Below are 72089 nucleotides of genomic sequence, written 5' to 3'. Positions count from 1 at the left end.
GGGATGTCTTTGATAGGGTCTTTGTAGATGCATTATGCTAGGTCCTCATCTCTGGTCTCCTCTTCTTGACTTTTTCCAAGGATGAATTGTGCTAAAGTGCATGTTGGCTTGACCAGTGGTGGTTGAAGAAACCTTTTAGGCTTGCCATAAGTTCTAGGAGAAGTGGGTAATTACCCAACACAAAAGAGTTGGCTTAGATTATATTCCCCAAGACCTTCCTCAGCCATTTTCATTTTCAACTTCTCTTTCTTTGGTATAGGGGTGATTGAACTAGAAAAAGAGGCTGGAATAACATATGATGTGGATGGAATAGCTTCTCTATTGTTAGGAACGATGATCTTTGGTTGATGGTTAATATTGTTACAATATGGAAATGGATTTGCAACGCCCAGGATTGCGATTTCTACACCATTATGGGGAAACTTGATACACTAATGATAGGTGGATGGAATGACTTGCATGGTGTGTATCCAAGGTCTTCCTAACAAAAGATTATATGGTAGAGGAAGGTCCAAAACTTGATAGATGATGTGCTTCACCATTGGGCCCACTCTGATAGGCAACACAACATCTCCTTTTGAAGAATGCTCCGCATCATCATAGGTTTTTATGGTTATGTTTTTGCGGGGGTCCACTGATTCTATTGCATATCCCAATGCTATGACCAACTGTATTGTATGTATATTTAGATCGACACCATTGTCAATCAAGACTCGCTTGATCCTATGTTGGTTTACAAATGCTTCAATATGGAGTGAGGTGTTATGAGGTTGTTGGAAGGATGTATTGTCACTTTCAGAGAAAGTGAGACATGGTGATGACCTCAGATTACCAACCATAGCTTGAAATTGATTTATATTAAGATTTGCAGGGACTGATGTTTCTTGGAGAGCTTGTTCCAAGATATTTTTGTGGGAGGGAGATAGGCATAAGAGCTCTAGTATGGAGATGAGTGCAGGCATTTTGTCCAATTGCTCCACAACGTTATACTACTTGGGGATGGATGTTGTTCCTTGTGGAGCTGCTTTAATAGTGATCTTGCTACGACATGTAACAACATTGCAGGGAGGGTTTGGCTCTTTGATGGTGAGGGTTGCAATTTGTTAATTGACATCATAGAGGTGATTCATAGTATAATTATAGGCATCTCGTGTATAATTAGTTGTATTTGTGTTTCGCCCTGAGGTGGAAGGACCCCTTTGATCATGTGATGGAAGAGGACTCTTGAACATGAGATGATCATTTATTGAGGTTTTTGGGTCATGTCCTTCAATTTCAATTTTTCCTTGGTCAATAAGATCTTGAACAAGATCTTTCAGTCTATGGCAGTTACTCATTTTATGCCCTTTCCCTTGGTGTAATTCACAATGTTCATTATCTCTTCACCATGGAGGTTTGACCTGAGGTTCATAGTTAGATGTCTTTGGTAAGGTTACTAGATTTGAAGAGACCAATTGATGCAATACTGTTTCGGTGGGTTCTCCTAAGGGTGTGTATGTATTTTTTGGTTTATAGTTTTGTTGTCATTATCTTGGTTCCTCTTGTGGCACATTGCAACCTTGATTTTGTGGAGGAGCAATGGTGTTGTTTTTAGGAGGGGAATTTTGCCCCACAAATCTAACCATACATTGTGCACTTTTTATGGTCCTTGCATCTGCAACCTCGTCATTGATGATGTTCTTGTTCTTATTCTATAAGTTGGTTTTATCATTGTTAAAACGTGGGCAAGGGTTCATTGTATATTTTGATAATTCCCTTTTTGATAAGTGCCCATTCACATTTTAATCCCTGGGTGATCATGTCTTCAAAAGACTCTATTCCCTTCATGTCTAGATGAAATTCAATTTCATCGTTTAAGTTGGAAATACATATTTCCACTAGCTCTCATTCAGGCAGATGAAGATACCGTCTACTAGATAGTTGCCTCCACCATTGTAGGAAAGCTGAAAACAACTCCCTTGGCTTTTGCTTGGTATTGCATAGATCTGCCATGGTAACATCATGTTCTATGTTGTGTGAATAATGTGCGATGAACTTTTGGACTAGTTCCTTGAATGTCCTGATGCCACCTGGTAATCAAGAAAACCATTGCATGGTTGTTCCCCCAAAACTCTAAGGAAAGAGGTGCATTAGATATGTGTCTTCATATACCACTTTGAGGCAAGCTGAGTGAAATTCCTAGACATTATCTCTCGGGTCTCCTTTTCCCCAATACTTTTCAAACTTAGGTGTTTCAAACACTCATGGAAAATGTGGCATATGTAGGTTCCTATCAAAGGGATAGGGACAAATATCATTAAGTGAAAACCAGGTAGTCTTCAAACCACTTTGGAGTTGTTGAGCGAGATTCTCGACTTGTTGCCTCAACATGTCTATTTTGTTACAAGGAGGAGGTGGGGGGTTTCTTTGATTAAGGTCATATTTGTGTAGTATCAAAATCAGAGGGTAGTTTAGCTTCCTCTTGAGCAAGTCTTAAAAAAATGAGCATCTGTGTTATTTTTAAGGATTTTATCGAAAAGTCGATTGAACCTGAGGTTGTGTTGTGCTCTTTCTATTGCTTCAGGAGTTGGGGTACTAGGATCCTCATCATTTGGACCTCCTCCAATGGCTTCTTGAAAGTCATTGAGGTTTTTGTCCTCTTGTTCTTTGATCTCTAGTTGTCTAGTTTCTGATCTGGTGTGAGCCATTTTGTTTGAATGTTAGTTTTAAAGTTTGGTGAAAGTGATTATGAGTTGGTGATGGAATGTAAGATAAGTATTTTGTGAAGTGTTTAGAAGATGTATCTCTAACACTGAAGGTTGAGTTCTTTGTGAATTTCTCTTTGTGTTGTCAACAATGTTGATGTGATAAGGTATAGCAAGGTTTGAGATGTGTTACAAACCAAGCTACCTAGTAATGAGAGGATGCACTCATAGACTAGTTTTAACCTACGTAGAAATGCCTTTTAGAATGATTTATCCTAGATGTAGAGACACTCTAAAAAAGTGATGTGTTGTTTTGATTTAAGCAATATCTAAAAGAACTTGGGACAAGGACCTTTTTATGTCTTTGAGAGTTGAAATGGATTGATGATGTATGAATGTGAGAGTGGATAGAATTGATAGTTCTGATACTTAATATAAGTACAGATCTAATAACCAACAAGATGAGAGGGGGGGAGGTGAATCATACAAACTTAATCATCCATAAGAACATCAGATTCAACCCCGGTAACATATATATCAGTAATATAACCAAAATTGTCAAACATGCAAACTCAAAAGCATATAAACATCATAAACCTCATAACACCAGATTTAACATGGAAACCCAAATAGGGAAAAACCATTGTGGGATTTGGGACCCACTAAGAAATATACTCTTCTAGAGCATGCTCAGTTAAAAGAAAATCCTGTTAAAGATTACAAACACATTGCTAGATGTGACCCGATTAAGGGATTTCCCTCAAATCTGTTAGGATCTTCACCTTGTTAGAAGTGACCTTGTTAAAGGATTTCAAACACTCAATCAGAATGTCACCTTGCTAGAGGGTTTTATGAATAAGACTATTAAGTCCACTCGATTAAGAGATTTTCTATCACTTTCACAAAATAACAGTAATAAAATCTATCTGCAACTTCACATCTAAAATGCTAAAGCAGATTCCTATTTGTTCAATACAATCTAGACATAGAACTAATCTTGTCTATCTGCTGGGCTTCTATACTCTATTATTCTAATAGGTCTTCAAGCTTTTGTGCTCAGTAATCACTATGTAGCATCCCTGTGCATACACTTGCCCGCATACATTGTTTATTAACAGTTTCCTATTTATAAACAATCAGGTAACTGCTAAATCTCCTTGATCACATTTCCCATGATCAATCATAGCCATCAGATCTTCTATCTTGTCTAGGTTCAATGCATCTTTTGAATTGAAAATGTTTTACCCCACCTTGGAACTTGAATATTAGTCTTGGAACTTGTGCTCATTGATTAGTTCCAGCTCATCAGCTTCCTTCATTAAATATCACATGTAAACATTTAATGCATTCTTTTATAGCTCGGTTACAACTCAGTAACAACTCGATGAATACTAAACTTCACTCGGTAGACATTCCGCCTTCACTAACCGATAGTGATAACCTTAGGGTTTACCGACTAGGTTCCTTAGGGTTTACCAACTAAGTTCTTTGCTTGAAAACATAGTATAGTATTGACCTTTACATTTTACAACATATGTATGATGCTAAAACAATCTAAAACATCATGATCTCATCATTGTCTGACTCGGTAGTAGTTGACCATTGAATACCTTGTTCATCCCCTTATTCATCATATTCTTTCCTGTATCTTTTACCAACATCTTTATAATCTTCATATCATACTTCTCAAGATATGGAAACATCATACTCTATTAGAAAATCAATTTCTTGACATCAATGACAAAATAATAATATCAAGATAGTAAAACATCTTTAATCAGTTATATCCATAATCATCAACAACTTTCTCAATATCCTTATGAAATGCCAACAATCTTTCATTGTCTGTTATAATGCTATATAGCCAACAATCTCCCCCTTTGGCATTGATGGCAAAACCAATTGATTTGACCTTAAAAGATTCAGATTGCTATGATTCTAAAATGTTGAAATACTCTCCCCCATACATTAGACTTCTCTTGTTCCTTCAGTTTTCTTTCCAATCTGTAGTTTGCTAAGTTTTCTTTTAGTCTTCTCCCCTGATAGGTCTTCTTCCTCTATATTAGTCTTCTCCCCCTTTGTAGGTCTTCTCCCCCTTTGACAACAATGCCAAAAAATAAAGAACTAAAACATAATTACTATCTACAAGAAGTGATGTCCTACTGTTGTGTATCAACTGAGTCTCAGTCAAAGCATTTGTCTTCAATTCCTGTTCCCTATAATATTTCCTGTACACCTTTAGAAAACATCCTAAAGTGTATAAATCAGCATCAACTCCCAAAAGATATTCAATAGAGTCATCGGATTGATGCTTTTACTGAACTCGGTCAGTGAGTAGAAGATAGGGGCAGGACCCCTAACTTACTTCTACAATATTCAAAAGTGTCCCTTGGTAGTGGCTTGGTGAAGATATCTGCTATTTGTTCCTTTGTGCTAACATACTCCAACACCACTTTCTTCTGTTGAGCTTCTTCTCTAAGATAATGATATTTGATAGATATGTGCTTTGTCTTAGAGTGCATAACAGGATTATTTGAAATATTAAGGGCACTAGTATTGTCACAGAATATAGTTATTGGCTCAGTAAATTTCTCATTTATACCTTCCAACAATTGTTTTATCCATGCAATGTTGGTACAATTCAATGTTGCAGCAATGTATTCAGCTTCTGCTCTTGACTGTGAAACACATCCTTGTTTCTTGCTAAGCCAACTCACTAGTCTTTCTCCTAAAAAGAAAGCTCCTCCACTTGTGCTTTTTCTGTCATCAATGTTGCGTACCCAATCAACATCAGTATAAACTTTTAAATCAAAATCATTGCCTTTCTAATATACTAAGCCATAATCCTCAGTGCCTTTCAAGTATCTAAAAATTCTTTTGATTGTTGTCATGTGTATTTCCTCAGGATTTGCAAAAAATCTTGCAACTATAACTACTGCATGTACTATATCTGGTCTGCTATGAACAACATATTGTAGCTTTCCAATCATGGATTGGTAAAGTGTCTCATCAACAGATGCAGATTCATCATTCTTTGACAATTTACAGTTCGTAGTCATAGGAGAACTTATTGGTTTTGAATCCTCCATTCCAAATTTCTTCAAGATTTCCTTTATGTACTTGGACTGAGTAATGAAAATCTCATTTTTGGTTTGCAGTATCTATAAACCTATAAAATACTTTATCTCACCAATTAATGACATCTCAAATTATTTGCTCATTTCATTTCCAAAGTTCTTGCATAAAGAGTCATTGCCACAAAATATAATATAATCAACAAATATGGCTGAGATCAGTATTCCATTATCATCATTCTTCATGTACATGTTGTTGTTCTCACTTGTCCTTATAAAACCAATCTTAATCAAATAAGAGTACAATCTTTCATACCATGCTCTAGGTTCTTGTTTCAAACTATATAAAGCTTTGTTCAATTTACATACCTGATCTTTATTATTGTCTTCAACAAATCCTTCAAGTTGTTCAATAAAAACTTCTTCTTCTAGTATTCCATTCAGAAATGCAGATTTGACATCCATTTGATATACCTTGAAGTTTTTTAAAGCAGCATATGCCAACATTGTTCTTACTCCTTCAAGTCTAGAAACAGGTGCAAAAGTTTCACCATAATCAATTCCTTCTTCTTGAGCATAACCTTTGCAAACTAGTCTTGCCTTGTTTCGAATGACCTCTCCTTTTTCATTTAGTTTGTTTCTAAAAATCCACTTTGTAGCGATTACATTTTTGCCCTTCGGTCTTGGGATTAGTGTCCGTGTGTCATTCTTCTTGATTTGATCAATCTCTTCTATCATAGCATTTATCCAATCTTCACTGTTAAATGCCTCCTTCACTATTCTCGGTTCAAATTCAGATATCAAACGTGTTTTGTCTCAATTTGTTCCTTTTCATCATTGGATCATCCTTATCTCCTATTATCTGACTTGGTGCATGATGTCTTTTGACATACTTGGCTAATACAAGCTCGGTAGGCTCTGTATGATCTTCTTCATCACTCGGTAACTGGATATTCTCTTCATTTTCTTTTACAGTCTTCTCGGTAGGACTTTTTGGTTGAACATAGACAAATTCATCATAGTCTTCTGGTTCCTTGGAATTTCCTTCATCATTTCTTTCTGCAAATTCATCAATTTTCACATTTGCACTTTCTACTATTTTGTTAGATGATTTGATCAGACATTTAAATGCTTTGCTTCTAGAATAATAACCTAGAAACGTTCCTTCTTCACTTTTCTGATCAAACTTGCCATTTCTATCATCTTTATGAACATAGCATCTACTTCCAAAGATTTTAAAATAACTTACATTAGGTTTCTTATCATACCAGATTTCATATGGTGTCTTCAAAGTAACTTTCTTCAATTGAACTCCGTTCAAGGTGTAAACTATTGTGCTTATTGCTTCTCTCCAACATGTTTGTGGCACCTTCTTTTCAATCATCAGCATTCTAGCACAATCCACAATAGATCTATTTCTTCTCTTAGCTATTTCATTCTGCTGTGGAGTTCTCAGTACAGAGACTTGTCTTTTAATACCACGATCATTGCAAAATAAGTTGAACTCATCAGATGTGAACTCTCCTCCTCTATCTGATCTAAGACATTTCAGTTGTCTTCCTGATTCATTTTCAACTCTTGCCTTGTACCATTTAAACATTTGAAAAGCTTCTATTTTTTCTTTTAAAAACATTACTGGCATCATCCTTGAATAGTCAGCCACATATAATATGAAATATTTATCACCATAAGAACTTTGAACTTTCATAGGACCACAAATATTAGTGTGCACAAGATCTAAAATTCCCTTAGAGGTGTAAGACTTACTTGTAAAGCTTGATCTTGTCATCTTACCCATCTGGCATCCTCGACACATAGCATTCTTAGGTTTTTCAAGACTTGGTGCTTCTTGCTTATTTTGATCAGATTATTAAAATTTACATGACAAAACCTTTTATGCCATAACTAGGTATTATCAATCTTTGCATGCAAACACTTATTCCGAGTTGAGTCAAGGTGAAATGTGTTACCTTTTGTTTGTGTCCCAGTAGGAGCTAACTTTCCATTCTTGTCATGAACTTTGACAATTCCTTTCTGAAATTCTATTTGGTAACCTGTATTGTTTAGCTATGCTACACTCAACAAACTGTATTTCAAACCCTCAACCCAATAAACATCATTGCATCTTGCATTATCAAGAAGTGTTATAGATCCTTTACCTCTCACTGGACATGGTGCATCATTACCAAATCTAACATAGCCTCCATCATAATCTTCTAATATAAAAAACTTGTGTTTATCTCCTATCATATGATATGAGCATCCACTATCTATAATCCAAGAATCATTAGTGTTTATGTGAGATATTAGGCATTTTTCTTCATACCTTTCTTCATCTGATCCATCTTTGATAGCCACATAAACTACTTCCTCTGTATTAGTCTCAATTGATTTATCATCGTTGGATTCCTCATCAGCTATTAAACATGTCTTTCTATCTCTTCTTCTAAAGTCTTGATGTCCTCTGTAATGAATATCTTTCTGTCTATCATCTCGATAATTTTTCTTTTTAGTAAAATCTTTGTCAGGATAGTTAGAAGCCATATGTCCTATCTTATCACAATTGAAACATTTTAAAGTTAGCTTTCCTTTATACTTACCTTTCCCTCTCGGTAACCTTTTGGCTAATAGTGCTTCAAACTCTTCTTGCTTTTTGATTTCCTCATACAATTTGTGTACTGCCTCCATGTTCTTATGAAATCTTTCACTTGCTCCATTGTGATCTCCTTCAGAGTACTTATACTTTCTTTCATTGAAATCATTAGATTCATCAAGATGAAAAGAACTAAATGCAGATTCAACTTTATTTACCGAAAATCCACTGTTATCAAAATTACTTAACTCAAATGCATGTAGCTTACCAATAGTAACATCTAAAGAAACTGGCATATTAGGTACAAACCTCAATTCATTGATTGTAGAGACTCGGATTGCATAAGATGGTAGAAGGGTTCTTAACAACTTACTTGTTATATCCTTTTCTTCAATAGTTCCACCTGCTCCTTTGATTTGATTCATAATCTCCTTTAGTCTTGTACTGTACTGAGTTATGTTCTCACCTTCATTCATCCTCATAGATTCAATTTGTCCTCTTAGACTATCTACTTTTGCTCTTTGAACATGTTCATCTCCTCCATATAGGTTCTTGCTTTGCCTTTATCTCTTCCATAGTCAATGGATAGGTGCTTAGTGTGACAAAATCATTCTCTAGATAGTATACAACATATTCTCCAACTCCTGATAGATGTAGCTTCATCCTTTTCTGCCATGTAGAGAAACTTGACTTGTTTAGTTTTGGTGCATCCCTCTTATATATCTTTGGATCTTTAAATCAAGTGCCTTTAAACTTTTCTTTTGGAGTCCAAAGCTCTGATACCAATTGATAGTTCTGATACTTAATATAAGTATAGATCCAATAACCAACAAGATGAGAAGGGGGGAGTGGGTGAATCATACAAACTTAATCATCCATAAGAACATCAGATTCAACCTTTGTAACATATATATCAGTAATATAACCAAAACTGTGAAACATGCAAACTCAAAAGCATATAAACATCATAAACCTCATAACACCAGATTTAACGTGGAAACCCAAATAGGGAAAAACCACTATGGGATTTCAGACCCACTAAGAAATATACTCTTCTAGAGCATGCTCGGTTAAAAGCAAATCCTATTTAAGATTACAAACACATTGCTAGATGTGACCCGATTAAGGGATTTCCCTCAGATCTATTAGGAGCTTCACCTTGTTAGAAGTGACCTTGTTAAAGGATTTCAAACACTCAATCAGAATGTCACCTTGCTAGAGGGTTTTACAAATAAGACTGTTAAGTCCACTTGGTTAAGAGATTTTCTGTCACTTTCACAAAATAATAGTAATAAAATCTATCTGCATCTTCACATCTAAAATGCTAAAGCAGATTCCTATTTGTTCAATACAATCTAGACATAGAACTAATCTTGTCTATCTGTTGGGCTTCTATACTCTATTATTCTAACAGGTCTTCAAGCTTCTGTGCTCGGTAATCACTATGTAGCATCCCTATGCATACACTTGCCCGCATACATTGTTTATCAACAATTTCCTATTTATAAACAATTAGGTAACCTCTAAATCTCCTTGATCACATTTCCCATGATCAATCATAGCCATCAGATCTTCAGTCTTTTCCAGGTTCAATGCATCTTTCAATCTGAAAATGTTTTACCCCACCTTGGAACTTGTATATTAGTCTTGGAACTTGTGCCAGGGTATTGCAGTTTAATCTGAGCTATAGATCTTCATGTCGACTTTCCATTGCCTTAGATTCATTAACAAACTTCTTCCATGGCTCACCAATCATTGATCAGTTCCAGCTCATTAGTTTCCTTCATTAAATATCGCATGTAAACATTTAATACATTCTGTTATTGCTCGGTTACAACCTGGTAACAACTCAGTGAATACTAAACTTCACTCGGTAGACGTTCCACCTTCATTAACCGATAGCGATAACCTTAGGGTTTACCGACTAGGTTCTTTTCTTGATAATATAGTATAGTATTGACCTTTACAGTTTACAACATATGTATGATGTTAAAACAATCTAAAACATCATGATCTCATCATTGTCTGACTCGGTAGTAGTTGCCCATTGAATACCTTATTCATCTCCTTATTCATCATATTCTTTCCTGTGTCTTTTACCGACATCTTTATAATCTTCATATCATACTTCTCAAGATATGGGAACATCATACTAAATTAGAAAATCAATTTCTTGACATCAATGACAAAATAATAATATCAAGACAGTAAAACATCTTTAATCAGTTATATCCATAATCATCAACAACTTTCTCAATATCCTTATGAAATGCCAACAATCTTTCATTTTCTGTTATAATGCTATATAGCCAACAAGAATATGGACCTCAATAAAAACTTTGTGTTACAAAGGGGACTTTTTCTTCCTCTGCTCACTCAGGGGTTGGTGGTTCTTCTCGAGCTATGTTATATGTAATGTAGATGTTTGGAAAGAAAGTAGGGTTGATTTTGCCTCCTTTGTTTTTGTGATAACTCAAAGCTCTATACTAAGTAAAAGCTCTATTGTTAAAAGGCTCTTTATCAAACTCATTGGATTTTCCTTGAAGATATAGATGTATATGATGCAAGAAGGCTCCATGTGAGATAAAAATTTGTCTATTGAGATAGAAAGATTTCCTTCTTTTGATAAAAGCCTTTGAGCTCAATGATCTTTTCTTCAAATTGATATGTTGGTGAAGATTCCTTTTTCTCAAGATTTGAAGGATGGTCATATAATTTGATATCTTGTTTGCACTTTGTTTGATGTTTGATGGAAAATTGTGTTGGATGAATACTTGGTTTGAATTTGTTTTGAATTTCTTTGACAAGAAAACATAGCAAGCACATGAGCACATTAATTTTGCCTCAAAAGGCACAAACAGGTGTGGGTCTAAATCAACCCAATCTTTGAACTTTTTGACACCTTTTCAAATGTTTTTGTATGTTTTTCCAAAAGCCTGAAGTCGGCTCAAATTATCACTCGTCTGACACAAAATGAAAACACTTAAAACACACTTTATCCCTAAGGTCAAATGGCTAGTTGAAATAATTTTAGCCCACATCTTGATATTTCTTCAACTTTGGTACTAAATACCTTATGAATCTTGTCATAGCAGGTAAGGATGTGATATAGTAAGTCTTGCATGAGCATAATAGATAGATGATCCCTATGAAGGGGGAGTCACCACTTTTATCAAGCTACAAGTATCCTTTCAAAAAGCCTTGTTTCTACTCAAGGAAATATGTATGGTGAGTATCTTGGGAGAAAAACCATCTATGCTCTTGCACTAAACTTTTCACAAATATCCTTAATCAATAGAACGGGTGGGTTTCTATATAAAAATGTGTCTAGTAATGTTCAATGTTTTTGTACATAAGTTCATTTTGCAATGAATCACTTAAGAGACTTGTAACTTGTGGTGGGGCCCATATGTCCTTTCGACAAGTTACACTATAGGAACAACTATACCCATGGCTATAAATTTCCCTCTCACCTAATTTCTATAGCGGCTCAAAGGATTTACCATGCAAGGTCATTTCTAATAGTGATGTGTCTCTTGGCATGTCTCTCTTAAAAAGATATTTAAAACTTTGAGTATTACTAACACTTTTCTCTTTCACCTAGGACCACGAAAGCCAAGGGAGAGGATAGTGTGTGTTAGAAGTAGGACCACTCGACAAATTTTTTGGACAAGTGTGCCAATCAATGAAAACACCTGTTCTTTTAAACCAATTTATAGCAATGTGATCTAAAATCTATTTTGAAATGTTGCTCCAACAAAAATGGTGTTCTTTTTAACTTCAAGGCAAAATGTTGTTTATCCAGGAACTTGAAATCCTGGTCAACTGAATTTGAAGCACATTTGCTTGAAGTAAAGTCAAGTTGAAAATAAAACTTTGATAAATTGGGGGTTCTTTTTAACTTGCAAAATGACAATTGATTGTGATTTTTATCTTGATGCAAGAAATAAAAGTTTGTTTTGTCTTGTTTTAAACCCAAAATGAAATGATTCCTAACTTGCAAGAAAAACAAATTTGTTGGGTTTGAGTTTGTGGTTCTTTTTAAAGCCCAAATTTGAAAGATGTGATTCATTTTAGAACCCAAAAGGAAATATGAAGTTAATTCTTTAAGTCAAAAGAGAAAGTGAATTTATTTTATTCCAACTTTAAAGACAAAGTTAGTAAAAATAATTTTACTTCCTAATCTAACTCTTAAAATCTTGCAATGGGGTTAGTCTAAAAACTTGCACAAGAAGCAACTAGTTACTGAAAAAGGAATTTTTGGTGGGCTTCTACAAGCCTAAATGTTTTTTATTTTTTGGTTACAATAAATTTTTTACAACTCTGTTACAATAGCGCTACTCTATGTGAAAACAAAAGCGCTATTTAACATGAAAGTGCTAAATCATAGACAAATGCGCTAAAATAAATACAACAACGCTAAAAGGAAGAAATTTGTGCTAAAAGACTCTGTCAAACATAATAGAAATCCATTCAAACAAAGAGCACGAATGCGCTAAACTAAGTACAATAGCGTTATTTTAATTACAATAGCATTAAACTAGATACAATAGCGCTATTTAAAGGATGAAAGCGCTACTTTGGCTAACGAAAGCGCTAAAACACTGACTTTTGACAGTGCTAAAGTGAGTTCAAAAGTGCTAAAGTGCGACCTATGTTTCAATTAAAACAAATAAAGTTAGTAGTTTATCAAATTCGATCAGAAGGTTGCATGTTCTATTCACGTCGGGTTCACCAAATGATGCTTTGCAAAAAGGATGTTAGGAAGACACATAAACACAAGGAGCAATTCAAACATTAGTGTTAGTGTCAGAAATCATAAATGAAAGACTATCCTAAGCAAGCATATCAAGAGAGATACCAAACATAAAATGGAAAGCTTAACAAAATGAAGGAATACAATGAAACATCCCCAAATGCCCTCCAACATGCTTGTAGTTGCTCCTCCCATGTTCCTCTCCTCTCCAAGTTCCAAATGAGTGTAGATCTTAGTAGCTTTTTGCACTATTTTGGATGTCTTATGGAGATTCAAGATTGAAAATGATTAATTATTTCAATGCAAGTGTAAAAAAAACTCAATATGAGATGTTATTTAATTAACTAATGTTAATTTTAGCCAAAAGACAATGTGGATTTATGAATTTACTCTAAAATGCTCTCTCAAATTCACTATAACTTAGATTCATAAAAGATTTATGGATTATGGCTAGATGATCTTAGATTCTTGAGGATTTTAAAATGAGGAATGTGAGCTCTATTTATAGGTAAAATGGAGCAATGGATGGTCAAGATTGGATAATCTTAACAAGGGTCAGGATTGATGGGTTTATGATCCATGTGAAGGTTTTGAATCCAATCCCAGGATGACAAATGTCATCATGAGATGAGTTGAGAGGAGAGGGAAGAAGCATTAAATGCTTGACATGACTTGAAGGTTAGCTTGGGAGGTAAGGTTAATGTTGAGTTGAATGAATAAAGCCATTATCCAATAAATAATGCCTTTATCCAATGGATAAATTCTTGTGCAAGAGTTAGTGAGGATAACCATGGTCAAAGCAATAAATGCTTGAAGAAACCCATGAGTCAAATGAGGGTTGAGTTAGAAGGAAAGTCTCTAACCATGTGGGTGAGTTGAGTTAACCATAAATGGTTATGTAAGAGCCATAAATGGTCATGTAAGAGCCATTAGTGGTTTGGAATACTTTAGGGGTTAGCTTGTTGAACACATAAAGCATTAAATGCTTTTTAAAGATTTTTGGAGGCTTTGAGAAGTGAATTCAAGTTGCTTAGGAATGATTAGAAGAATTTAGAAAGTAGTTAGAAGATTCTAGAAGGAAATTTAAGATTGCAAGTGGGTTTGGTGGTTGAGGGAAAATAGGATTTAATTAAAAATAAAATTATTTTATTTCAAATGTGGTTACAACTTGCATTTGTAGGAGAATGCAAGTGGGGGAGGGGGGTAATTTAGGGATTTAAATAAATGTTTTAATTATTTATTTAAAAGAGGAAATGGGGGTTGAATTAAATAAATATGATTTATTCATTTAATTGAATTTGAGTGCGGCTTAATGAATTAATTTAAATAAATTGAAAATTTTATTTAGTTAATAGAAGAAGGGATTGAAGATGAATTAATTAAATATTAATTTAATTAACCGATTATTGAGGGTTAGATAATCAAATAAATAGTAAATATTCATTTAATTAAGTGGATAGATTTATGTGACTACACATACCATACCCAAATTACATGAATAAGTTGCCTATAAATATAGATCATCAACCTTGATAACAAGGTCAGCTAAACCCTAAACCCATAACCCATAATTACATAAATCACATCAGATGATACCACTGGACTAATGTTATGATTTACATTACATAACATGAACCTAATTCAAATTCCCAAACAATTATAACCACTGGAAAATTCCGCCATTACCAAATGTAACACATTTCACCAACCAGTAGAAACCCTTAGTGCAAGTAACACATAATAACCAACCGGGTCCAAATAGGACCACCAAATCATCACACCAGCCAATACGAAGCCACCAAACCATTAGGACATGATCAAGAATTCCCTCAATGCGTTAAGAACCATTTCTATAAGCCAAACCAAAATCACTTAACCAAATCATCGAATATCACCAACCAGTAAAGCCAACTGGTACCAAGAAATATCAATAGGTAATCCATATTATAAGCGAGAGCTTCTGGAACACCAAATCATGAACCAAATAAATGTGACAAGCATATAACCATCCTAAATAACCATCCAAAACTGAAACAACCAATCTGATCATACCGGATCAGAATCTCTGATAACCAAGTTCAACCGGAATAGGTCCAACCAGGATAGCAACAACTAACCGGGACAAAACCATATGCAACGGAGCACGGTTTTGACATCAATGACAATACATAAACAATTTCAGCATATTGCCAACAATCTCCCCCTTTGCAATTGATGGCAACACTGAATGTGAAAAACATCCAAGTTCCAAGGAATGCCAACAATCTCCCGAAACAATCAGGAAACATCAAAATATCTCTCCCCCTAAGATTATTATTTTTTCACATGAACACCTCTCCCCCTTTAACATCAATGACAACATGTTGATGCCAAACCAATCAGCAAACTACTCCCCCTGAGTAGCAACATCATCCCATCAACCCGGATCAAAATATGTTTCTGATAAGCTCACCAGACTGATGCATCCTTGCATCTCTAAGTCTCTTTTGGAGGGGTGGTGACCTAGAACTGATCTCTGAGATATTCAAAAGTATCTTTAGGAAATAGTTTTATTCGAATATCTGCAATTTGTTTCTTAGTAGGCACATATACCAACCCGACTTCCTTTTCTTCAACCTTTTCCTTCAAGAAATTATACCTTATGGAAATGTGTTTTGATTTGGAATGAAATAGAGGATTCTTTGACATATCAATAGTAGCAGTATTATCACAATGAATAACAATAGGCTCATCATAACTCACCCTTATATCTTTCAACATTTGCTTCATCCATAAGATCCGATTAGAGTTAGTTGTAGCAACTACATATTCAACTTCAGCTATAGATAATGAAGTGCATGATTGTTTCTTGCTAAGCCATAAAACCAATTTCTTCCCAAGAAACAATGCACCACCTATAGTTCTCTTCTGGTCAACAATATTTCCTGCCCAATTAGAGTCTATATAAGCACATAATGTGAAACCATCATCCTTTGGATACCATAATCCATAATCTATTGTTCCTGCCAAATATCTGAATATTATTTTAACAATAAAATCATGACTTTCTCTTGGATTTGACTAAAATCTAGAAGAAATGTAGATAACATTCATTATATCTAGTATGGTCTAAGGTAAGTACAACAATCCACCAATCATTGATTTGTATCTAGATGGGTTCACTCTAGGAGATTCATCTTCCTTGGACAATTTGCAACTGGTTATCATAGGAGTACCAACATATTTTGAATTTTCAAGACCAAATTTCTTAAGCAATTCTTTCATGAATTTTGTTTGACAAATGAAAATACCTTTATCAGTTTGAGTAATCTGCAAACCTAAGAAAAATTTCATCTCTCCAATCGTAGACATTTCAAATTCATTCTTCATGTCATCAGCAAATTTCATGCATAAACTTTCTTCTCTTCCAAAAACGATATCATCAACAAAGACTTCAATGATCAATATGTCATCATGCTCAATCTTATAATATAAGTTACTATTAGCATTAGCTTTGCTAAAACAGAGCTTTGAAAGATATTTATCTAATCTAGCATACCATGCTCTAAGGGTTTGTTTCAATCCATATAAAGCTTTCTTCAATCTGCAAACCATGTCCTTGTCCTCTAATAATGAAAATCCATCAGGCTTCTCAATGTAGACTTCCTCCTCAAGATCTCCATATAGAAATTCACATTTAACATCCATCTGATATACCTTGTAGTTCTTGTGTGTAGCATAGGAAAGAAATAGTCTTACTGCTTCAATCCTTGCAACTAGAGCATAAGTTTCATCATAATCAACTCTTTCTTCCTGTGAATAACATTTTTATCTTTAGGCCTAGGAACCAATTCCCATGTTTTATTCTTTCTATCTGATTCAATTCTTCTTCCATAGCTCTCATCCAATTCTCATCTTTACTTGCTTCAATAAAAGATTCTGGTTCAATTTGAGAAATTAAACATACCTCTTCAGCAACTAACCTTCTTCTTGTCATCACACTTTTCCTTTTGTCTCTAATGATCTAATCTTCAGAATGATTCAGCTTCACATACCTAGGAGTCTTAGGATTATCTTGACTTTCTAACTCTTTCTACTCATCAATAGTCATTGTGGAATTTTTTGATGTTACCAAAGCAACTGGATCAATGCTCTGAACTGATTCTTGTGCAACCGGTTCTAATCTGACAATCTCATCCTCTGATCCATAGTCATATGATCTGATCTAATTATTACCTTTCTCATCCACTTTGACATTTATGCTTTCCATTATCCTTTTCAGCCTTTTGTTATAACATCTATATGCTTTTCTCTTAGTAGAATAACCCAAAAATATTCTTTCATTACTTCTAGGATCAAATTTCCCTAATGCATCATCTCTTCGAATATAGCATTTACTTCCAAAAATTTTGAATTACCTGACAGTAGGAGTATGACCAAACCATAATTCATAAAGAGTCTTACCAGTATCACCTTGTTACAAGCTAGGGTTATCGTTGCACCAAAAGATCAATCTGTCAATGCCTAAAACAACTACTAGACTTATAGAATCCATAGGAGGCTCTTAAACCATGTCGTGAATCCCCACGAGGGATCCTGGCCCACTACCAACAATCCCTCTCCCAACGTCACTTGTTGTGGCCTGCATGATTTGAACCTGTGATCAAGCTCTGATACCACTTGTTACAAGCTAGGGTTATCGTTGCACCAAAATATCGACCTGTCAATTCCCGATACAACCACTAGACTTATAAAATCCACAGGAGGCTATTAAACTATGTTGCAAATCCCCACAAGAGACGCTGGCCCACTTCCAACACACCTTTTATGTGTACTCTATTGAAAGTGTATACCGCATTATTGATAGTTTCTCTCCAATAAATATCAGGCAATTTGGCTTCTATCATCATTGACCTTGCAACATCTAAGATAGTTCTATTCTTCCTTTCCACTATTCCATTTTGCTGTGGATTTTTAGGTGTAGACAATTGCCTTCTGATTCCATGCTTCTCACAAAAAATGTTAAAACTCACTGGATGTAAATTCATCACCTTGATCTTATCTTAAGCATTTTATCTTTAGTCTTATTTTTGTCTCAACCATAGCTTTGAAAATTTTGAATTTCTCAAGATCTTTTGATTTTTATTTCAAAAATACAACCCACATCATTCTAGAGTAATCATCAATAAGCAACATAAAGTAGCTATCACCTTGAAAAATTTTAGTCCTTGCCGGTCCACATAGATCAATATGAATAAGATCAATAATTTCATTAGATCTATCATGTAAGCTTCTAAAATAAGTTCTAACTTGCTTGCCCATTTGACATAATCTACAAACTGGATCTTGATAATCTTGGGAAAATCTCTGACAACTTGAGTTGAACTGATCTTCACTATAAAATCAAAATTTACATGACACATTCTCTTATGCCATAGCCAACTTTCATCAATCTGAGAAATCATGCACGCCTTCTCACCAGAGTTCAAATGAAAGATGTTTCCTTTGGTCTAAGTTCTGGAGGCAATTTCTAAACTAGATCTATTGATAATATTGCATTTTCCATCTTTGAATTGTGAATGAAATCCTCTATCCACCATCTAACCTACACTCAAAATAGTATGCTTCAAACCTTCAACATAATAAACATTGTCAGTATTAGTCTTACCATCCAAGGATACTGTTCATTTGCCTTTGATCCTACATGCCTTGTTGTCTCCAAATCTAACTAGTCCACCATCAAATTCTTGCCTCTTGTCGCCAATCATGCGATGTGAGCAACCACTATCTATAACCCATTCATCCTTCTCTTCAATTTTAGCAGCTAGAGCCTTCTCCTTAGTATGATTTGTATCAATGACATGTTCTAGAGAATCATCCTTAATAGCAATAAAGACCCAATCTTTACTAGAGCTTCCATTACTAGATCCACCGATAGGTTCATCATCATCATCATCATCATCATCAGTAATACCAAAATCATAATCACCAGCATAGTAACATGATTTATCCTTATTATTTCTATATCTAGGTTTTCTCTGATATATTAGGTTTATAATTCCTCATAAATATTTCATGATTCCTAACAGCTCTTTCATGACATCTAGAAGCAAAATGACCAATCTTATTGCATGAAAACATTTAAAATGAACCTTTCCTTCATACTTACTTCCAACCAGTCCTTTAGGAATTCTTCTGGAAATAAGGGCTTCCAACTCTTCAAGTTCTTTGTCTTCTCTTTCAATGTCCTCTAGGTCTTTAGCATATAACTCCTTCTAGTCTATCTTCTGCTTATCGAAGGCAGATACTCTAAATGCAGTCTTTGTTTTAGTAGCACTCTGATCTCCAAGCTCCACAAGCTCAAAAGTAGTCAACTTCCGAAGTAATGTATCTCTGGTAATAGGGGTATTTGACACTATCCAGAGTTCATTTATTGCAGTAGCCTTCATTTTGTAAGCTGGAGGTAGAACTCTCAAAATCTTTGAAATAACCTCATCCTCATTAACATTTCCACCACATCATTTGATTCCCATGAAAATCTCATTCACTCTATCCATGAAAGAATGTATCTTCTCATCTTCTTCCATTTTCAGAGTTTGATATCTCACTTGGTAACCTTCAAGTTTTTCAATCTTTACTACTTGGTCACCTTCATAAAGAGTTTCAAGCTTCAACTGGATCTGCTTTGCATTTTCCAGCTCTATGACATTCAACAACTTCTCATCTGATATGGCACTTAACAATGCTTCTTTTGCTTTGACATCATTATCAACTCTCTTTTGCTCATCAAAAGGTGTCGATGTTCTAGAATTAGGATCATGAGGTGTATACCCTTTCTCTTTTTATCTCCCAAACTTCAGCTCCAAGATATCTCAGATGAATCTTCATTCACTTCTTCCATATTTTATAATTTGTACCATCAAATCTAGGACTCTTCTTTCGATAGGGATTAAATGTAGAAGTTGATGCCATAAGATCTCCTCAAGCGATTAAGATTATATAGAGAGGACCTCACTCTGATACCAATTGTTAGAATCTCTGATACTGAAGGAAAACTGAGACAGGGGGGTGAATTAGTTTTCCATAAGTTAAACAATTAATGTAGTTTATAAATCATTTACTGGAGCACAATTTAAACAACACAGTGAAAGATAAAGCCTGAAAGCACATAACACACAACAACAATATTTTTTATTTGGAAAACCCAGTAAAGGGAAAAACCATGTTGGGAAACCCTACCCATAGTCAGATAATACTTTTGCAATAGTATGTGAAATAATTACAATGGGGATTGCACTTGCAATTAGGCCAATCACATAGAGCTCATTACTCATCACAAAAGAAAGTCTCACTAACTTACATAAACATTGGACTACAATCTGGAGAAAATGAACTATGAAAATAGCATCTCCTAATGCTTGATACAGTTCTGGTTAAGCACAGATGTTTTCCCTGCAATACCAAAACATTCACAACTGTTTGTTGAGTGATATGACCTTTTTCGTGCATAAACCTATCTTTGATAATGTATACATAACCATACCGATATCCCATATCATACCATACCATACCCAAATTACATGAATAAGTCATCTATAAATATAGATCATCAACCTTAATAACAAGGTTGGCTAAACCCTTAACCCATAACCCATAATTACATAAAATACATCACACAATACCACCAGACCGGTATTATGATTTACATTACATAGCATGGACCTAATTCAAATTTCCAAACAATTATAACCACCAGAAATTTTGCCAGGAGAAAATGCAACACGTTTCACCAACCAATATAAACCTTTAGTGCAAATAACATAGAATAACCAACCGGGTCCAAATAGGACCACCAAATCATCATGCCAACCAATGCAAAGCCACCAAACAATTAGGACATGATCAAGAATTCCTTTAGCATGTTAGGAACCATTTCTATAAGCCGGACCAAAATCACTTAACCAAATCATCGATTATCACCAACTGGTAAAGCCAACTGGTACCAAGAAATATAAACTGGTAATCTAGAACATAAGTGATAGCTTCCAGAGCACCACATCATGAACTAACTAAATGTGACAAGCATATAACAATCTTGAATAACCCTCCAAAACCAAAACAACCAATTTGATCATACTGGATTAGAATCTCTGATAACCAAGTCCAACCAGAACAGGTCCAACCGGGACAAAACCATATCCAACCGGAACACATTGTTGACATCAATGATAACACATAAACAATTTCAGCATATTGCCAACAATCTACCTCTCTCTGTCTCCTTTTTTAATAATATTTTTAATAGTTACCTCATGTCACTCCTAGCTTGAGCTCATAGCATGTGTGCAGGCAAGATTCTTTCGATGCTACACTTGCTAGTTGGCAGGTTGGTTATGGATTTTGAACATGTACATTATTTACAATATATTTTAACAGTCTATTTGATTTAATATCCATACATGTAGAGATATTTAATTTATATTCTACTTTTGCAGGGGTTGATTGAACATCCATTAGACAGTCAGGACTCTCACTTAGAGAGTTGCTCTATTCATGTCCAATATGATTCAGATCAATTTGCCACTTTCTAGCATGTGTTAAGCTACAATACACATGTTTATCTTTATATACACATGGACTTTCATAAACATATTGTTACATTCATACTTACTTTATATAACTATCCTAGACATGTGTTGTTTGTTTACCTTTATATATACATTTGATATACTTTATATGTTTGGTATTTATCTTACAAATATATCATGTGTGTAGATAGATTAGATGTTTATGCTTTGAATATATATATATATATATATGTGTGTGTGTGTGTGTGTGTGTGTGTGTGTGTGTGTGTGTGTGTGTGTGTGTGTGTATACATATACATATGTACACACACACACACACACACACACATATACATATACATATAAATACACACATATATATGTATATGTATATACATATGTATATGTATATACATACATATATATATATATATACATATATATATATATATATACAGGTTTATTAATTCTGAATTAATTACTACCCCCTCCCTCTTAGATATCATCTAATTAACCCTAGACCTTGCATGTTATATGTATATGTATATGTATAGATATACATATACATATATATCTACATATATATGTGTGTGTGTGTGTGTGTGTGTGTGCATATATATATATATATATATATATATATATATATATATATATATATATATATATATATATATATATATATATATATATATATATATATACATTTAATTACGCATATAAATTTAAAATTAGATATATATACATCTTAATTGTACACATGTCCCCTTAAGACATGTATTTAAATTTACACATATATGTCCTAATTTAATATCTAATTTCATACAAATGCATTCAATGAAATGAATATGTATGGACTAGTTTACTTTACATACATATTAAATTATTCAAATAAATTACAAATTAGATATATACATTTTAATTGTACATGTCCCCTTAAGACACGTATTCAAATTTACATATACATATCATAATTTAATATCAAATTTCATACAAATGCATTTAATTAATTTAATACATCCTAATTTACTTAAATACATACATACTAAATTATTTGAATAAGTTACAAATTATGAATGTGCATTTAAAATTAGATATATACATTCTAATTGTACATGTGACCCCCTTAAGACCTATTCAGATTTACACACATGTCCTAATTTAATATCAAATTTCATACAAATGCATGTTATTAATTAAATGAATACATGTCCTAATTTACTTTACATGTAAATGATGCTAAATTATTTTAATAACTTACAAATTATGCATGTGCATTTAGAACTAGATATATACATCCTAATTGTGCATGTCCCCTTCAGACATTTTCAACTCATCCACATCCCAATTTACTTTACATACACACGTACTATTATTTAACATGTACATTAGTCATACATCCTAATTTAATATAATTAAAAATTTCATATTTAATTAAAAATATGGTCCACACAAGCCATATATATATCACATGTATTAAATTCAAACACTTTAATGTATTTAATAATTTATCCAAGTTTCAAAACAAGTTAAGTTCTAAAGTCTTATTAATTCAATTCATGGGCTCAAACACATGTACTTTGGTGTACTAAATAGTCCACGGTACCACATCAAGTGGTTCAGACCGCTCTTCAATAAAACTTAATATTTTCTCATGATCTTCACTATCTAGTCTCCACTTTTGAGACCGCTTCCAGTGTGGAACTGTATGAAGAATTAGGCCAGCAACAATGACCAAGTGGCTATATTGACATACCTTGTTGTCAATTTGATATTTAGTGAAATGAATCCAATGTTGAACAATTTTAACTTGTTTGAAATATGTCCCTTGCACTACAACTGAGCTTGCATGTACATAAGAAACAACAAATTCCTCTAGGTTCAAAAATTTGTGAAAGCGTATAAAAATTAAAAATGCATGTGCATAAAATAAATAAAATTAAAACACATGTTTCAATTCAAACCTATGGGAAAGGACATTCCATCACTCATTTCATATTTTGATAACTTCTTTCTCTCTTTTGTGCAGCGCAATAAATAATAACTAACAACACCTTCTATATTTCCAGCTTCTGCTATGACTGCAAAAATATCTCTTGCAATTCAAATTTACATGAAAAATTAAAAACATAAATAAAATGTACTCCAAAAAAACTTGCAACATTTTTAAAAGATATATAATTTTGAAATAACTATATATGCGTACATGCATACATACATTTTTTAATCAATCCTAAAATATGGTCATAATCAGTAGAAATCAAAGGAATGTCTTCAAATATTTCGTCCTCATTTTCGTCATGTGTCAGTAACAACTAGTGGCACCAAATTCCATTCACTAACATATCCAAGCTCTTGGTTCTTGCAATCAACATAGTTTTCTAAAATGCAATCAGAACAAAAACATGAATAATCCCTAGTGTACAATGTCCATGGGCGATTATTTGTATCATGACACAATGCGAATATCTTGTCTTCTCCACCCTCTTGCATCCATGCATCGATCTTCTATCTAGATCTGCAAAATGTACATGTGTACGTACACACATATCATCTTTAATGAACTAAACATTTAAATTAAATTAAATTTAATTCTAAGACAATTCCCTTTTTACTTATATTTTGAACTAATTTTTTTTTTTGAAAAGAGATCACATACCTAATATCTCCCAAAACACTTTCTATGGAATGGGCTTGTATGTTCTTGATGATGAACTAGGATAATTTGGTTGCACAAAGTGTTTCATACACCATTCAATAACATCATGTGCATTATATATACAATCTCCTATATAATTTATTTGATGCTTTCTTAGAGCATGTTTGATACAAGCTCTTGCACCATCATGTTCAATGCCCACTCTATAAAAAACTCCAAATGTGTGGTATTTTATCATTTTGGTGATATCTACATAGTGCATAAATTGGCCTTAAAGATCTGAATTGTATTGCACATCCATCAGACCAAACAAAATGTTTGACTATTGTCATGCCTCTCTTTCAAATATTCAAAAAAAATCTTAAAGCAATGTTGTACAAAAAGTGTGTCATTCTCCTTATGATCACTAATATAGAAGTGGTACTCTTTCTTAATGACATGATTTTCAAATTTACTACCAACACCATCCAAATCTATTTTTACATGTTGATAACACACATGCATCATAATAGTGATTTGCTTTGAAAAGTAATACTCTGATTGAATCTCTTTTTGATGTGCAAAAGAGTAATTTTCAGTGAAGTCCACTACTAATAGAATAGTTCCAAGTGGGAAAGTGTCTCTTAATGTTTGAAATTGTTGTGCTTGCCACTTGGCAAAAAACCATGGCATATGTATGGTTTTATCAACTTATGAAATTTTTTCATAAATGTTCTAGTAGGTATCTCCTCTTCTACATAATATAACCTTGTAGATTCCTTTCCAAATTTTGTTTCAAACTTTTTGTACTTGTAATTGCAATTTACCATCTTCATCATGTCAATATGTTCATCTCTCAAAGACAATTTAGCCAACTCCCCACATGTTTCACAAATTCCTTTTATGTAATCTATTTGACTGGTTGCATTATCATCTGATTTATCACATAAGATGGAAGCTATGAATTAGCTTGTTCATTTAGGAGGAGCATTTTCACAACCATCACTATCTTCTCTAATATTTTGAAACACCTGATAGTATAGATCAAATACAATGTGATAACGACAACAACAAGTTTCAAATACTTTTTTTACCTTCACATAATATGGCCTTAACCTTTCAAACATTGTTTTTCCAATCTTTATATGAGGGTTTGATTTATACAATTCATGTTTTGTTGTGTCTAACCAATGTTTTACACGGAGATCATAATGATCAAGGCCAATCATATGCTTGATAACATCTCAAATGTTTGATGAAGGATGAGTATTATCATTCCAAAAACTTGTCACCAGGTTCCTAACAACATCTTCAGTCCTATCAAAACGAGGAGCTCTACAGATAATTTCCCAATTCCCTTTTGAGGTAGTATCATCCAAAGTCTTTCTCCTTTTCACATATTTTGATATTGTCCTTCTACTAAAACCAAACTCAGATGATATTTAAGAGATTTGTCCTTTTTGAGGCATTCTTTCATTTACTAAAGATGTCAACTGTTAGTTAGATGAGAGGGGGGGGGGGGGGGTGAATCAGATAAACTCACAATACAATGATCTATCCAAATTCAACATCGGTAGAATGAACTTGATATGCAACTATGACTCTAAATCATTCAAACTAATAAACTGATAAACTTGAAACAACAAAACACATTTAACACTAGATTTAATGTGGAAACCCAAATAGGGAAAAACAACTGTGTGATTTCAAAACCACCAAGAAAATATACTCTTCTAGAGTATGCTTAGTTAAAAGCCAATCCTGTTAAAGATTACATAAACACATTTGCCAGGTGAGACCCAATCAAGGGATTTCCCTCAAATCTATCAAAATCTTGCACTTTGTTTGAAGTGACCTTATCAAAGGATTTCAAACAATCATTCAGAATGTTACCTTGCTAGAGGATTTACAAATAAGACTGTTAGGTCCACTCGGTTAAGAGATTTCCTGTCACTTACAAAAATAAATAACAGTAATAAAATATATCTGCAACTTCACATCTGAAATGTTAAAGCAGACTCTATGTGCTCAAAATAATCTTGTCAAAAGACCTATCTTCCTCCTTGCTGGGCTTGTCAATTTGTTCTTCAATCAGATCTTCAATCTTCTGTACTCAGTAATCACCTTTGCAGTATCACTACTCTTATATTTGCCTGCATACTTTGTTCATCAACTATTCCTTATTTATAAGCAATTCCTAACCACTTAATCTCCTTAATCACATTTCCCATGATTAATCTTAGCCATCAGATCTTCAAACTTGAGTAGGTTCATTGAATCCTTCGAATTGAAAAATGTTTTATCTTGCCTTGAAACTTGTATTCCTTCCTTGGTACTTGTGCTCAGTTATGACCATTCAATCTATGCTGTAGATCCAACTCTTGAATTTTCATTGTCGTTGATCCTTAACAAACTTCTTGCACGACATTCCAATCTTCTATAAATCTCCAGCTCATTGACATCCTTCATTTAATGGTGTATTTATTCATCCAATGCATTCTGTTACTACTCGGGTGATACTCGATAAATACTGAACTTTACTCGGTAACTTCTTTCTTCTTTAACCAATGCTGATAACCTTGGTGTTTATCGACTAGCTCCTTGCTCGATAAAATAGAACAGTATCAAACCTTTACTCATTCTATTACATGAAATATTTTCTCCTTCTTATTTAGTCTTCGAATACACATATATAGGATATCAAAACAATCAAAATAACATAATCTCATCCTTGTCTAACTCAGTAATAGTTTCCCATTGAATAACTTATTACTCCCCTTTATTTTCACATTCTTTCTATGTCACTTACCGACATCTTTATACTCATCAAAACATACTCTTTAAGCTATGGCAACATCATACTGAATCAGAAAATCAATTGCTTGACATCAATGACAAAATAATATTATTAAGATAGTAATCATCCTCTATCAATTATATCATCAATCTCCAACAACCTTCTCAATATCGTCATACCAACAAACTTAATGTAATGCCAACAATCTACCCCTTTGGCATTGATGGCAATACCAACTTGATTTATTCCAATTGATTCAGACTGCTGTTATTCTTCTCCTGTTATCCTTGAGCTGTAAACTTATCCTATGATCTTCTCCCCCTTTGACAACAATTCCAAAAGTAAAACTAATCATTACTTCCCCTGTGAAGTAATTTCCTTCCTGTTAAAACATATACAAATGTATCATCCCATTCTCAGTCAGGGCATCTTGTCTTCATTCATTGTTTCCTGCACAACTTTAGGCAACCTCCTAAAGTGTGTAAATCAGCATCAACTCACAAATAGTATTCTATAGAGTCATAGAATTGATGCTTTCACTGAACTCTATCAGTGAGTACTAGATAGGGGTAGGACCCCTAACTTACTTCTGAGATACTCAAAAGTGTCCCTTGGCAGTGGCTTTGTGAAGATGTCTGCTATTTGTTCCTTTGTGCTAACATATTCTAGAACGACTTTCTTTTCTTGAACTTCATCTCATAGATAATGATACTTTATACAGATATGCTTTGTTTTAGAGTGCATTACTGGATTCTTTGAAATGTTAATAACACTTGTATTATGACAAAATATAGTTACTGGCTCGGTAACTGTCTCATTCATACCTTCCAACAATTGTTTGATCCATGATATATTGGTACAATTCAATGTTGTAGCGACATATTTAGCTTCAGCTGTTGACTGTGAAATGCATCCTTGTTTCTTGCTAAGCCAACTCCCTAGTCTTTCTCCCCCCAAAAAAGCTCCACCGCTTGTGCTTTTCCTATCATCAATATTTCCTGCCCAATCAGCATTAGTATAGACTTTTAAGTAAAAATCATTCCTCTTTTTATATAGTAAACCATAATCTGCAGTGCCTCTCAAGTATCTAAAAATTCTCTTGATTGTTGTCATATGGGTTTCTTTGGGATCTGCAAAAAATCTTGTAGCTATACCTACTGCATGTGCTATATTAGGCCTATTGTGAACTACATATTGCAATTTTCCAATCATAGATCACTAAAGTGTCTCATCAACAAATGGAGATTCGTCATTCTTTGATAGTTTACAATTAGTAGTCATAGGAGTACTTATAGGTTTAGAATCCTCCATTCCAAATTTCTTCAAGATTTCCTTTATATACTTGGATTGAGTAATGAAAATCCCATTTTTCATTTGCAGTATTTGTAAACCTAAAAAATAATTTATTTCACTGATTAATGACATCTCAAATTCTTTGCACATTTCATTTTCTTGCATAAAGAATCATTTCCACAAAAATGATATCATCAACATATATGGCTGAAATCAGTATTCCATTATCCTCATCATTCTTCATATACATGTTGTTGTTTTCACTAGTCCTCATAAATCCAATCTTGATTAAGAAAGAGTGCAACCTTTCATACCATGCTCTAGGTGCTTGCTTTAGGCCATATAAAGCTTTATTCAACTTACATACCTAATCTTTATTCTTCTCTTCAATAAATCCTTCAGGCTGTTCAATGTAAACTTCTTCTTCTAATATACCATTCAAAAATGCAGATTTAACATCCATTTGATATACCTTAAAATTTTTGTAAGTAACATATGCCAACAATGTTCTCACTCCTTCAAGTCTTGCCATAGGTGCAAAAGTCTCACCATAGTCTATTCCTTCTTCTTGAGAATAACCTTTGCAAACTAGCCTTGCTTTATTCCAAATGACCTCATCTTTTTCATTTAGCTTATTTCTGAAAATCCACTTTGTACCAATTACATTTTTCTCTTTTAGTCTTGGGACCAGTGTCCATGTTTCATTTTTCTTGATTTGTTCAATCTCTTCTATCATAGCATTCACCCAATCTTCATTGCTTAATGCCTCTTTTACTATCCTCAGTTTAAACTTGGATATCAGACATGTGTTCTATCTCAGTGTGTTCCTTGTCATCACTGGATCATCCTTATCTCCTATAATCTGACTTGATTCATGATTTCTTCTGACATATTTTGCTAATATAGGCTCGGTAGGCTCTGAATGATTTTCTTCATCACTCAGTAACTGAGTATTTTCTTCATTGGCTTTTTTGGTTAGACTTCTCGGTTGTACATATACAAACTCTTCATAATCTTCTGGTTCTTTAGAGTTTCCTTCATCATTCCTTTTTGCAAATTCATCAATTTTCACATTTGCACTTTCCACTATTTTGTTAGATGATTTGATTAGACATCTAAATGCTTTACTCCTAGAGGAATAACCAAGAAATGTTCCTTCTTCTCTTTTCTGATCAAATTTTCCATTTCTGTCATCTTTGTGAACATAGCATCTACTTCCAAAAATTTATAAAATAACTTACATTTGGTTTCTTAGATTTCATACGGTGTCTTCATTGTTCCTTTCTTCAGTTGTACTCGGTTCAGGGTGTAAACTGCAGTGCTTATTGCTTCTCTCCAAAATATTTGAGGTACTTTCTTTTCTATCATCAAGGTTTTGGCACAATCTACAATTAATCTATTTCTTCTTTTAGCTATCCCATTTTGTTGTGGTGTTCTCGGTGCAGACACTTGTCTCTTTATACCATGATCATTGTAGAATAAGTTAAATTCATCTGAAATGAACTCTCCTCCTCTATCAGATCTTAGACATTTCAACTATCTTCCTGTTTCATTTTCAACTCTTGCCTTATACCATTTGAACATTTGAAAGGCTTTTGATTTCTCTTTTAAAAACATAACTGACATCATCCTTGAGTAATCATCCAAAAATAATATGAAGTATTTATCACCATAATAGCTTTGAACTTTCATAGAACCACAAAGATCAGTGTGTAAAAGATCTAAAATTCCTTTAGAAGTGTAAGACTTACTTGTAAAGATTGATTTTGTCATCTTACCCATCTGGCATCCTCGGCATATTGCATTCTCAAGTTTTTCCAAGCTTGGTAGACCTCTTACTCGGTGCTTCTTACTTATTTTGATCAGGTTATCAAAATTTACATGAGAAAACCTTTTACGCCATAACCAAGTGTCTTCTATTTTTGCATACAGACAATTGTTTCGGGTTGAGTCAAGATGAAATGTATTACCTCTTGTTTGAGTCCTGGTAGTAGCCAACTTTCCATGTTTGTCATTAACTTTGACAATTCCTTTCTGAAATTCTATTTGATATCATGTATTGTTTAGTTGTGCTACACTCAACAAATTGTATTTCAGACCTTCAACCCAATATACATCATCACATTTAGCATTGTCAAGAAGTGTGATAGATCCTTTACCTTTCACAGGACATGGTGCATCATTACCAAATCTTACATAACCTCCATCATAGTCTTCTAATTTAACAAACTTGTGTTTATCACTTGTCATGTGATGTGAGCATCCACTATATATGATCCAAGAATCATTATTATTTATGTGTGATATTAAGGCTTTTTCTTCATACCTTTCTTCATCTGATCCATCTTTGATAGCCACATATACAACTTCCTCTATCTCGGTCCCATCAGATTTTTCATCATTGGATTCCTCAACAGCTACTAGGCATGTCTTTCTATCTCTCCTTTTGAAGTCTCAGTGCCCTCTGTATTGGTTGTCTTTCTATTTGTCATCTCACTATTCTCTCTTTTCACTAGATTCTTTGTCAGGACAGTTTGAAGCCATATGTCCAATTTTATCACAGTTAAAACATTTCAAAGGTAACTTTCCTTTATACTTACCTTTGCCTCTCGGTAACCTTCTAGCCAATAATGCTTCAAACTCTTCTTGCTTTCTGATTTCCTCATATAGTTTGTGTACTTCTTCCATATTTTTGCGAAATCTCTCACTTGCTCCACTGTGATTTCCTTCAGCATACTTATACATTCTATCATTGTAATCATTAGATTCACCAAGATGAAAAGAACTGAATGCAGATTCAACTTTGTTTACCAAAGACCCACTATCATCAAAATTACTTAACTCAAAAGTATGTAGCTTACCGATAGTAGCATCCAAAGAGACTGGCATGCTTGGTACAGACCTTAATTCATTAAATTTAGAGATTCAAATGGCATAAGCAGGTAGAAGTGTTCTCAACAACTTACTTGTTACATCCTTTTCTTCAATAGTTCTGCATACTCCTTTGATTTGATTGGCAGTTTCCTTTAACCTTGTGTTGTATTGGATTATGTTCTCACCTTCATTCATTCTCATGGATTCAAGTTGTCCTCTTAGACTGTCTACTTTTTCTCTTTGAACATGTTCATCACCACCGTACACAGATAAAAGCTTATTCCACATAGCTTTGGCATCATTACAACCTTCTAGATCATTAAACTCTGAGTCGGTCAATGCTGATGTTATTTCAATCATTGCTTGAATATGTTCTTGCTTTGCCTTTATCTCTTCCATTATCATCGGGTAGGTGCTAGGTGCAGTGTAATCATTCTTTAGATAATATGTTTCATATTCTCCAATTCCTGATAAGTGTAGCTTCATCCTTTTCTGCGTTGTGGAGAAACTTGACTTGATCAACTTTGGTGCATCCCCTTTATACATCTTCGGATCTTGCCTCAAGTTCCTTTAAACTTTTCCTTCAGAGTTCTAGCTTTGATACCAATTGTTAGTTAGATGAGAGGGGGGGGTGAATCAGATAAACTCACAATACAATGATCTATCTAGATTCAACCTTGGTAGAACTTACTTGATATGCAACTATGATTGTAAATCATTCAAACTCATAAACTGATAAACTTTAAACAACAAAACACATTTAACACCAGATTTAATGTGGAAACCCAAAAAGGGAAAAACCATTGTGGGATTTCAGACCCACTAAGAAAATATACTCTTCTAGAGTATGCTCGGTAAAAAGTCAATGGACTGTTAAAGATTACATAAACACATTTGCTAGATGTCACCCGGTCAAGGGATCTCCCTCAGATCTATCAAAATCTTGCACTTTGTTAGAAGTGACCTTGTCAAAGGATTTCAAACACTCATTCAGAATATTACCTTGCTAGAGGATTTACAAATAAGACTGTTAGGTCCACTCGGTTAAGAGATTTCCTGTCACTTACAAAAATAAATAACAGTAATAAAATATATCTGCAACTTCACATCTAAAATGTTAAAGCAGACTCTATGTGATCAAAATAATCTTGTCAAAAGACTTATCTTCCTCCTTGCTGGGCTTCTCAATTTGTTCTTCAATCAGATCTTCAATCTTCTGTTCTCGGTAATCACCTCTACAGTATCACTACTCTTCTATTTTCCCGCATACTTTGTTCATCAACTATTCCTTATTTATAAGCAATTCCTAACTGCTTAATCTCCTTAATCACATTTCCCATGATTAATCTTAGCCATCAGATCTTCAAACTTGAGTAGGTTCATTGAATCCTTCAAACTGAAAAATGTTTTATCTTGCCTTGAAACTTGTATTCCTTCCTTGGTACTTGTGCTCAGTTATGACCGTTCAATCTGTGCTGTAGATCCAACTCTTGAATTTTCATTGTCATTGATCCTTAACAAACTTCTTGCATGACATTCCAATCTTCTATAAATCTCTAGCTCATTGGCATCCTTCATTTAATGGTGTATTTATTCATCAATGCATTTTGTTACTGCTCGGGTGATATTCGGTAAATACTGAACTTTACTCGGTAACTTCTTTCTTCTTTAACTGACACTGATAACCTTGGTGTTTACCGACTAGCTCCTTACTCGGTAAAATAGAATAGTATCAAACCTTTACTCATTCTATTGCATGAAATCTTTTCTCCTTCTTATTCAGTCTTCGAATACACATATATATGTTACTACTTATCAAATTGCCATTAGTTTCATATCCAAAGTCATACTATATTCTAGTTGGTTAGTATTACCGAATCATGCAGTCGGTACACATAGAGAAGTCGGTATGAACAGTCTAGTCAGTTACTGAAGAAAGCAGTCACATAACACAATATTCACCGAGCTATTTACTAAGTAAAGTTTCATGGCTACCGAGTGGTAAAGTTAACTCACCGAGTTGATATTGACCGAGTGAAACGTTTTACCAGATACATTGAACCTAGACATGCACATAAAAACTTGTTACAAGATCGAGGCACATCTAACCGTTTTTGCATTGGAAATTGCACTATGAAGATTGTGTATGATTACAAGGCCAATCTAACCTATGAGATATTTTGTTTAGTTATTCATTCGAAGAATCTTTTTGTAAGATCGAAGCAATGAATCAGATCACCGCTGTAAGAGATCTATATATACAACATGATTCTAGGGTTAAAAAAAAAGGAGATGACATGATGTGATATGAGATGCAATGAGATAGAAGTGTGTATGCATGAAGGAAGACTATTATAGAGACACAGAGAGGTCACCGAGAAGGTTATCAGTGAACAGTCGAAGAACAGAGTAAACAAAAGGGTTTACCGAGTTTCATTATGGGTTACCGAGGTATGCTACAAGCTAGGTAATCTTATTCAGAGCACATAGAATCTACTTTAGCATTTCAGATGTAAAGTTGCAGATATTTGTAAAGATTATATTGAAATATTTTGAAGTTGTAAGAGAAACCTTTAACAAGGTAAAAAACTCTAACCAAGTCTATAAATTGTAAATCCTTTAACCAAGTGCTACAACTTATATAGTGTTGTAAAAATCCTTTAGAAAGGTAGATCTAACTGATCCTAATACTCCTAACAGGGTAAGCTATCAAAAATAGCTAAATGTAGCTCTAACTGAGCATTCTTTATTATTGTAGTAGTGAAGTTGTGGGTGCCATCCCCACCACAGTTTTTCTCTCTAACCAAGAGTTTCTGTGTGACCAAAATATATGTGTTATGGAGTGAATCATGTATGATTGTTATCTATTGATTATAGTTTTATTTTATGTTACTGCACTATTCTGCTTATGCATAACAGTAAGGTTATTATCAAGGAAAATTTTTGGAGTACTGATTCAACCCTCCCCTCTCAGTACATTAGCTTTCTATATTGGGCCTAACAATTGGTATCAGAGCTTAAATCTTGGAAAAGGGTTTAACTACCTAAAGAGAAAGATCTTAGCAATGGAAGGCTACAAACAATCTCGAAGGATTGTGCATCTTCAAGAAGAGATGGATAATTCAAATCAAGTGATTGTAGACATGCAGAGGCAAATGCAAAAATCTCTGAAAGTAAGGAGAAGATTATTTGATGACTTGCAAGATTCTCAAGAGCTAGTGGAACAAATCGAGACATCATCTGAGAATAGTATATCTGAAGAAATTGAACAAATGATTGGAATGTTGAAAGAAAAGAACAAAGCATTGGCTGATCAACTAAAAGCAATGAAAAGAGAACATGAATATTTCAATACACAAATGACTGAAAATCTAGATGCATTAAGGATAGCTGAGGATAAAGCAAGAGATCTACAAAGAAAGAAACAAAACTTGAAGCTCTAGTATCTGGTAAGGATGATGAAATCATAAGGCTAACTGGTATTCAACAAAATATGATAGATCAACTAGGTTATGCACATCATGAAGCAATTCTGAAGAATAATTAAAATCAATCATTGAAACTTGAAGTATCAAGGTTGACTGGTGAACTTGAAACAGAAAAAAAATCCAAAGAATCATTGGAGAAAAGATATGAAGCATCAAAGATGTTGGATGAACAACTGAATACAAGAAGACTCTACAAAGATGGAGGACTCGGTTACAAAGGAAAAGACTCTACCGAGAAAGGAATTCATACTACTGAGAGAGGAGAATCATCAAAACAAGCTGGAAAAAGGAATAGCATCAAAAGGAAGAAGCCTATTTGCTACTACTATGAAAATCAAGGTCATACTGCCAACATATGCTAGATCAGAAAAGGTAAGCAACCGAATATCTCTAAGTCCAATGGATATTGTTATAATTGCAATAAATATGGTCACATACCTAATCAATGTAGGATAAAGTCTGTTAACAACCATCAGAAGGCAAAATTCAAAGGGTTTTGTAAAAATTGCAATAGATATGGACATAGTACCGAGAAGTGCTGGTTTAAGCAAAAGAACTACATGAAGTATCCACACCGAGAAAACACTGGAGGTTACTGAACTCACACAGATCCTTACTGACAATATGCAGCAGTACCATGGGATTACAATACAAGGATATGGTGTGAATGTTGTGGAAGATATGGACATATAAGTGCCAACTATTTTATAAGGTTTGGAATGAACAACCAGAGATCATGGAGAAATCCCGGTATGGCATGTTTTCATTGTCACAAAGCTAGACATTTAGCTGGAGATTGCAGAGATCAACCAAGAAGAGACACTGAGGAGATAGAAGAAAAATTCAAAATTATTTGGAAAAAGAAAGAAATTATGTTTGATGAAGAAAGCACCTTACCTACCGAGTTAGGTGCACCTATTTCAAATTAGTCAAGAAAAGGTATGAAGGGACTACATTCTTTAAAAATTAAATCATAACAGTTCCTATTTTATTATGAACAAGAATTCAAAATCTACATAGTTAAGATGCAATTAGTCAGTTTGCATACTATACAGAAAACCTGTCAAGTTGGTGTATACAGGAAACCTATCAAATTTGGTTAACAAAGCAGAGTTGGGTACTCGGTGAAAATAGAAAATGGAGTAAATCGGTAAAAGGTGAACTGAGTGCATTTAATATCTTGACCTAACTTGCACAGAGCCCGATAAGGTATTTTTGAGTACTTAAAAGTGTTTTCGTGGTCATTATCATTCACCCAAGTTTTTGAGAAGTAGAGCAGAGCGAATCAAAGTGATCAAACTTCATTTAGAGCAATTTTTGAGGTATTTACATCATTCTATTCACACTATTTAGCTAGTTTCTGATCTAGTCAAATTGCTAGTGTCTACTAAGTGTGAAGAGTAAGTGACTTGTAAACTCTAAGGATAACCTATCAAATTTTACTCAACATCTACCATGGCGCCCAAGATCCAAGACCCTGTAGTTGTCCAAAATGTGGAGAAGCCATCTCTAAAGTATTCCCTAACTCCTAAAGTCACCTCAGAACCGGATGATAAAACTGCATTTCACTCATCCCGGATCAAGTCTTATTGGTAGAAGATGTCAGATTCTTTACCCAGTGCTGTGTTGAGGAACTTGATCATGTAGAGATTAGTGACACATATGATGAACTATGCACTGATGACAAATTGGATAGTAAATTTGAACATATCAAAATCAAGGGATTAATTGAAGCCCTAGTCTATCCTCGTGTGTTCAAACCCCAATGGGTTAAGTTTGTATTGAGTAGAGTACATGATGATTTCATGTGGCTACAAGAGCAACCGTTCAAGATCATGAAGGAAGTCATTCACCTGATCACCGGATATCCCATCTACGATCATGCTCGTGCACAGAAAATGATATCACAAAATGAGCTAATCAGTCTAACCAGAGTAGAATCCGATTACTGAGGACTGAAATTGAATAATGTCACTGATGCTAAACTAAAATTTGCAATCAGAGTTATTGGTTACTATTTCTTCCAATCTGCAAGGGAAAATAGTGTACCATGTGCTGCAGTGGACCTAGCCTACAAAATAGTAAAGAAGGGAATGAAAGTAGACTTATGTGAAGTGCTACCAAAGAACTTATTTGAGAACCTAAACACAATAAGGAAGCTAAAGAAGAACAACTCGGAAAACACACTAAAGTTCGGTTCACTACTTGTCTGTATGTTTTTCTATTTTGAGAAGTTCTTTCCCTCCGTCGGTAAAGTAGTATGGGAGCTACACCAACCTATCACCCATCAGATCAATGATTACATCAAGAAGTTAGGAGATAACTTTAATGATATCATGGAAGATTATTTTAGCAAATTCCAAGAGAAAATGCACAATAGGTACAGGATCCCACCACAGCTGGTCGAAAAACACAAGGACAATATATGTTTTGAAATCGACACTAATTATTGCTATGTAAATGCTGTTGAACTGAGGATTCAATCGTTGCAACCAATGGGTTATGAAATTGATTATGATATCACACAGTAACAAATTGATGCCTACCTATCATTGCCAAGGCATGCAACTGAACTAAGGTATGGAACTTATGAAGAGGTGAAGGAGAAAGTAAAAATGAGCATTGTAGTTCCTAAGGCTACAAGAAAAGCTACAAAGATGATAAAAAATTTATCTGAGAAATTAGGAGAAGAATCCTCATCTACACCTATCAAAGGCAATCTTGCCATTACCGAGGAAGAATCAGAAGCACAAGAGGCTACAATAACATTGAGCACAGAGTTGCCAAAGGGAAAAGTTCTAAAATGAAAGAAACAAGACATCACAAAGGCCCTACCGACTCCACCAACAAAGAGACCCAACACCAGAGCATCAGTTGCATCACCGAGCAAGAAACAAAAGACTGTTGCCATTCCTAAGGTAATAAAGACTTACAAGAAATCTACTCGGAGACTCATTTTGGCAAAAGAGTCAAGTGATACAGAGTCTGATGATGCAAACAAATTCCAGATTGTGAAGAGAAAAAAGGTAAACATTCACAGTGTTGAAAAATTTTGTGCCAATCTTAAAGAAGATGGAGGATTTGTAGGATTTAGATATGTTAAGTATGAGACTAGGAATAATGATGAGAAATGACAAATTGAAGAAGCTGTCATATGTACACTTCTGAAATTTTGGTTAGCACCATTAGAACTAGCAAAGTCACTTCCGAGTGTGTGAGGCCCTACCCCGACCCATCCTATCCTTTCAGTTATTTTCATTTTGGAACTATTTTGGATGCTAGTTTTGACACACTATGGATATAGAACTTTTCATGATTCCGCGATTTTGGTAACATTGATATATGTGGATGCTTCATTTCTATGCCTTGTGGATTATAGAATATTATATGATTCTAGATTAGGGTAATATTGTGATGATGCAGGTTATTATCTGAATTTCAGGATTTGATATAATGTTTGGAAAGTGTTTGCATATATTGTAGATGGATCAAATTTTGAGGATTATGAGGAAATTGCTTTGAATTGTGACAAATTATATTTCATAATGTCAAGTCTTTGTAGAATGAATGTATTGTATTCTGATTATGTGATTTTATATATTATATGAGGCTATTTGGGAAGTACTAATGTTTAAATTGAGATGTGCAGGAAAATATCCATGTGACCATGGAAATATTAGGGAGAATCAAGCCTAGGCCAATGTGCGTTAGTAAAACTAGGGGTTGTCTATTTGGAGAGACAACACCCCGTATGTACTGTATTTTATTCGTAAATGTAAAATGTTGCATGAGTGTAATTTGTATTTATTTGATTGATTAAATTGTTTAAGGGACAATTGCCATGTGGTTATTGTGATGTGGAATTATTTTGTAGTGTCACTTGACACCTATGTAGTATGTTGTGTTGGCAATTGTCATGTCACCTTTTTGAAAGTTTTATTTTTGTTAATGGTTATATCCCCTAATTATCCTTGAAGGAACCAAGAAATCTAGGTTAGAGAGCCACAAGGAAGGTCAACTCAGAGTTGACCCGTAGGTTAACTTCAGGTGGACTTTCTGAAGGTCAAATCAACTCCTAGAGTCAATTTTAGAGCTTTTCTATTAGGCCTCATGGGGTACCTATGGGTGAAGGCCAAAATTGGCCATGTGTCTTTCCCTTAGGACTTGTTTAACCACCGAAAAAAGTGGTTTTTCCAAGATGGACGAATTCCATCTATAGGAGTGCCCTCCTTGGTAGGATAACCTTCTTGGAGATAGTAATCCCTCTTCCCCATTCCATTTCCCTTCTCTAGACACCTAGGTTAGGGAGTGTGTAAGACCTAGGGAAGACCAACCCAATGGGAGATCTCTCACACTATCCAAGAGGTTGGAAGGAGTGAGAGAGGCCTTCTTAGGCTAAGAATGGAAGCTTAGTGAGATAATCACCCACTCTCCACTTTTGGAGATTTTTGGAAAAATTTGAAAAGAAAAACCAATTTTAGAAAATTTAGAGGAATTTTGGTGGCCAAGGATTGCAGAAAGTTGTGTGGATTGGGCAGCTCATCTCCAACTAAGTTTAGCATACCTATTGGCAGAATAAGGTTGGTTGTTATCTCCTCTTGTTCATGTTGTTTATCTTAGTTATGTTGTTTTGTTGAAGGAAAGAAATGCTTGTAAAGAAAGTGTGTATGTATAATGTTGTTGAAGAAAATAATGTGTAGTTCTTTCCTATGTTATTTTTTCTGTTTTGTGTTCTTGCTTTGGGAGTGTCCAAGATCTTCTACTCTTGGGAGAGTAGGATGATCTTGGGGTGGAAGAAGCATGACAGCCTTGGGTGAGAGGCTCTCCTTAAGGAGAGTGATCTCAAGGGTGTCCTTTGTGACCCTTGCTGCATAGCCTTGTGTATGCATTTGGGGGTCATAAGGGGAGAGAAATGGCTTTGAGCCTTTGGGGGGCATAAGGTGTGTGAGATGAATTCTGTTGGGTATTTTGTGTTGCCATGAGGTGGCTTGTGTTATATTTTTGGCTGCAGTCTCCCCAACGGTACTTGGTCCACTTCCACCCATAGATTGATCTCCACAAATGTGGTGATAGTGTAGCTTGGGATGGGAAAGTGTATGTGTTGTGTGTTTGCCCTATTGCTATGTTGTATTGCTTGGTTGTAACCCGTCTAGGTCTTGATTCTCCTAGCTCGGGGGTGGCTTCTGGTAAGCCTAGGCTGGGAGGTGAGCATCCCATGGTCAGAGTCCTAAAACTTTACTTGCAGGTGGCTTGGGGAAAAGACTAGGAGTTGCAGATTTTGTGTTGCAGACTTCTATTTCAGATTTCAGATTTTTATTTAAATGCAGAAAAGAAGAAAGAAATGTAACCTTATGATTTGTAGCAAAAAGAAAAAAGAAGAGAAAGTGCATATGTAAATATAGGGCTTAAAATGATTCTGTTTCTGTTTAAATAAATGTAATTATTATTTTCTGTGTAAAAGATTAGAGAAAAAAAAAGGGGACTGTTAGATTATCTACCCATTTTCATATTTGGGTTATTGTAACTATCATTCTGGAAAAACAATGTAAATGTGACTTTTATTATATTTGATGACTATTGTGTTTGTTGTAGTCTACATTTAAATCTGGTTTGTAACATGTTATTTACTGCAATATTAAAGAAAAGAAAACAGAAAAAAAAAAGAGATGCATTAGGATTTCTTATTCACTATTTACTAGTTTATTTACTGCAAACGTTAAAGAAAGAAAAAGAAGAAATGCAGTAGGGTTATTATTTACTTGCTTAGTTTTATATTCTGTTATTTTATGTCTATTAGAAAGAAAGGAGAACCAGTATTACTTTATTGCTGTAGAAAGTTTACATAAAAGAAAGAAATAAATAGACCTATTCTAAATGCTGTTAGAAGACTAAAAACGGAATGTAGATGGTTAAAAACCTCAGATCAATATAAGGGTTTTTAACCCTATTACTTCAACATTTAGTCATATATATCTCTATATGTATATAGGTATATATATTGAAAATATATACCTATATAGATATAAAATATATACATATATAAGCTCCCTGTATGTGCATACCCCTGTAACAACAAAATAAAGGATGCATTTTGAACTTGTGCATCTCTGTTTCAAACATATAAAAGAATTGCAGAATAAACTTCGTATATATATATATATATATATATATATATATCTGCATCTGAAACACATACCCTGTAGATGTCTGTAGAACAAAATCAACAAAGACATTTATGTTATGATCTGATCATAACAATGGATATATGTGTATATAAACATATATATACAAATATATATATATATATAGATATATATATATATTCGATATATTCAAAAAAAATCACATCTTATAACATTTTTTACCAAAACCACGAAATATAATAAAATGTGTTTTCTAAAAAAAAAATGAGGAAATGGAGTCACGCGGGTCACTGTGTGTAACACAGTGGACGGCCACGGCCGAGCCACTGTGCTACACACAGTGGGCGGCACCGAAGGGCACCGCACTGTGTGTAACACAGTGGGCGGTCGCGGCTGCCACTGTGCTACGCACAGTGAACGGCGCCCGCCACTGTGTGTATACACAGTGGGCGGCGGCTATGCCATCCGCCACTGTGTGTACACACAGTGGGCGACGCCCGGGAAAACCCTTCCTCCACCGCCTTCTTCCCACATGGAACCCTCCGCCTCCGTACCTGCGATCTCTCTCTCCCTCAAACAAAATAAGCAATAAAATATAGGGGTTTAATAAACCCTAACCCATTTCGGGTTAGGGTATAAAAGGGTAAAAATAAAATAAGACAAGTGTTATATATAAAAATGCAACCCTAACCCAATTTCGGGTTAGGGTTAGCATTATAAGAATTATATATATATATATATATATATATATATATATAAATGAATATATTTATATATATATACATATATATTTATATATATATATATATATATAAGAGATTTAGATTGGTGTATTATAATTTGATTTTTAATTTCACAATGAGGGTTAGTATATAAGAATTTATACTGTGATTTTATATATATATATATATATATATATATATAAGGAATTTTAAATTGGGATTTTAAAGTTAGATTTTAGTATATAATTTGGGGTTAAGTTTATAATTGAAATATTATGGAAATTTAAACCCTGATTTTAATAATTGAATTATTATGGGATTTTAGACTTTTGATTTTAATATATATAAATATGGGGTTAATTTAATAATTGAACAATTATAAGTTCCCATTCCGTAGAAATTTAAATTTCAATTAATTCAAGGGGGTTAATAATATAGGACTATTATAGTTGGATAAACTATACGTTTAATCCAGCAATATATTTAATTAATCAATGGACTTACCTCCCCCATGTAATTGGACGAAAGGAAAATTTGAAAGAAGGAATTTGTAAATTTAGGAACCTTAAGCCCTTGAGATCGATTTTTGGTCGGATTGAAAATTAATTGACAAAATCATGGGGTTTAGGGAAAATCAGAATTGGCCTTAGCTTATTGTCGGTTTTAGTGGGCAAATGACATTGTAGTAATTCGAAACCCTCATCGGGTGGATGTGTATAATAAATTTTATATAAGTATCAAATAATCATTAGCAATATCATTATATGACCTGGAATGATTTAATACGTCAAGATAGCCAATTTTCCCTTGATTTAATTAGCGGCAATTTGTCTTAGGTAATTGAGCTAGCTAACTAATCGGCAATGCAAATTAATCTCCACCAATCAAGTCACTCGCTCGAGTTGGTTATTTAACTTAACTGTAGTAAGTAAGTTTATTTACTTCCTAGATAAGACAAAACTTTAAATGCAGTTGTTATGTAATAGGATTTATAGCGAGTTCATGACGTCAAAAAAAAATTCGTTGTTCCGTTTTTGTGCCCTAAAGTTTTGGGCACGACATTTTGGTATCAGAGCAAGGTTTCCAACACTAGGAACCTTTCTCCATTATGTTTCTCTTTAATTATCTAAATTAATCAAATATTTTCTTAAACGGAAAATAAAAATATAAATATATGAAAATTAAATTATTTAATTAATTGTTTATTTATTTTATTTTTGTTTCCTCATAGGATGCCTCCGACTACGCGACAAGCTCGCAAGCGCGGAAGGGTTCCTAGGCGTACACGTATGGCACGCGAGGATGTTGCTAGGGAGGAACCGGTTCCAGAAGGGAACCCGGAAGCACCTCCCGAACCACCGATTGACCCTAACCGAGACATCTTGCTAGCTCTTCAGAACTTGATCGGGATCGTGCAGGATAGGCTTCCAGCAGTGGACCGTCATGCAGACAATCAGAACTCAGGGAGTCATAGATCAGTTGATAGGGAACAGAGTAGGAGTCCACCTCCTAATTCCGTAGAGGGTGAGGCAGAGCATGAGCCAGAGTCCGTTCACCTGCCCGAACCCCCTCCAGTAGCAGCACCTGTGTACTTTGAGAGAGCACGTCAGGAACCAGGAGACCTGATTAGAGAGGTTTTACACCTTCAGCCACCATCTTTTGGAGGAACTACTGACGGAGTAGAGGCTGAGGCATGGCTTTTGAGCCTAGATCGGTGCTTCGCATTGCGATCTTATGAAAGCAATCTGAAGGCACGCGTTGCAGTCCACCTTCTGAGATCGACAGCCTCCACATGGTGGAAGCAAGAGGAATTCAAGTGCGGACTCACTGCAGATACCATCACATGGGAAATCTTCACAGAGAGGTTCAGAGAGAGGTACTTGTCAGAGCACTTCTGGCAGCGTAGGATCGATGAGTTCCATGACCTCCAGCAGAAGGGTCTCACAGTGACCCAGTACGAGAGTAAGTTTATTGAGCTCCTACCTTATGTAGATTACCTGAAGGACGAGAAGCTACTCGTCAACCGATTTGTTAGGGGGCTTAATGCTGGGATAGCAGGACCAGTGAGGATGGCCGCTCTAGGGAGCCTTTGGGTTGCCGTAGAGAAGGCCCTTATAGCCGAGGAGATTCAGATCAGGCCACAAGACACGAGGGATCGGTTCCAGAACTGAAACCCAGCTCCCTAGCCTTTCGGGTTTCAGAAACCCCATTGGAAAGGCAACCACAGAAATGTTTCGGGGTCCCATAAACCCCCTCCTCCTCAGTAGTCACAGCAGAATCAGAGACAGAGGCCACCTCAGGGACAGCAGGGCTCCAGGCCCAAACAGTGGCAGTCACAGGGTCCTAGGCGTGACCAGAGAGTACAGGGTACCTACACACCCCCGGCACGGGCTCAGCAGTCCTCCAGGGGTGGGTACAGTGGTTCTAGCCGGACAGGTGGGCATCCTTTTACTAGGCCTCAGGGTGCACAGTTTCAGGCATGCGGTGCTTGCTTCACGTGTGGAGCCATGGGGCACATGGCGAGAGAGTGTCCACAGGGACAGATGACAGGGAATCAGAGGATGGCAACATCAGAGCCTACAGTTGGGGACATGGGCAAGACCCATAGAGTCTTCGCAGCGGTTGACAACCGCCAGGCAGAGCATCAGGCCACAGTCATCGAGGCTGCAGGGAAGGTCAGAGGTAGTAGTATTTCTATATTATTTGACTCAGGAGCGACTGACTCCTTTATATCTCCATTGGTTTTGGAGCGTTGCGGGCTAGTGGCAGTAAGGCAAAGTGTCAGCTGGGAAGTGGAGTTAGCTTCAGGGGCTAGAGTGTCAGTGGATTCAGAGGTTAGGGGATGTCTGCTCCAGATTGGTAATACCACCACCTTAGTAGACCTTAGAGTTACACCACTCGGATCTTATGGTGTCGTACTTGGCATGGATTGGCTTTACACCCATAGAGCCAAGATGGATTGTCGCTTGAAAAAGGTCGATTGTGAGGATGATCATGGTGTTCCCATAGTAATCACTGGGATTCAGAGACCCGTGTCTCTTCGTATGATATCCACTATGCAGCTTAAGCGGAGCATGCGGAAGGGATGCCAGTTGTTTGCTATCACAATCAGTGACCGAGAGGAAGAAAATGAGAAGGAGCCTTCCATAGATGATCATCCCATCCTTGAGGCATTTGCAGATGTGTTTCCTGATGAGCTACCCGGTATGCCGCCCAGCAGGGAGATTGACTTCCACATAGATTTGGTACCAGGAGCCGAGCCAGTTTCGAGAGCACCTTATAGGATGACCACTCATGAGCTTAATGAGCTCAAGATGCAGCTAGAGGAACTCTTAGAGAAGGGTCACATCCATCCTAGCGTCTCCCCTTGGGGCGCACCAGTCATCTTCGTGAAGAAGAAAGACGGATCCCTTCGGTTATGCATGGATTACAGGCAACTGAATAAAGTAACCATCAAGAACCGCTATCCCTTGCCGAGGATCGATGATTTGTTTGATCAGCTCCAGGGTGCCAAAGTGTTTTCCAAAATAGACCTGAAGTCAGGATATCATCAGTTGATAATTGTGGAAAGTGATATCCACAAAACCGCGTTTTGCACCAGATATGGCCACTATGAATTCACTGTGGTCCCATTCGGTCTTACAAATGCTCCAGCTGTATTCATGAGTCTCATGAATGGGGTATTCTGCACCTTCCTCGACCGATTTGTGATAGTGTTCCTCGACGACATATTGATCTATTCCCAAAATGAGCAGGAGCATGAGGAGCATTTGAGACAGGTTTTGCAGTGTTTGAGGGACAACCAGTTGTTTGGCAGTTTGTCGAAGTGTGCTTTCTTTAGATCAGAGGTCAAGTACCTAGGGCATGTTATATCCGGTGATGGGATCTCAGTTGACCCATCAAAGATTAGAGCCATCATGGATTGGCTGGCACCTACCAGCGTGACAGAAGTCAGGAGCTTCATGGGTTTAGCAGGATACTATAGACGTTTTGTGGAGGGATTTTCCAGAGTTGCACACCCCATCACATCCCTCCAGCGAAAAGGGAAGAAATTCGAGTGGACAGAGAAGTGTGAGAGGGCTTTTCAGGATCTAAAAATGGCACTTACTAGTGCACCTATTCTTATTGTGCCAGACCCCACGGTCGACTTCATGGTATGCACGGATGCTTCCTTAGATGGATTGGGAGCAGTTCTTATGCAGGAGGGTAGGGTTATAGCATACGAGTCTAGGAAACTTAAGACTCACGAGCTTAACTACCCTACGCACGACCTAGAGCTTGCGGTAGTTGTACATGCACTTGTGAGGTGGAGACACTTCCTTTTAGGTCATCACTTCGAGCTTCATTCGGACCATCAGAGTTTGCAGTATATCTTCACCCAACCTAACCTTAATGCACGTCAGAGGAGATGGATGGAGTTCCTTTGTGAGTATGATTTTGATGTTCATTACATCAAAGGAAAGGAGAATGTGGTCGCAGATGCCCTAAGTAGGAGACGACATGAGGTTTACACCATATCCATGAGCACTGATTTGAGAGACCGTATTTTGCAGCAATTGCCAGAGGATGATTGGTATCTAGAGGTTTGTCAGAGGATCCGTAATCAGGAGACCCTGGAGGGGAAGTTTGTGGACTACTCTTTGGAGTCCGATGGTTTATTACGCCATAGAGGGCGCATTTATGTACCCTCTCCTGGGGGTTTGCAAGATTTCATTATCATGGAGGCTCATAGAGCTCCTTATGCAGCACATCCCGGGGTTAAGAAGATGCATGCTGACTTGAGGCAGTTATATCATTGGCCAGGAATGCGGCAGCTTATCGCCGAGTTAGTAGCCCGATGCCTTGAGTGTCAGAGAGTCAAGGCAAAGCACCGCCATCCAGGAGGGTTACTCCAGTCCCATGCTATACCAGAGTGGAAGTGGGATACTATATCCATGGACTTCATTATTGGTCTTCCTATGTCATCGCGTCGCCATGATGCTATCTTGGTGACAGTTGACAAATTGACCAAAGTAGCCCACTTCTCACCAGTTCGGACTACCTTCACAGCTCCAGCAGTGGCACAGGTGTTCTTACGAGACATTGTTAGGCTTCATGGTGTCCCACGCAAGATTATCTCTGATAGGGATTCTCTCTTTACATCTTCCTTATGGAAGGCATTACAGGCAGCGTTGGGCACCAAGCTCAACTTTAGCACAGCCTATCATCCAGAGACAGATGGCCAGACAGAGCGGGTTAACCAGGTGTTAGAGGATATGCTCCGCATGTACGTCATGGATCATCAGACCCGATGGGAGGAGTACCTGCATTTAGTAGAATTTGCCTATAATAATGGGCATCACACTTCTTTGGGGATGCCACCCTTTCAGGCTTTGTACGGCAGACCATGCAGGACACCTTTGAGTTGGGATCGTATTGAGGACAGAGTGGCCATAGGCCCTGAGTTGGTCCATGATATGGAGCAACAGGTAACTTTGATTAGACAGCGCCTTAGAGAGGCACAGGATAGGCAGAAGAAATATGCAGATGCAAAGAGGATAGACCGGAGTTACATGGTTGGGGACAGAGTTTTCCTGAGAGTGCGACCGCATAAGAGTCCAATCCGCTATGGAAAGGGTTCTAAGCTCGCACCTCGCTTTGTTGGACCCTTCGAGATCCTTGAGAGGATAGGACCAGTTGCTTATCGCCTAGCTTTGCCACCTAGCCTGTCACGCATCCACGATGTGTTTCATGTGTCAGTTTTGAGAAAGTATATCTACGATGAGTCTCATATTTTAGACTGGGATGCCTTGCAGGTGGAGTCGGACAGGCAGCTAGCCTTGGAGCCCATTCGCATTTTGGCTCGCCGGACGTTGGCCCTTCGAGGTCAAGAGCTGGACCAGGTTAGGGTCCAGTGGGATTGCTATGATGAGGTTACAGCTTCATGGGAGGATGCAGCACGTATAAGATCACAGTACCCTCATCTTTTTGATGAACTCCAGGAGGACGTTCATGCCTAGAGGGGCAGGGCGTGAGGCCCTACCCCGACCCATCCTATCCTTTCAGTTATTTTCATTTTGGAACTATTTTGGATGCTAGTTTTGACACACTATGGATATAGAACTTTTCATGATTCCGCGATTTTGGTAACATTGATATATGTGGATGCTTCATTTCTATGCCTTGTGGATTATAGAATATTATATGATTCTAGATTAGGGTAATATTGTGATGATGCAGGTTATTATCTGAATTTCAGGATTTGATATAATGTTTGGAAAGTGTTTGCATATATTGTAGATGGATCAAATTTTGAGGATTATGAGGAAATTGCTTTGAATTGTGACAAATTATATTTCATAATGTCAAGTCTTTGTAGAATGAATGTATTGTATTCTGATTATGTGATTTTATATATTATATGAGGCTATTTGGGAAGTACTAATGTTTAAATTGAGATGTGCAGGAAAATATCCATGTGACCATGGAAATATTAGGGAGAATCAAGCCTAGGCCAATGTGCGTTAGTAAAACTAGGGGTTGTCTATTTGGAGAGACAACACCCCGTATGTACTGTATTTTATTCGTAAATGTAAAATGTTGCATGAGTGTAATTTGTATTTATTTGATTGATTAAATTGTTTAAGGGACAATTGCCATGTGGTTATTGTGATGTGGAATTATTTTGTAGTGTCACTTGACACCTATGTAGTATGTTGTGTTGGCAATTGTCATGTCACCTTTTTGAAAGTTTTATTTTTGTTAATGGTTATATCCCCTAATTATCCTTGAAGGAACCAAGAAATCTAGGTTAGAGAGCCACAAGGAAGGTCAACTCAGAGTTGACCCGTAGGTTAACTTCAGGTGGACTTTCTGAAGGTCAAATCAACTCCTAGAGTCAATTTTAGAGCTTTTCTATTAGGCCTCATGGGGTACCTATGGGTGAAGGCCAAAATTGGCCATGTGTCTTTCCCTTAGGACTTGTTTAACCACCGAAAAAAGTGGTTTTTCCAAGATGGACGAATTCCATCTATAGGAGTGCCCTCCTTGGTAGGATAACCTTCTTGGAGATAGTAATCCCTCTTCCCCATTCCATTTCCCTTCTCTAGACACCTAGGTTAGGGAGTGTGTAAGACCTAGGGAAGACCAACCCAATGGGAGATCTCTCACACTATCCAAGAGGTTGGAAGGAGTGAGAGAGGCCTTCTTAGGCTAAGAATGGACGCTTAGTGAGCTAATCACCCACTCTCCACTTTTGGAGATTTTTGGAAAAATTTGAAAAGAAAAACCAGTTTTAGAAAATTTAGAGGAATTTTGGTGGCCAAGGATTGCAGAAAGTTGTGTGGATTGGGCAGCTCATCTCCAACTAAGTTTAGCATACCTATTGGAAGAATAAGGTTGGTTGTTATCTCCTCTTGTTCATGTTGTTTATCTTAGTTATGTTGTTTTGTTGAAGGAAAGAAATGCTTGTAAAGAAAGTGTGTATGTATAATGTTGTTGAAGAAAATAATGTGTAGTTCTTTCCTATGTTTTTTTTTCTGTTTTGTGTTCTTGCTTTGGGAGTGTCCAAGATCTTCTACTCTTGGGAGAGTAGGATGATCTTGGGGTGGAAGAAGCATGACAGCCTTGGGTGAGAGGCTCTCCTTAAGGAGAGTGATCTCAAGGGTGTCCTTTGTGACCCTTGCTGCATAGCCTTGTGTATGCATTTGGGGGTCATAAGGGGAGAGAAATGGCTTTGAGCCTTTGGGGGGCATAAGGTGTGTGAGATGAATTCTGTTGGGTATTTTGTGTTGCCATGAGGTGGCTTGTGTTATATTTTTGGCTGCAGTCTCCCCAACGGTACTTGGTCCACTTCCACCCATAGATTGATCTCCACAAATGTGGTGATAGTGTAGCTTGGGATGGGAAAGTGTATGTGTTGTGTGTTTGCCCTATTGCTATGTTGTATTGCTTGGTTGTAACCCGTCTAGGTCTTGATTCTCCTAGCTCGGGGGTGGCTTCTGGTAAGCCTAGGCTGGGAGGTGAGCATCCCATGGTCAGAGTCCTAAAACTTTACTTGCAGGTGGCTTGGGGAAAAGACTAGGAGTTGCAGATTTTGTGTTGCAGACTTCTATTTCAGATTTCAGATTTTTATTTAAATGCAGAAAAGAAGAAAGAAATGTAACCTTATGATTTGTAGCAAAAAGAAAAAAGAAGAGAAAGTGCATATGTAAATATAGGGCTTAAAATGATTCTGTTTCTGTTTAAATAAATGTAATTATTATTTTCTGTGTAAAAGATTAGAGAAAAAAAAAGGGGACTGTTAGATTAAAAACCCATTTTCATATTTGGGTTATTGTAACTATCATTCTGGAAAAACAATGTAAATGTGACTTTTATTATATTTGATGACTATTGTGTTTGTTGTAGTCTACATTTAAATCTGGTTTGTAACATGTTATTTAATACAATATTAAAGAAAAGAAAACAGAAAAAAAAAAAGAGATGCATTAGGATTTCTTATTCACTATTTACTAGTTTATTTACTGCAAACGTTAAAGAAAGAAAAAGAAGAAATGCAGTAGGGTTATTATTTACTTGCTTAGTTTTATATTCTGTTATTTTATGTCTATTAGAAAGAAAGGAGAACCAGTATTACTTTATTGCTGTAGAAAGTTTAAATAAAAGAAATAAATAAATAGACCTATTCTAAATGCTGTTAGAAGACTAAAAACGGAATGTAGATGGTTAAAAACCTCAGATCAATATAAGGGTTTTTAACCCTATTACTTCAACATTTAGTCATATATATCTCTATATGTATATAGGTATATATATTGAAAATATATACCTATATAGATATAAAATATATACATATATAAGCTCCCTGTATGTGCATACCCCTGTAACAACAAAATAAAGGATGCATTTTGAACTTGTGCATCTCTGTTTCAAACATATAAAAGAATTGCAGAATAAACTTCATATATATATATATATATATATATATATATATATATATATATATATATATATATATATATATATATATATATATATATATATATATATATATATATATATATATATATATATATATATATATATATATCTGCATCTAAAACACATACCCTGTAGATGTCTGTAGAACAAAATCAACAAAGACATTTATGTTATGATCTGATCATAACAATGGATATATGTGTATATAAACATATATATACAAATATATATATATATATATATATATATATATTCGATATATTCAAAAAAAATCACATGTTATAACATTTTTTACCAAAACCACCAAATATAATAAAATGTGTTTTTTTAAAAAAAAATGAGGAAATGTAGTCACGCGGGTCACTGTGTGTAACACAGTGGACGGCCACGGCCGAGCCACTGTGCTACACACAGTGGGTGGCGCCGAAGGGCACCGCACTGTGTGTAACACAGTGGGCGGTCGCGGCCGCCACTGTGCTACGCACAGTGAACGGCGCCCGCCACTGTGCTACGCACAGTGAACGGCGCCCGCCACTGTGTGTATACACAGTGGGCGGCAGCTATGCCGTCCGCCACTGTGTGTACACACAGTGGGCGGTGCGGCCGCCACTGTGTGTATACACAGCGGCGCCCGGGAAAACCCTTCCTCCACCGCCTTCTTCCCACATGGAACCCTCCGCCTCCGTACCTGCGATCTCTCTCTCCCTCAAACAAAATAAGCAATAAAATATAGGGGTTTAATAAACCCTAACCCATTTCGGGTTAGGGTATAAAAGGGTAAAAATAAAATAAGACAAGTGTTATATATAAAAATGCAACCCTAACCCAATTTCGGGTTAGGGTTAGCATTATAAGAATTTAATATATATATATATATATATATATATATATATATATATATATATATATATATATATATATATATATATATATATATATATATATATATATATATATATATATATAAGAGATTTAGATTGGTGTATTATAATTTGATTTTTAATTTCACAATGAGGGTTAGTATATAAGAATTTATACTGTGATTTTATATATATATATATATATATATATATATATATATAAGGAATTTTAAATTGGGATTTTAAAGTTAGATTTTAGTATATAATTTGGGGTTAAGTTTATAATTGAAATATTATGGAAATTTAAACCCTGATTTTAATAATTGAATTATTATGGGATTTTAGACTTTTGATTTTAATATATATAAATATGGGGTTAATTTAATAATTGAACAATTATAAGTTCCCATTCCGTAGAAATTTAAATTTCAATTAATTCAAGGGGGTTAATAATATAGGACTATTATAGTTGGATAAACTATACGTTTAATCCAGCAATATATTTAATTAATCAATGGACTTACCTCCCCCATGTAATTGGACGAAAGGAAAATTTGAAAGAAGGAATTTGTAAATTTAGGAACCTTAAGCCCTTGAGATCGATTTTTGGTCGGATTGAAAATTAATTGACAAAATCAAGGGGTTTAGGAAAATCAGAATTGGCCTTAGCTTATTGTCGGTTTTAGTGGGCAAATGACATTGTAGTAATTCGAAACCCTCATCGGGTGGATGTGTATAATAAATTTTATATAAGTATCAAATAATCATTAGCAATATCATTATATGACCTGGAATGATTTAATACGTCATGATAGCCAATTTTCCCTTGATTTAATTAGCGGCAATTTGTCTTAGGTAATTGAGCTAGCTAACTAATCGGCAATGCAAATTAATCTCCACCAATCAAGTCACTCGCTCGAGTTGGTTATTTAACTTAACCGTAGTAAGTAAGTTTATTTACTTCCTAGATAAGACAAAACTTTAAATGCAGTTGTTATGTAATAGGATTTATAGCGAGTTCATGACGTCAAAAAAAAATTCGTTGTTCCGTTTTTGTGCCCTAAAGTTTTGGGCACGACAGAGTGAACACTACTCACATATTGATAACAGGTGGAAATATGCAATGGATTCGAAGAGACAAATAAGAGAAAGAAGTCTTGTCCATTTATTTCCTAAAATGTCCGTAGCTGAAATCAAGGAGCATTTGTCCACATACAATTCAAAATTTCTTGTGAAACAAAGAGCCTTAAAATTGATGAATGGGCTATATATTGATGTGGAGGATGAGACTAAGGCCAAGTGGTAGGAGATCTTCAAACAAAAGGACATTGGTGAACAATCTCAAATTGAAATTGTTGATTTCACCGAGCAAGATCCAGATGTCATCGAGCAAGGTCCACACCCAGTTGACACAATAAAAATTGATAAAGATGTAATGGATGAAGCCACATTAGAGTAGGAAATTATTGAAGGCACCACTTATGCAAAACTTGTGTCTCGTGAATCGGTTTTAGAACAAGTTCAGCCTTATCTGTCGGTGAAGGTCCTAGTCCCAACTGAAGCTCCCAAGGACACCGAATAAGTTACTAAAGGTAACAAATATGAAGCTACAAAAGATACAAGTAACAAATTTGAAGCTGCAGCAGACACAACCAAAGATCAAACGTCTCAAGCACAGACAAGCACAGTAAATATTACAGCTAAGACCCCTAGCACTAAGCCATCTAAAGACACTGCAACTACTACAGGAATAGTCCAAAGTGTTGCATCTACCGAGCAACCTACCGAGGGACAGCAAGCCTCACAAGAACTTGTCTTAGTGCCCCAGACCAAAGGAAAAGAGAAGAAGGTGAGAAAGAATGGTTTTAAATTTGACTTATCTAAACCGATCGTGTTGCCCAATGTCAACATTTCCAAATTAAAAGGGCAAGCACTCATTGATTTCAGTGAACTATGCAAAGAAAAGGCCGAACAAGAGAAGCAACTGGCCATACAGAAAAAGGACAAGGTACTTCAAAAGGTTAGGACACTGCTCACAGAAATGCTACCATCAACAACAGTGTCAACTGATGCAGCCATCCATATTCAGTTGGATGAACTCCTTAATCAAATTGAAACATCTGGAGTTGATGCATCCGAGTACCTAAGCAAGCTCAAGGATAAAGAGCTCATAGCAAAAATGATAGAGGAAGTCCAAAAATCAATTTCTGTTGGCAAGGTAAAACTTGTCAAATTCATTGCTGAGTTGTCCCCTCAACTCAAGCACATTCTTTATTTATTCCAGAAATTGTGTACATTTTCTTTATTTATTAAAGACATAAAAAATAAAACTGATGCAATTGAGAAAGAGATCACCGATATCTCATCCAAGTTGACCACTGAGCCTAATTTAGTTCTGAATTTTTACAAAAAGCTACAACAGCTCATGGCTCAACTGTTAGAACTGAGGAATGAAGAGCATAAAATTAGGATGGATATAATGACCCTTCAAACATTATTCCTTCCTCATCTCTCATCTGTCCAAGAGAAGCTCAACCGAGCTACAAGCTTATCAACTACCCAAGAGGGAAGCACTCTTGATGGCTTGATATCACTCTTATCTTATATTCAAGCAAAGAACTCATTAATGGAAAGTCTCAAGGACTCACTCTCAGTCGCCCTCAATGATGCCCGAACCAAGTATAAGACTATTTTTGATCAGTTACCACCTCTAGATGCAAATTAAGTTTTTAATGTTTGTCAAAAAGGGGGAGTAATATTATGTTACTACATAGAGGAAAGCCCAACAAAGGGGGAGTAATTCTACACTTAGAGAGTAGTACAGTTTTGATAACACAATTTTGAGTATTGTATACAAGGGGAGTATACCGAGCAGAATATATAGAGCATTCAGAGCACACAAGTACAGAACAAAACCAAACATGCAAAATTCAGAGTTATGTACAGGATAATGATAAGGGGAGTATATCTGCATATACTATTGACTATTGTACATATTGTCAAGTATAGTCATTTTGTCAAGTATATAGTTTTTTTTTTACTTATGACTTTGTAAGTAGTTTTTGTCAAACATCTCAACTAATGTCAAAAGGGGAGATTGTTACTACTTATCAAATTGCCATTAGTTTCATATCCAAAGTCATACTATATTCTAGTCGGTTAGTATTACCAAATCATGCAGTTGGTACACACAGAGAAGTTGGTATGAATAGTCTAGTCGGTTACTAAAGAAAGCAGTCACATAACACAGTATTCACCAAGCTATTTACCGAGTAAAGTTTCATGCCTACCGAGTGGTAAAGTTAACTCACAGAGTTGATATTCACCGAGTGAAATGTTTTACCAGATACATTGAACCTGGACATGCACATGAAAATGTGTTACAAGATCGAGGCACATCTAACCATTTTTGCATTGGAAATTGCACTATGAGATTGTGTATGATTACAAGGCCAATCTAACCTATGAGATATTTTGTTTAGTTATTCATTTGAAGAATCTTTTTGTAAGATTGAAGCAATGAATTAGATCACTGCTATAAGAGATCTATATATACAGCATGACTCTAGGGTTAAAAAAAAAAGGAGATGACATGATGTGATATGAGATGCAATGAGATAGTAGTGTGTATGCATGAAGGAAGACTGTTATAGAGACACAGAGAGGTCACCGAGAAGGTTATCAGTGAACAGCCGAAGAACAGAGTAAACAGAAGGGTTTACCGAGTTTCATTATGGGTTACTGAGGTATGCTACAAGCTAGGTAATCTTATTCAGAGCACATAGAATCTGCTTTAGCATTTTAGATGTAAAGTTGCAGATATTTGTAAAGATTATATTGAAATATTTTGAAGTTGTAAGAGAAACCTTTAATAGGGTAAAAGACTCTAACCAAGTCTATAAATTGTAAATCCTTTAACCAGGTGCTACACTTATATAGTGTTGTAAAAATCCTTTAGTAAGGTAGATCTAACTGATCTTAATACTCCTAATAGGGTAAGCTATTAGAAATAGCTAAATGTAGCTCTAACCGAGCATTCTTTATTATTGCAGTAGTGAAGTTGTGGGTGCCATCCCCACCATAGTTTTTCTCTCTAACCAAGAGTTTCTGTGTGACCAAAATATATGTGTTATGGAGTGAATCATGTATGATTGTTATCTGTTGATTATAGTTTTATTTTATGTTACTGCACTATTCTGCTTATGCATAACAATAAGGTTATTATCAAGGAAAAGTTTTGGAGTACTGATTCACCCCTCCCCTCTCAGTACATTAGCTTTCTATATTGGGCCTAATAATATAGTATATCAAAATAATCAAAATAACATAATCTCATCACTGTCTAACTCGGTAATAGTTGCCCATTGAATAACTTATTAATCCCCTTTATTTTCACATTATTTCTATGTCACTTACTGACATCTTTATACTCATCAAAACATACTATTTAAGATATGGCAACATCATACTAAATCAGAAAATCAATTGCTTGACATCAATGACAAAATAATATTATTAAGATAGTAATCATCCTTTATCAATTATATCATCAATCTCCAAAAACCTTCTCAATATCATCATACTAACAAACTTAATGTAATGCCAACAGTGAACATCACTCTTCTTGAAATGGTCTTATCTACTATTCGAGATTTTTTACCAATGTTCACCAAACCTTTCTTAATATTTTCAACAATATATTTTTGTAGCTGAGAAGTTTTCCTCTTTTTACTTGTTGTATATATACCCAATAATTTTAATGGATCTATTAACTCATTACAAGTAAGTACAATTGATAACAATTGAGCTTTCTCTGGTTTAGTATCAAGATTATTGAAATGAGACATTATTTATTTTGCACTTTCATTCATTGACCTCCTACTAATATGTCTAGGTTCTTCATTGAGACATTTCACCTCATTCACATTCATTTCAATTAAATGATCTAAATTTTTATAAGAAACATTTCTCTTCACTTTTTTGGCTAGATCCTGGTGCAAGAGCACCTCGTGACTAAGATAATAAGAGAAAGAAAGGCTAAAGGAGACACATGAGAATGTGACCTTTCAGTCTATGTAATAGGGTAGTCTTGTTTGTTTGATGTTTGATTTGTTTGTAATAAACCCCACCTTGTTACCCAATTTCATGGATTTGGCAAATTGATAAGCCACCATGGGCATATGGGCCTAGGGGTATTTGGTTAGTATTTTTCTAGGTGTTTATGTGTTGGAGATGTCTTAGGAAGATTTAGGACATGTTGAAGCACCTCTAGGTAGTCGGATTTAACATATGTCAAAAGTTGCTCAGACTTGACAACTTTATTGACAACTTTTAATGAAAACTTTTGGTTGCAAATAGAAACTTCTTTCCAACGGTCACTTCGGTTCAAAAGGTGGTTGATAACCATTGAGCAAGGTATAAAATGTCATCCCCAATCATCATTGGGAGGAGAGAATGAAGAGAGAATGAGGGGAGAATGGCTTTGTAAACTTTGGCATCATTGAAGTATGACCAATGTATTTTAGGATTTTAAAGGCCTTTTGCAAGTTAGGTCTAGTTGGAAGCGAGGGTTTGACGCATTAAGGTGGCCACTGGCAAGTGTAAGCAAACGTGTCTCACATCAAGGGTTAAATGTCTAATCATGGCCTAAGTCTTAGGAATTGGTGTATTTGCAATTGATTAAGAGTATTCCTTGACTTGTTAGGTGAGTTAAGGTCTATGTCTACACACTCCTTTGTAAAATAGGCCTAATTGGGCTATATTGATCTCCTAATCAAAGTAGGGTTTGGATTCTTGTGTTTCCTACTAGTAAGAACCCTTAGGATATGTTTTTTAACTCCCAAAAGGGTGTCCAAATCGAGGATTTTTTGTTTGGTCTTTTGGAGAAACAAAGAGTTAAGTATAGAAAACCGATCTGGTAGGGCTACTAGGTTTTGTAGGCCTTGTTGCAGTAGTTACCCAAACCGGTAGAGGGAACCCAAACTCAATGATTGAAGGACATCTTCGTGACCTAGGGGACTTCAAATCAAACCTTAATTAGCCATTGTTGCATTGGAGAAGGGCCCAAACCATTGCTGACCATAGAGACTTTGTACTGGTAGTCTTTTATCTCGAGATAGGGATGTGGGACTTGTCAAACTGATGTTCCTTAACCCCTGGAGTGTTGTGTGATTGCTAGGGTCCTTGGTGTGTTATTGGATTAGGGGAACCTATCTTATACTAGCACCGGAAATATCTGCATTAGTTTTGGTATTAGAGCGAAGGAGGAATCCTTTTGGGAAGAAGAATAGTATATGTTAGCAGAAGAATCAGAGGGTGAGGCTAGAAGAATGCCTCCAAAGATGACAAATGTGGAACTTGCCAAGATGGTGCAAGAGAATAGAGAAGAAAATAATCAGCTTAGAAGATTGATTGAGAACTTGGAAGATAGGCTGGAGAGGACCTAATGGCTCAGAGGAAGTGGGAGAAGAAGAGGAGAACCCACAAGGGTAGGAAGAAGAGGAAGTTCCTATAGAGAATAGGTACTTGGTCAATGCCTTGAAGTATATGGAGAGGAGAACCATGGACCAGAAATAGTGGGAAGATGGATATCGATGGAGTGATGGACTGGATAGAGTCCTTAAACAACTTCTTTGAGTGTGAAGACATTGCTAACAACCAAAAGATGAAGATTGCCAAGTCAAAAATGTAGGGAGTAGCCCTGACATGGTGGAATTTTGTGCAAAGAGAAAGAGTGAAAGAGGGAAGAAGATGATTACAAAGATCAAGGGAGTATATGTACCAGAGGACTATGAAGTCCAATTACACAAGAGAAGGCAGAATCTTAGACAAAAAGAGATGGATGTGTGTTCCTATAATGAAGAATTTCATATATTGAGTATAAAGTCTAAGAAGGTTGAAGATGAAAGTGAAAGAGTGGCAGGATATCTAAATGGCCTAAGGTGGAACATACAAGAAGAATTGAACCTCTTGTGCCCTAACACTATTCATAGATGCTATCAATTAGCATTAAAGATAGAGGAGAAGCTCAAAAGAAGACAAGAGCAAAGCAGTAGAGGAAGGGGTAAGCAACCAAGACAAAGGAGCAATTTCAGAGGAAGAGGATCAAATTTTGAATTCCAAGGAGAGAGCAGTCAAGACTCCTCAAGAAATGACAGCAACAACAAAGGCAAATTCAGATGTAGAAGGTCAAATTTTAGAGGAAGATTATCAGGAAGAGGAGCAAGACCAATAAAATGTTTTAATTGTAACCAAGAAGGAAACATTGCTAGCAGATGCCCAGAGAAGATGGGATATAGTTCCCAAGGAGAAAGGAGAGCCAATCTAACCCAAGAATTAAATTACCAAGGCAATAGTAAACCTAATTCATATGGTTATCTAGAGACCAAAGAGGCATAATGTTGAGAAGAACCCTCTTGAAGGTACCAACACCTATGGAGCCACCTCAGAGGAAGACTATCTTCCACACCACTTGCCAATCAGGAGGAAGGGTATGTAAAGTTCTAGTTGAATCAAGGTCTACTGAGAATTTTGTGTCAATAGAAATGGTAGAGAAGTTGAAATTGAGGAGGATACCCCATCCACACCCCTATAAGGTGTCTTGGCTCACAAAAGGGAAACAAACTCTTGTAGAAGAGTAGTCATGGGTAGAATTCCAAATAGGAGCTTATAAAGATAAGATTTTGTTTGATGTTGTTAACATGGATGCTTGTCACCTCTTGTTTGGAAGACCATGGAAGTATGACCTCAAAGCACACCATGATGGCTTTAGGAATACCTATTCCATCACAAAGAATGGCAAGGTCATAGAGCTATTGCCCCTGACTGAAAACAATGAAGAGTAGAAAGAAACTGAGTCCAAAGTGATGATGATGGAGGGAAAACCATTCCTCAAGGAGATAAAGATGGAAGAAGGAATATGCTTTGCATTTCTTCCAATACCAACCTAAAAGGGGAAGCCTACTGTAGATGATAGGATAGAAGGAAAGGACAAGGATCTCAGTCCGAAAGTGAAAGAGATCATTGGTAGATACAAAGGAATAGTTGCAGATGGAGTGCTAGGGAGTTTGCTACCAATGAGAGAGATCAATCACTGTATTGACTTTATCCCAGGGGATACATTGCCTAACAAGGTTGTGTTAGGATTCCAATAGATATTGAGAGGGGGGGGTGAATCAGTATCTAACTGGTTATAAGATTTTCTTAACTTAAAACATGTAGAGCATATTAATGCTATGTACCGGTAAACAAAAAGTAATGCAATAAATAGAGACAAAAGAAACCACATGAAAAACACAGCATAACACAATATTTTAATGAGGAAACCCGGTGTGGGAAAAACCTCGGTGGGATTTGTGACCCATAATATTCTCTTACTGGCCAATAAGAGAATATTACTGCTACAAGAGGGGCCTGCACATGCAAGAAGGCCAAGTGCCTAGAGCTCATTGCTCAAATACAAAATAGGAAGTCTCACTGACTTACAAAATGGATTATATAAATCCAGTGTCTTCTATTGCTTCAAAATAGCATCTATAATGCCAGATCCAGTACCGGTTTCTGCTCTGCTTCTTACATAAACCCTTAACCTATAATTGCATAATAGGTCTGCCTTATTTTGCCTAATTACATTCCTCTATCTCTCATTACAAAATGTTCTACAATGATCTCTCTTATATAAGAGTCATTTTACAACTTGCCAAGTTGGCTTACAATGATTTTACAATAATAAACAAAATATATTAACAACAAAATTCCTATTGGCTTTTGTGCTGATATGCTTCCTTTCACTACCGGTGCTGGTGGTCTAAGTGCCAGTGTAGAGTCTAATCTTGCTAGTGCCGGTGGAATGCCTTGCCGGTGTCATAGGATTGTAAGGTTTCCATCAACGACAAAAACTTCAATCACCTACAATGTCTCATTGGAGTGTGGATATGCCAACAATCTCCCCCTTTGGCATTGATGGCAACACTCATGAGAAAATTCCAGAACTTGTAATCCAAAAATTGTGTACCAAGAATATGTGAGCTCCCCCTGAGTAGATTGTTGGCATATGCACACTCCAATGAGACATTGTAGGTGATTGAAGGTTTTTTCATTGATGGCAACCTTACAATCCTATGGCACCGGCAAGGCATTACACCGACACTAGCAGATCAGACTCTACATCAACACTCAGACCACCAGCACCGACAGAGAAAGGAAGCATACTGGCACAGAGGCTGATAGGATTTTTGTTATATTATATATTGTTTATTATTGTTAAATCTTTGTAAGCCGACTTGGCATCATTGTAAAATGACTCTTATATAAGAGAGATCATTGTAGAACATTTGTAAGGAATATAGAAGATTGTATTTAGGCGAATTAAGGCAAACCTATTATGCGAATTATAGGTTAAGGGTTTATGTAAGAAGCAGAGCAGAAACCTGTACTGGATCTAGCATTATAGATGCTATTCTGAAGTAGTACAAGATACTGGATTTATATAATCCATCATTATAAGTCAGTGAGACTTCCCATTTTGTATTTGAGCAATGAGCTCTAGGCAGTTGGCCTTCCTACATGTGTAGGCCCCTCTTGTAGTAGTAATATTCTCTTATTGGCCAGTAAGTGAATATTGTGGGTCACAAATCCCACCGAGGTTTTTCCCACATCGAGTTTCCTCGTTAAATCCTAGTGTCATGGTGTGCTTTTCATGTGGATGCTTTTAATTCTGTTTATTGCATTATTTCTTGCATACCGGTACACTGTTATAATATGTTCTACATGTTTGAAGTTAAGAAATTCAACAAACTAGTTAGATACTGATTCACCCCCCCTCTCAGTATCTATGGGAATCCTAACACAGATAAGTCTTTTGCTGATTATTTTCTTATACTACTACTCCCCCTTTGGCATCAATGACAAAGGTTGTTAAAGTGTCAATAGAGTTGTAGTTTTCTGTCTCAACGTTGTAACTGGGTGGTTACAATTTGAAAAAGATCCGCCAAAACCAAATTTATGCTTTCCAAAAACTTCTTACTATCTTTTATTGCTGCCTCTATTCTTTGAACTATACTGGTGAGGTGCTGCATATGCTTTGTCGGTGTTTTCTATCCTTGTACTAGTGCTTCAAATATTTCCTTCCTCAGGGATGCTAGATAGTCCAGTCTTGGACTTAGTCTTAATCTCATATTCTTAGCCTTGTTTATTATTCTCTCCTTTTCTCTTTCTAGCTTCAGTAACTATTCCTCAAAACCTGTTATATTTTGCTCAAAAATTGATAATGAATCAGATGAATTTACAAAATTGTCAGCAAGTTTATTAATTTCCTCCTGTATCTTGCTCATTTTTTTGTCTATGTCAACTATTAAAAAGTTTGTCTTACAAGTGTCTTTGTACAAAGTTTTGAACTCCTTGAGTGTGCTGCACAATTTCGATAGAAGTGTGTCAAACTGCCTTGTACACTTCTTTATTTGTGCCTCAAAGAATTTCTGTTTTTCCTTTTCTAACCTCTCTTTGAATGCTTCCTCCTTTATTTGTTCAACTGTCACTATGTTGTCAGTAATATACTTAGACAAAGTCTCAAGTTGACTCAAAGAATCCTTATTATCTACATTGCATTTTGGAGCTATCATCTTCAAAATTGGAATTGTGTCATCTATAGATTTATATGCCTGTGAACTGCAATCTATAATTTTCTTTATAGAATCTAAAAGAACTTCAGTTACATTTGTTGATTTAAATCCTTCAGTTGAAGAGCTAACATTCTGAATTCTGCTAGTGGGAGTAATATCCTTTCTTGCAGTGACCTCGGTAGGTCAGTTTGTGTTTCCATTTCCTTAAGAAAAGGTTTTTGTTGTTCTCCTGTTGCCGATGGCATTGTTTCCACATGAACCTATTGTTGTTCTGGAGCTTGTTGCTTGGTTCTACCAGTGGAGGAGTTGTTAGGTCCAACTAGGAAAGCTAATGTACAGAGAGGGGAGGGGTGAATCAGTACCTCAAAACTTTTCTTCAAAAGCAATCTTACTAATAAACATAAATTGTAAACTGTTGATCTCCTAATATAAAACTATCACATAATTATAGAAATAAAATTCATACACATTTCACTCCATAACACAAATATTTTGGTTATGCAGAAACTCTTTGTTAGAGAGAAAAACTGCACCGGGTCAAAGGCTTTACAATTTATAGACTTTGTTAGAGTCTTTTAACCTCTTAAAGGTTTCTATTACAACTCAAATGATTCAATAAATTTTTTACAAATATCTGCAACTTTACATCTGAAATGTTATAGCAGATTCTATGTGCTCAATATGAAATTACCTTGCTCATAGCATACCTCGGTAATAAATAAATCCTCGGTAAACCCTTCTGTTTACTCTGTCCCTTGAACTATTCTGTGAAGACTTTCTCGGTGACCTCTGAATATCTCTATCAGTCGTAGCAGTCACAACTCAATGTGTCCTCTTATGATTTTCCTTTTTAACTTCTTCTATCACACATTTCTCTTCTTTTTTTTGATTCTCAAATAACTCTGTATAAATAGATCTCTGGGATGATGATCTTGTTCATGCTTCGATTTGACAAACAAGATTCATCAAATGAATAATAATAGAAATTATTTCATTGGATAAAATTCCTCAAAATCATACAAAATCTTGAAGTGCAATTCCCTATGTGATAACGGTTCCATGTTCCTCGATTCTTGTAACATGTTTCCACACATGTGTCCAAGTTCATTGAATCTGGTAACATGTTTCTACTCAGTTCAGATTACTCAGTATACCTTCTTTGTTGCTCGGTAGAGATATAACATTACTCAGTAGACAACTCGGTGTATACTTAACTCTATAACTCCTTTCTTCTGTAACCGACTGCTTTAGTGCTTACCGACTGAATATTTTGCTAGTGCTAACTGACTAGAGTATATAGGATGACTTTGGATGTAAAACCAATAACAACTTAGTAAATAATAACAATCTCCCCTTTTGACATTAGTTTGGTATGTTTGACAAAACTCCTTTCAAAGTCATAACTCAAAATCTATTTACTTGCAAAATTTGACTAGAATGACAGTATATACAATTGTCAATAAATAGTAACATATTCAAATATATACTCCCCTTATCAATATATTGTAATGCTCCTATGATCAATGCTCAGTGTTCTATGCTCCCCCTATCAAATTAAACTATACATTCAGATACTCTGTGCTACTCGGTATACTGTACATTCTTATACTCGATATACTCCCCCTTTTTGACAAACATCAAACTAGTTACCATTAGGTGGAGGCAACTGGTCAAAAATAGCTTTATACTTTGTACTGGCATCGGTGAGAGCAGTGGAGAGTGCATCCTTGACACTGTCCATTAAGGAATTATGAGTTGTAATATTAGCTAATAGTGAAATCAAACCATCTAAAGTGCTTCCCTCTTGTTGAGTGGATAAGTGGGTAGCTTGGTTGATCTACTCTTTGACTGATGATAAGTGGGGAATAAATAAGGTCTGAAGAGTCATGATATCCATCCTTATTTTGTTCTCTTCATTCTGAAGTTCTAACTATTGAGCCATAAGAGTTTGCAACTTGGTATAGAAATTCTGAACAAAATCTGGCTCGGTGGTCAATGTATTAGAGAGATTGGTGATCTCTTGTTCAATAACTTCGGTCTTATGCTTGATATCCTTAATAAATAATGAAAATGTATAGAGCTTCTAAAATAAATAAAGAATATGTTTGAGTTGAAGGGACAACTCAGTAATGAGTCTAGCAAGCTTGACTTTACCTATGGCAATTGCTTTCTGCACTTCTTCAATCATTTTGGCAGTCAGCTCTTTGTCCTTCAACTTGCTTAGGTATTCTGATGTGTCTACTCCTGATGCTTCTAATTTAGTGATTAGCTCATCTAGTTGCATATGGATGGCAACATCTTTATTCATGGTAGCTTTAGGTAGCATGTCAGTCAATAATTCTTTAACCTTCTAAAGTACTCGGTTCTTCTTTTGAATAGCCATTTGTCTTTCTTGTTTTGCTTTGGCTTTACATAGTTCTCCGAATTCAATAAGTGCTTGCCCTTTCAGTTTTGAAATGTCCACGTTTGGAAACACAATAGGTTTTGACAAATCTACCTTGAAACTATGCTTCTTCACCTTCTTTTCTTTGGATGATGAGTCTTTCACCGATTGAACGAGTACAATGTCTTTGGAGGCTTGATCACTCTCGGTAGGTTGCTTGGTAGAGACAACACTTTTTTCAGTTTCCTTAGCCTCTGATGTGTCCTTTGGTGATTCTTTGCTTGGGGTCTCAGTGGCAATAGTTTTAGTGCATGCAGGTGCTTGAGAAGTCTATTCCCTGATGGCCTGAGAAGTAGATTCTCCTTTTGTAGACTGTTGACCCTCTTTGCCTTGATCAATGTCTTGAGGTTTCTTGGTTGAAACTTGCTATGTTACAGGCAGATAGGACTTGACTTGTTCCAAAACTAATTCACTGGATACCAGTTTGGCATAGGCATTTCCTTCTATCATCTCTTGTTCTGGTGCCTCAATGTCCATGACATTCTCATCTTGTTGAATAGTTGAAGTAGGATATTGCTCGGTAATGTCAACTATTTCAAGTTCACCTTGAGTTTCTTCAGTCTGAATTATGAATATTTCTTGCCATTTTTCTTTTGTTTCTTTTTCGACTTCAAGATAAAGTCCATTCATCATTTTCAAGGCTCTATGCTTGACTTGAAAGTTTGTCTGGTAGTTTTTCAAATGATTTCTAATATCATCTACTGACATATCAAGAAAGAGATGTACTAAAACTCTTTCTCTTATTTGTTTCTCTGAGTCCATAGCATATTTCCATCTGTTGTCAATGTGAGAATATAATGCATTTGGAAGAAAATTACTTACTTCCAATGGAACTACTCAGAATTTAAGAAGTGTACATACAACTGACTCTTCTATTTCTCTCTTTTCTTCTTCTATCCGGGAATCATATTTTACATACCTGAATGACCCAAATCCACCATATTGTTTTAATTTGGCACAAAAGTTGTCAACACTATGTACATCTTCCTTGGTGCTTTTAACAATCTGAAATTTATTTTTGTCTTTAGACTCTGTGTCACTTGACTCCTTATTCAAAATGAGTCTCCTGGTCAATTTTCTATAAGTCTTAGTAACTTTAGGCAATTCAACCTTTTTCTGTTTCTTACCGGGTGACACTACAAATGATCTAGTGTTAGGGTGCTTCACTGGAGGAGTTGGTGATACCTTTGGTGTATCTTGTTTCTTCCTTTTCAATATTTTGCCCTTTAGCAACTCGGTGCTCAAAGTAATTGTTGCTTCTTGGGCCTCAGATTCTTCCTCAATTGTGAGTTGATCACTCTTTATAGGAGTGGAGGTAGAACCTTCTCCAAATTTCTCAGTTAGCACTTTGATCATTTTAGTGGCTTTCCTTGTAGCCTTTGGTACAACTATGCTCATTTTTACTTTTTCTTTGACCTCTTCATAGGTACCATACTTGATCTTGGTAGCATGCCTTGGAAGTGACAGAAAGGCATCTATCTGCTATTGAGAAATATCAAGATCCATCTCATAACCCATGGACGATAGAGATTGAGTTCTAGGATCTACTGCATTAACATAATAGTAGTCGGTGTCTACTTCAAAACATATATCATTCTTATATTTTTCCACTAACTGAGGTGGGATTCTGTACCTATTATGCATCTTTTCTTGAAATTTGCTGAAGTAGCCATCCATTATCTCATTGAAATTATCACCTAACTAATTGATAAAGTCATTTATTTGATGGGTGATGGTCAGTGTAACTCCCAAACTATGTTACCGACTGATGGGAAGAATTTCTGAAAATAGAAAAACATGCACACTAAGAGTGACCCAAACTTCAGTGTGTTTGTCGAGTTATTCTTCTTAGGTTTCCTTATAGTGTTGAGATTTTCAAATAGGTTTTTCAACAACACTTCACATAGATCAATCTTCATACCCTTTTTCACAATCTTGTATGCTAGATCTACAGCTGCACAAGGTACACTATTTTCTCTTGCTGATTGAAAGAAACAATAACCGATGACTCTAATTGCAAAATTTAGCTCTGCATCAATAACATTATTCAATTTAAGATCTCTGCAATCAGACTCAACTCCGATTAAGGTTATCAATTCCTTCTGTGAAATCATTTTCTCTGCTCGGGCATGGTCGTAGATAGGGAATTCAGTTATTATGTGAATGATCTCCTTGGTGATTTTGAACGGTTGCTCCTCTAACCACATAAAGTCATCATGAACTCTGCTCAAAACAAATTTAACCCATTGTGGTTTGAAGACTCGAGGGTAGGTTAGGGCTTTGGTCAATTCCTTGACTTTGATGTGCTCAAACTTGCTATCTAGCATTCCATCGGTGCATAACTCATCATACATGTCTTTGATCTTGGTATGACCTAGCTCTTGAACACGGCACTTAGTGTAGAATTTGACATCTTCAACCAATAGAACCCTATCCAAAATAAGGGAAAATGTAGTTTTCTCATTGGGTTTAGATGCATCTTTGGGAGGTAAGGAATACTTTAGTGAGGGCTTCTTAATATTCTCAACTACAATAGGTTTCTGCAACTTAGGAGCCATTGTAAACTTCAATTTCTACTAACAAAAGATCTTAGGGTTTTAACTAACCAGAAAATGCTTTCGACTTGGTAAATATAATGTAGATGCTCACAACTGATATTGATCGTTTATCTAGCTTGAAAATGCGTTTGAGATTGTTGTATAAATACCTTGAAATTCGCTCAGGAGTTGATTGATCACCTTTGAATCATTTAGCTCTACTCTTTTGATAACTAGTAAGTGTAAAATGACTTCGCGAAGAACTTTAAGTACACATTTTAGCTTATCGAGCTTTGTGTAGTTAGGTAAGAAAACATTAAATGCACTCAGTTCCACTAAACCGATTAACTTCCTTTTTACGCTTTTACTGACTAGACAGGTTACCTGCACTTACCAACTTCTCTGGTACTCCAAAAGAATAGATAGAATTTTAAACTTGCTAATGCATCTTAGCTATGCAGATTTTGAAATTAAGTACATGATAAAATAGGAACTGTTAATATCTAACCTTGAGAGAATGCAACCCCTTCATACCTTTACTGATTAATTCAAAGTAGATGCACCTAACTCAGTAGGTAAGGTGCTTTCTTTACTTTTTGACTCAATTTCCTTCTTTTTCCAAATTTTTTGTAGTTTGATTTTTATTTCTTCAATATCCCCTCTGGGTTGATCTCTATAATCTTTAGCCAAGTGTCCAACTTTATGACAATAAAAGCATGCCATACCAGGATTTCTCCATGATCTTCGGTGGTTCATTCCAAACCTTATCATGCAGTTGGCACTTATATGTCCATATCTTCCACAACATTCACACCATATTCTTGTATTGTAATCCCATGGTACTACAGTATACTATTGGTTAAGATCTGTGTGAATTCGGTAGCTTCTAGTATTTGTTCGGTGTGAAGACCTCATATATTTTTTCTGCTTAAACCAACACTTCTCGGTACTATGTCCATATCTATTGCAGTTTTTGCAATACCCTTTGAATTTTTCCTTCTAAAAATTGCTAGTAGACTTTGTCCTACATTGTTTAGATGTGTGACCATACTTATTGCAATTGTAACAATAACCATCAGACCTAGTGACATTCGGTTGCTTACCTTTCTGATTTGGCACATGTTTGCAGTATGTCCTTGTTTTCCACAGCAGTTGCAGATAGGCTTCTTTTATTTGATGTTCTCCTTGTTTCTAGCTTGCTTTGATGATTCCCCTCTCTCGGTGGTGTTGATTCCTTTCTTGGTAGAGTTTTTTCTTTTGTAACCGAGTCCTGCATCTTTGTTGGGTCTTCTTATATTTAGTTGCTCATCTAACATCCTTGATGCTTCATAACTTTTCTTTAGTGTTTCTTTTGATTTCTTCTCTGCTTCAAGTTCATTGGTAAATCTTGATAATTCAAGTTTCAATGCTTGATTCTCATTTTCTTTTAGATTTGGTTCATGATGTGCGTAACCCAATTGATCAGAAAGATTATGTTGAATTCCAGTCATTCATGCGATTTCATCATTCTTTTCAAACATTAATGCTTCTAGCCATTGTTTTTCCCTTTCCATGTCTCTTATGTTATCCTTAGTTGTTCTTAATGCATCAACATTTTCAGTCATCTATGTGCTGAAATGTTCATGTTCTCTTTTCATTGCTTTCAGCCGTCCAGTCAGTGATTTGTTCTTTTCTTTCAGTTCTCCAATCATTTCTTCAGTCTCTTCTAGTATACTGTTCTTAGATGATGCTTCAATTTGTTCCACCAACTCTTGTGACTCCTATAAATCATTAGACAACCTTCTTCTTACTTTCAGTTATCTTAGCATTTGTCTGTGCATATCTACAATTACTTGGTTAGCATGATCCAATTCTTCTTGAAGATTCACAATCCTCCAAGATTGTTTGTAGACTTCCATTGATAAGATCTTTCTCTTTAGGTTGTTAAACCCTTTTCCAAGATTGAAGCTCTGATACCAATTGTTAGGTCCAACTAGGAAAGCTAATGTACTGAGAGGGGAGGGGTGAATCAGTACTTCAAAACTTTTCTTCAAAAGTAATCTTATTGATAAACATAAATTGTAAACTGTTGATCTCATAATATAAAACTACCACATAATTATAGAAATAACATTCATACACATTTCACTCCATAACACAAATATTTTGGTTATGCAGAAACTCTTTGTTAGAGAGAAAAAATGCAGTGGGGATGGCACCCACAACTTCACTATTGCAATAATAAAGGTTGCTTAGTTAGAGCTACATGCTTAGCTATTTCTGATAGCTTACCTTGTTAGCAGTATCAAGATCTTTTAGATCTACCTTGCTAAAGGATTTTACAACACTTATACAAAATGCTACACTTGGTCAAAGGCTTTACAATTTATAGACTTTTTTAGAGTCTTTTACCCTGTTAAAGGTTTCTATTACAACTCAAATGATTCAATAAATTTTTTACAAATATCTACAACTTTACATCTAAAATGTTATAGCAGGTTCTATGTGCTCAATATGAAATTACCTTGCTCATAGCATATCTCAGTAATAAATAAATCAACTCGATAAACCCTTCTGTTTACTCTATCCCTTGAACTATTATGTGAAGACTTTCTCGGTAACCTCTAAATATCTCTGTCAGTCATAGCAGTCACAACTCAATGTGTCCTCTTATGATTTTCCTTCTTAACTTCTTCTATCACACATGTCTCTCCTTTTTTTTTATTCTCAAATCACTTTGTATAAATAGATCTCTAGGATGGTGATCTTGTTCATGCTTTGATCTTACAAACAAGATTCATCGAATGAATAATCATAGAAATTATTTCATTGGATAAAATTCCTCAAAATCATACAAAATCTTGAAGTGCAATTCCCTATGTGATAACGGTTCCCTGTTCCTCGATTCTTGTAACACATTTCCACACATGTGTCCAGGTTCATTGAATCTGGTAACACATTTCTACTCAGTTCAGATTACTTGGTATACCTTCTTTTATGCTCGGTAGACATAAACGTTACTCGATAGACAGTTCGGTGTATACATAACTCTGTGACTCCTTTCTTCTGTAACCGACTGCTTTAGTGCTTACCGACTGAATATTTCGGTAGTGTTAACCAACTAGAGTATATAGGATGACTTTGGACATAAAACTAATGACAACTTAGTAAATAATAATAGGAGTATTCCCAACACCATTCAGTTCTGATTTCCTAATCCATTGTTTTGAGAATTCCTGCTTAGCTTCTTCAACTTTTTCTTTTCCTTTCAAACTAGGACCTTTGTTGTCTACCGGTGAGGACTTGCTTCTACAAAATTTAGCAATATGCCCAATTTTGTCACATGCATAACAAGTCATATTATTTCTCTGAATAGCCTTTCCATAACCTATGTTGGTTTGTGTTCTGCATTGACTAGATAAGTGTCCAAATCTTCCACAAACATAAGATCTCACATTCATTCTGCAATTCTCAGAGTTATGACCAACTTTGTTGCATTTTGAACATTAACCGATGGGTGCATTGATATTCTGATAGTTTCTATATCTACATTCATTTTCTCTATGACCATACTTGTTATAGTTAAAGCATTTGCCATTGAATTTATAAGCAGTAGGTTGTCTTACCGGTTTGCTATGATCCTGTGTGTTTGCAGTACTAGAGCTTTCACCAACTTCAAAGCCAATTCCATAAGTGTCACCTTTAGGTTTTTGATTCTTCAGTAAGTTACCAAGTTCTTCTAAGCTTTTCTTGAATTTCTTTTTATGTTGATTTGCAGTATCTAATTCTCTTTCTAAGACTTCTTTTTGCCTCATCAATTCATTTGAGTCATTTTGTGTGTGCATCAAATTTGTCTTCAACAAATCATTTTCATAGCTAAGTTTTGTGTTCTCATTTGCAGCATCACTTAGTCTTCTAGTCAAATCTTCTTCATTCTTCTTTCTATCTTCAATTTCTTTATAGAATCTCATAGTCATATCCTACATCTCATTCTTTGTTGTCATGTTCTCTTGCTTCAACTTGTTTATCATATCATTAAGAGTTTCTTTTTCATCATTTTCATTTTGCATCTTTTCACAAAGTTCTCTTCTCTTGTTTCTTGAAATAGTAAGATTTTCTTGAAGTGCTTGAATGATATCCTAAGCAGCCTTTAGATCATCTTCAATTTTGATATTTTTCAATTTTTTTGCATCATAGTCTAAGAGAGCTCCTTCAAGTTGCTTCATCAAGTTTTCCATCTCTACCGGTGTCAAGATCTTCCTCAAGCTATTAGGCTTATGAAAATAGAGGACCAAGCTCTGATACCAATTGTTAGGATTCCCACAGATACTGAGAGGGGGGGGTGAATCAGTATCTAACCGGTTATAAGATTTTCTTAACTTAAAACATGTAGAGCATATTAATACTATGTATCGGTAAACATAAAGTAATGCAATAAACAAAGACAAAAGCAACCACATGAAAAACACACCATAACACAATATTTTAACAAGGAAACCTAGTGTGGGAAAAACCTCAGTGGGATTTGTGACCCAGAATATTCTCTTACTGACCAATAAGAGAATATTACTGCTATAAGAGGAGCCTACACATGTAGGAAGGCCAAGTGCCTAGAGCTCACTGCTCAAATACAAAATAGGAAGTCTCACTGACTTACAAAATGGATTATATAAATCCAGTGTCTTGTACTACTTCAAAATAGCATCTATAATGCCAGATCCAGTACCGGTTTCTGCTCTGCTTCTTACATAAACCCTTAACCTATAATTCGCATAATAGGTCTGCCTTATTTTGCCTAATTACCTTCCTCTATCTCTCATTACAAAATGTTCTACAATAATCTCTCTTATATAAGAGTCATTTTACAACTTGCCAAGTCAGCTTACAATGATTTTACAATAATAAACAAAATATATTAACAACAAAATTCATGTCGGCTTTTGTGCTGGTATGCTTCCTTTCACTGCCGGTGCTGGTGTAGAGTCTGATCTTGCTAGTGCCAGTGGAATGCCTTGCCGGTGTCATAGGATTGTAAGGTTGCCATCAATGACAAAACCTTCAATCACCTACAATGTCTCATTGGAG

Source organism: Cryptomeria japonica, chromosome 8, assembly GCF_030272615.1.
Source record: "Cryptomeria japonica chromosome 8, Sugi_1.0, whole genome shotgun sequence".
Taxonomy (NCBI): Eukaryota; Viridiplantae; Streptophyta; class Pinopsida; order Cupressales; family Cupressaceae; genus Cryptomeria; species Cryptomeria japonica.
Note: the sequence above shows the minus strand (reverse complement) of the source record.